Below are 72089 nucleotides of genomic sequence, written 5' to 3'. Positions count from 1 at the left end.
GGACGGAGTCAACTTTCCGGACTGGGAATTGTCACTGAGAGCAACTGTCGCCAGGGTTTTTGAGTCGCCAGAATATTTTAAGTCTACTGCGGCGGATAATGACGGCGCTCACTGGAGTGCTCGTGGAGCACAGTGTACATCCCTCACTCGTTTCGTTGGTTCGTGGTAAAACGGGGCGACTAGCTTTTGCCGTACTTCAGAGTAGATTTGCCAACGTCTCATGGACTTACATCATGTCCCGATGGGCCAAAGCCAGTGACTCGGCCGATATATCAGCCGACCTCAACTCGTCTTACTCGGAAATGCAGACGTGTCTAGACAAAATTGAAAAGCGGGTCGGGACTTTTAGCAAGGACCTAGTTCTGGCGTTGTTGGTTCACCAAAGGTGTCACCCTCATTTCCAGGGAATTGCGAATGCGTTGGACGCCAGGATTGCAGTCAACCCCAATTGTACCATATCTTCGAAGACGATTCTGGAGATTGCGGGTCGCATGAACAGCAGCTTGTCTAACACAGACTCGAGTGTATTTGCTTTCCGCACGGCGCGCGGTGGAAAAAGGACGGGAGCGAGTGGCCGAAGCGGGGGTCGGGAATCTCAAACTATGGAGGGCAAGAGTGCGACGTGGGCAAGGCGGGTACTCAACGAAAAAAACCCTTGCTGTTATTGTTTCGAATGGGGCCACTGGATGAACAATTGCCCGTTGAAGAAGGAGAGGAAACCTCCTGTTGGCGACCCACGTTTACTCAATCCTAATGTGCGGCTGAAACGCTTGGCGGTCTGTCATCCGGCATTATTGCAGGGCGCATCAAGCGCAACGGTGGCCTCGGTCGAGAAGCAGCCCGGTGGTGAGGGAGCGCTGTTGGATTCTGGGGCGACGGACAGTGTCAGCAACGATGTTCGTTATTTCACGTCTATGCGGCCTATTTCTATGTCCCTCATCGTTGCCTCCACAGATCGGTTTCCCGTGAAGCAAATCGGTGATGTGGAACTCCCGACGCCGTATGGAAAACTCAAGTTGTCGAATGTTTTATACTGCCCAAAGATTCAAGGTACCATCATCTCTATTGGAAAGTTCAGACGATGGGACGGGGAGGTTAAGTGGGACGGAGGGAAATATACTCTTGTACAGGACAATGTTCATTTTCCTTCTCTTGAAATCAATGATCGATGTTTCCTACCGTTCTCGTTACCTAAGGCGTCTGTTGCTGCTGTTAGCGTTGGGAGTGATGTGGTGCATGAGAGGATTGGGCATCTGTCGTTGCGAATTTTGCGGGGGACTGTCAGCAAGGGGGCAGTACTGGATGGGCCAGAAGTGCTTGAAGTAACTCCAAATGGTTCATGTGATACATGTGCAACAATGAAGGCCACTCACTCACCTGTTGAATTTCCTTCTCGCGAGATCTGTCTGGAGCCTGGTGATGTGGTGGCGGCCGACGTTATAGGACCATACAATGCTTCAATCGATAAGTTTCGGTACATTCTGACGGTGCAGGACCTACACTCTGGCATGGTGTCAGCAATTCCGATCAAGGCTAAAGGTGATGCGACCCGAGAAGTAATTACATGGGTTAAAAAATTCAACAATCTATCACAGTGGAGAATCAAGAGGCTCCGGACTGACAATGCACTTGAATTTGTTAGAAGCATTGAGATGAAGGAGTTTCTGGACAATGAAGGCATAGTACACGAGAAGATAGTGCCACATGAACATCATCAAAATGGGGCCATTGAGCGGGTGAATCGGACGCTTTCGGAGATGGCTCGGTCACTGTTGTACTCAAGACGGTTGCCGAAGTACCTATGGTCGTATGCTTTTCGACAGGCGGCATATATTTTCAATAGGCTGGTCCACCGTGGTCACAACGTAACTCCAGTCGAGCGGGTGCTTGGTATAAAACCTTCTCTGGCAATGCTCCGTGTTTTTGGTTGTGTGGCGTACATGTATGATCATGGTCACAAGAAGCAAATGGTGCCGTATGCCGCAAAGCTGCGACATATAGGAGTCTCCGCGGATTCAAAAGGCTGGCTTTTGTGGGACCAAACCTCTAGGAAAGTTTTCACAGCAATATCGGTTCAGTTTGACGAAACTAAACCGTTTGGCTCTTCTGATTCTCATGATGCGGGTCAACTGGATGCGGTTGTGTGGGCGATTGATTGTTTGAGACTTGGAGACGAGCTGGACATGCAGGATGCAGTTGTGGCGGCACTGGAGGCAAGGGATCCTTATGGAGGCGACTCGCCCACGTACGAGGAGGCAGTAGCGTCATCAATGTCGGACGAATGGTACGGAGCAATGGACGAGGAAAGGCAATCGCTGGAGGAGTTGGGCGTCAAGGTGGAAGATGATCCTCTGGAGGATAAGAAGAAGTTGCTAAGGTCGCGATGGCTATTGGGCACAAAAAGGACGATGCAAGGGGCGGTTCAGCGGAGGAAAGCAAGGATCATCGTGGGTGGTCATAGGCAAATCAAGAAGGTCAACTACGATGAAACGTTTGCGCCAACACCAACTTTTGCTTCAATGAGGACGGTGTTAACGGTGGCTGCAAAACAGGGCTGGCCAGCAGCATCTTTCGACGTGAAGACAGCGTTTTTGCATAGCGAAATAGACGAGGACGTCTGGGTTGTGCCGCCGCCGGGATATCCAGTTACACCTGGGAAAGTGTGGAAGCTCAAGAAAGCACTCTATGGAACAAAGCAGGCGGGGAGATGCTGGTGGCTCCATCTCAAGTCGGCGTTGAGCGGAATTGGATTTGAGGCCAACCCGCAAGACCTGAGCACATACACGTTCAAGCACGACGAGGGTACTGCCTTTCTGTGGATACACGTTGACGATGGGCTTCTGGTCGCAAGCTTGGACGACTTAATGGCAAATCTCAATTCTAGGCTGTCGGAAATACTCACGCTCAAGTGGGACGAACAGTTGTCGTCTTTGGTTGGAATTCAGATTCGGAAGACGAGTGAGGGCTATTGTTTGCAACAACCTTCTTTAGTCCGGAAGTTGCTTGAGCTGGACAACTCAGCGCTAACATCGTCGGTGCCGCTACTGAACAACAATCTTGAATTGAATCCGGCAGGAGAACCTGATACGTTGTATCTGTGCTATATAGGCATATTGCTATATATTGCACAAGGGACGAGGCCAGATATCTCTTTTGTCACGCACTATCTGGCCCAATTCTCTCTGAACACCGACGAGACACACTGGACAGCTCTTAGGCGGCTTGTTGCATATGTACGGACGACTGCACATTTTGAATTGCGCATAGAGCCCAAGGAGACGAATGAACCGCTGAAAACATACGTGGATGCGAGTTGGATGGGCAAGGGTGCAAGGTCGCATCATGGGTACATCACGACTTTGTGGTCCGTACCACTGGCGTGGAATGCCAAGAGACAAACTGTTGTTGCCAAATCAACCTGTCAGGCGGAATACGTGGCGCTGTCGATGGCATCTGATGAAGCACTGTGGACGGCCGGAATTGTTGAACCATTGGTAGGAAGGTTGAAACCGGTGTGGTGATCCAGATCTGTTGCGTGCAACAAAACTGCCAAAACCTCAACTCACAGCCTACAATACTAGCATATGATAGAATATTATTAGAGAAATAGATTATACATACAAACTTAACCCTAGTCACTCACTTCAACTACCCAGCTAGCTCTTTTAGTTTAGAAGTTAGTTACAATTATAGGTTTAGTACAGGCCATACCCAGGTGGAAAGTCATATAATAAATCATAAAAGGCATGCATATATAGAAGAGTATAGTTAGATTTACTAGTTAGGCAGGCCTCCACTATTAGCTACAGATCACCTCACACAACAGGCCCATTGGAAACTGCATTGACTAGGCCTCCACTCAACAACTCAACAGATTTGCGCAAACCTTACATCAATGCATGCGGTCAGAAAGCCTCCACTTTGGCAGTGCAACCAACCTAGGCGGCCTTTGCCTTAAAAAGTACAAATCACACATTGTCATGCGGAACATCAGTTTAAGTCATGCACCCCTTGCAGAAGGCAGTGCAATCCACAGGGTCACCACCAGCAGAAATGCCTCAAGTGCAGCCCTCACCAGCAAAAATAACTCAGAAAAGAATATATAAGGAGGCCCTCCTCCCACCATTTTTCCATCATCACCCAGGCACCCCAGCTCAGTGGTCAACAGTCATCCTTTTGCCATCAGCACGGAAACACAGTCATCAGGCATCAACATAGAAAACTCATATCACACTCCATCATCACTTCACTCTGCTAAAACCATAAAAACCAACAAAACAGATTCTCACTTGATTATATTCTTCACCCATCTCACCATATTAAGGTTGTATACGCACCTTGTACTTGTTAAAACTGATCTAGGTCTGATAGAGACTACTACATACAAGTTTTCTCCATCATAAAGTCACGCCACAACAATAAATAAATTTGTTGTCAGAATTCTGTGTAGTATAATAGAGGGGCAGGTCTTTCAAACCACCCGTAACAGTAGTATTACTTAGCCGGAATATCATATTGTTATTTCCCCCTCAAAGGACTGCCAACCCATCCCAAAGGAGTTCTCACACCGGTCCTTTTGTGCAACAACAAAGTGGCGGTCAAGATTGCAACCAACACGGCAAGCATGAAGAGGACGAAGAACATTGACCGCGAATTCCATGTCACCAATGAGCATCTGCGAAAAGGAGAGATTGGTCTGGAGTGGGTGCCGGGCGCGGATCAGCTGGCGGACTGCTTCACCAAGGCGTTGGGGGCTAATCTGGTGGGGAAGTTCAATGGTGCAATATTTCGAGGAAGTCAAGGGTGAAGTGAGTGACTTTCTTTTGACTGTGCACCTGTGGGGAACCACTGGAGTTGCGGTTCATCCTGCCACTCCAGTGAGCATTGCGGACGGTTTGCTTTCTACGTTGGAACAGGACACTTGGGAACCTTTTGCGGCGCGACAATACGACGGGCTCGGAATTTTTTTTTCAAATCATGTCTGGGGTCTCATTATTCTAATTTTGTTCTCACTGTCTATTTTTTTTTCATGATACTGATGTATGAGGGTTTTGTGTGTCTGGTGGCATGTGATATCTCTTGTTTGTGCATCTCTGGGTTCTTTACATTCTTCTCTGGTTAGGTTGGTAGGGTTGTTTGTTGTGGGGGGGAATGTAGGGGTTTTATTACACAACAAAGTCATGTACATACATATAGCAGGCGTTGTAGGGGAATTAAACCCCCGGGGGAATTAGAAATTCTGACTTTCTACCATTATCTTGCTCTATAATGAGTCCTCCCAATGCCTGGCGCTGGTCATTGGGAGGACTCATCCCTCTCAATGACTGGTACTGGTCATTGGGAGGATCTCAATGACCAGCACCGGCCATTGTGAGGGTTGTTTCCTTCCAATGACTGGTCTACCCTTGATGGCCGGTCTGCCGCGGCCGTCAAGGGAAGTGCAACAGGGTGCACTCCAAGGTTTTTTGGAGTGAGCTTCTGCACACCCTGCATTTCCTGGAGTGAAAATAGTTCACTCCTAAAACCACATCTTTTTGGAGTGAACTATTTTCACTCCAAGAAATGCTGGAGTGCACACCTGTGCACTCCAAAAAACCTTGGAGTGCACACCTTTTTTGGTGTGCGCAGGGTATTTTTTGGGGCAGGCTTTAGGCACGCCAAAAAATTCCCAGATGCACGCCAAAAAAGGCGTGGACTCCTGACCACTCCAAGATTTTTGGAGTGCAGGATGGTTTACTCCAAAACCAGCCCCCATTTGGAGTGCACAACCCTGCACTCCAGGTGGTATGGAGTGAACACCCCGCCACGCCAAAACCAGCCCTCAGCTCCCCTCGACTGCCGGTCTGCGGCGGCTACACATGTCCCTCTCGATGACCGGGACCGACCGGTCATTGAGAGGACAAACACACCCTTCTCAATGACCGGGACGGACCGGTCATGAAAAGGACACACCCCTCTCAATGACCGGCACAGACTGGTCATCGAGAGGACAAAACCCCTCTCAATGACCGGGACCAACCGGTCATCAAGAGGACAAACACACCCCTCTCAATGACCGGGACGGACCGGTCAGCGAGAGGACACACCCCTCTTGATGACCGGCACAGACCGGTCATTGAGAGGACAAAGCCCCTCTCGATGACCGGCACAGACCGGTCATCAAGAGCTGTATCACTTGATAACCGGTCCGGTCTGTCCCGGTCATTTGGGGGCTGGTTTTGGATTAAACCATCCTGCACTCCAAAAATCTTGGAGTGGTCAGGAGTGCACGCCTTTTTTGGCGTGCATCTGGGAATTTTTGGCGTGCCTAAAGCCTGCCCCAGAAAATCAGTTGCTCATCACAAGAAAAAACAAGCACAAAGCACAAAGAGCCAAGCAATGCTATTTTCTCTCAAGCTGCTGTACAATGATGACTGAACTGCAACATTTGCTGCCGTCCATCCCAACAATGTCCTTCTGCAAACAGAACTTGAACCAGCTGTCAAAGAATAAGTCACATTCAGAGTAGCCCGTGTGTGAGCCTGAGTCTCTATAGTGACAGCAAGACACAAGAAATGGGGGGGCAATAGTTGGATTTCTTGGGATAAAGAAAATACAACTATAAGAGAAAAAGAGAAAGAGAGAGAGAAACTGAGCAGGATCAGGATAAAGAGAAGTACTAGGTTATTCTAGTGGGAATGCACATCCACTGGCAATGCTACTCTTCAGAAGAGTGCTGCTAATCTGTGCTAAGAAGTGCTACAGCTTCCTCTCAGGAGGGTATCTGGATTAGATAAGTTTAATCCAGCCACAATTTTTTAGCTTCCTTCTGGATAGTCAAGGTTCTTAAAGAGAAACCTGAGGGACAGCCCTGTAACCTAGATTTGAGGCAAAGGCCAAATGATAATAAGGGACAGCCCTGTGATCAAGAGTGAGGCAAAGGCCAGTAGATTTGGAGGGACAGCCCTATGATCAAGAAGAAGACAAAACCAGCAGAAAGAGCAGATCAAGCAAGACACAGAGTTGTACCTCTGAGATAAACAAGGTTCAGTGAAAGAGGTTACTTACTGTCAATATCCTAGGCGCCTGTGACTGTAGGTATACTGGGAGTGTTGTAAGCTCTTTGGTGGTGATCCTGGGGTTATCTGGGTGGTGGTTCTGGTGTGCTGAAGTCTGTAGATCCGCCTCAGGCAAGGGGGATCCTGACTGCGGAAATTTTCACAGTTTGCTTATGTAATTTACATATGTACATGTGGTTTGGTGCGCCTGGTAGCGCTGACACGTCACAACTGCGCATGCGCGTCACAACTCAATAACTCAGGGAAGGAGTATAGTTACAAGGAATTGATGAGTTGTAACTAGGGTTAAAATTGCATGAGAAAACAGAATATGAAGTCAAAACAAGGTTATCTCTTAAGATAAAAAAGATATAACACCAGGGGGGAATGTGTTGCACTCTCTAGAGAGTGCCAGACCGTAATTTTATGAGTCGTCCTGTCTGAAGCAAGATGAATGTCTGCCTCATCTGAACAACAAGTAATATCTCCCAGCATGGCCAAGTATTGCCAATTTCAGGGGCAGCTTGAGTATGTGTTGATGTTGTGGCAATCTGAAGTCCTGAAGCAGTTATGTTGAAGTGGGGTTTAATTGCAGCCCAACACCATAGTAAGTGGATTTCACCTTTTCCTCATTCAACAAATCAAGGCCAAACAACCCTGCTGCGCCTTGGACTTGGGTGGTGTGGGTGTGGGTGGGCTTGTTCCATACAATGCGGTTTGGGATATTGACATCTGGAGACGATGATTGACCACTTCCCCTTGGGGTTTTTGAGGACATGACTATGTATATTTAGAATAGGCCACCTGGGTGAAGGGGCCTTGGCAGGTGTTGTCTGGCTGCCATGCCAAACTACACCTTCATTAGCCTACGTGCCTTTGATTGACCTGTATGTAGATCACGTATAAACAGTTGCACCATTAATATGCCATGATTGTTGATTGATGGCCAGTGTGAAGGTAGTCCCTGTCATGTTTCAGGGAGCAGCTCCCCATCCAGCCTGAGTGTAATTTACTCAACCAGGGACAATTGGATTTGCCAACCCCAAGACACTGTGTTGCAGCTCATCCATATTGTGGATTTGGGGAATGAATGTTTGCCTCTGGGATCTCTGGTGCATTGATGGTTTCAGGTCAAATGGGCCCTGGAAGGAGGAGGTGAAGATCATATTGGAAGGATCTCCTGTTAAGCAGTTGCGTCCCCCCACTTGCAGTTGGGGTTAGTGCCGCCAAACCAGTAACCATCTATAATACCTGTAATGCTGAACCATTCAGCACCCTACCCAAGCAGGGGAGACCCTGGGCACACTACAAATTCTGTAGCTACTACAAGATGAGAAAACCACCAATGTGACCACAAAATACAAAAGCATGCCGCTTGTATGCTTACATTGCTGCTTTGATGTATTAGGATGTAGGTGCCTTTGGCCAAAGGTGACTCATCATAATACATAAGATTTGTTTGCTTGATGGGCCTGCAGTCTGGGCAAGTTGGAGGTTGTGTGGTCACAAACCCACACAGTTCATGCGATTTTCCACCCCATTCCCCACACCCGGCCAAGGTAGCAAAATCACATCTGCCAACAACAACCAATCCGACCGCCGGCGAACTTCCAGACACGGCCATTCAAACCACTGTCTCCACCCTCAACTCCGATGCAATGAGAACCACGTATTGTCTTGGACAATTCATCATCTCAGTTTCACCCTCTCTGCCCTGTGCCGCCCTCGATGGGCCGCAAGTGGGCTTCCTACAACGAGGTCGCCGAGAAGTGCATGTGTATTGTGTGCCCCGGCGCAAGATTGGATCCCTCAGCCCTGCCGCAAGTGAGCACCTCGGTCCGCTGCTCGGACCAATTTCATCATGTTCGACCCCGGTTACCAGTCGCAAAGTTTCACCTAGTGATCATGCTCTCATGAAGGTGCGCGCCTTTGTAGTGACCAGGCGCGGCGTTTCACCTGAGTTGCGAGGTTGTGTCTTCAGCCAATCCGAACATATAGAATCTGTACAGATGGGTTTTGCCGCTGCCGACGTAGAGCTCACCCCAATATGGAACTACAATCCCGCTGTGTTCTTTGAAATCCCGCAGATTGCCTTTGCACGACCACAAGCGCACGACAAAACAGCCCATGATGCTTGGGTCACCAGTACTCTCCAACAATGCCGCACCACGTTGCAACCCCATCAGCTGACTGCCCTATCGTTTCTCCGGCAGAATGAAGTAGCCAACCAAAATCCCATGCTCCTGTGGAATCATCCTACGAACTCCTGGATTTGCACGTCCTTGGATCAGACAGATTTCAAGCCGCCTGCTGAATCAACATCAACAATCACACAAGGATCAATCCTAGCAGATGATATGGGGTTAGGGAAGACTTTGACAGCACTAGCCTTGATTCTGGCCACCAGTGATTCCGCCGTGGAGTTTTGTTGGGAGAGTTGGTCAGACCGCTCATCTGCAACCTTGGTCATCTGCCCACTCGCGACACTCACCAACTGGCAGAATGAGATCAGAGTTCACTTTGAGGATGGGGCAATCACCTACCACGTGTTTCATGGACCGCAGCGGAATCAACTCACTCGGCAGGACCTCCAATCAGCGCTTATAGTTCTTACAACTTATGAAATGATTGCTTCTAGTGGCAAGACACTGCCAACTCAGTCCACCATCGAATCCCTGAATCTCCGCTGGTACAGGATAGTCCTGGATGAAGCACAGTGAGTCATGTTTATTTTTCTGACCTCACACACCCAAAACACGTTCTGATTATTGATGATTTTGATAGCCTGATGAGGAATCCAACAGCCCACCGGACCCTCAACATTCAGCAACTCGAGAGCCAGTTTCTATTATGTCTAACTGGGACGCCGGTCCAAAATCGCTTGACGGACCTCCAAAGCTTGATCACCACATTGAGAATTCCGCCGTGGGATAACGATCTCATCTGGAAAAGGTGCCTTATTCCAAGAATGAACGTTGGGGCACCGGAAGCTATCAAAAGTCTAGCCCACCTGATGCAATCAGTCTGCCTGAGAAGGACAAAAGATGTGTTGTTGAACCTACCAGAGAAGGTCGAACACGCAGTGGTGGTGCAACACAACTCGCACTGGGAACAGTACTCAAGGGAGTTGCACGCAAGTTTCATCCGAGATTTTGGCAGACTTCGCACATCGGAGAAGCAATGGGATGGCGCCGAATTCTTCCGCCAGTTGACAATGCTGCGCCAATTTTGCAATCATCCCATGTTTGCCCGTGAGGAACTGCCCATACAAGTTTCCTGGCGATGGCAGGATTCTGCAAAGATTGTCCACCTGATAGACAGTCTACTGGCCTTCGTCGGCGGAGGCAGAGAGATTCAACATCCAAAGGCAGTGGTGTTCTCAAGTTTTGTTGGGTTTTTGGAGATGTAAGCTGATCCCATGATCTCAATTCTCCGCAAGCCCTTCAGCTGACTTGTCCATGTACAGCATTGGCCACGCCCTCGAAGAAAGCCACATGGAATTCACTTGGCTAACCGGGAACTTAAGTGTTGGACAGCGTGACGAGAATCTCAATAAGTTTCGAGGTGTCAGTCATTGTCATGTCCTGTTGGCGTCCTTACAGGCAGCCGGGGTAGGGATTGATTTGCGATGTGCCCAAAATGTGTACTTGATGGCATGTTCATTTCCTCTCTTCCAGACTGGAAAGACCAGGCGCTCATCAACCTCTTGATCACAAAACTCAGGAACCGAGTTGGAACCCAGCAATAGAGTACCAGGCGATTGATCGACTCTACCGGCTGGGACAGACCCACCCAATTTCGGTGTATCGCTACTACGTACAAGGCAGCTTAGAGATGAATATATTCCAATTGCAGAGACGCAAATGCGAATTGGAATTGTAAGTTGCTTCTTTTTCTATGTTACAACTTTTCGGACGCTAATTGTATTGTATTGGGAGTGGAGGCTGAGTGTACCTACCGGAGGAAACGAGCAATATGAGTGTGCCAAACTGTTGATGACAAATCTCTTGGTATAATTCCAGAACCCGCACCTTGATCTACATAGCTTCAAGACAATGTAATAAGATTAGGCCAGACAACCGCTTGTGATGGGTGTAGCAGTTCCCGCTGTGAATTCGAAAGGGTTGACAGATAATTCTCAGCGTAGCAGTTAACCGGTAAGTTACGCGGCACGTTTTTGAAGTTGTTCGATGTTGGTACCTGTGAAGAAACTCTGCGCGCCTCAAGAATGGACTCTTGAACAAAGAGCCGTCCGTTGGTGTTGATCTTCTTCTGCGTGTAGATGGTATCCAACTGTTGAGCAAACCGGGTGAACTCGGAGGATCTCCAAGAGAACGGCAACTTAGAGAGAGAGCGGGGAGGCGTGGCTTCAGTCTCAGATGTAGCTTTGATGTTGTCAAAAAGTGTGCGGCACGCAGGTGAGACCTGAAGTGTGGAAAGGGTTTCTTGACGGTGTTGCTGAACCTGGTGTTGAGCAGGAACAGACTGAGTGTGCAATTGCACTTACATGCATGTGGAGAAAGAAAACATACCTGCATGTGGATCTTGGTTTTGCTTTCACCTTTTTTCTTCTTACATTGCCACTCGCGCGAAAACCGGCCCAATCGAAGACCTTCCCGCTTTCTGGTGAACCAGCGGTGGAGCAAACCAAGTTGGATTGAAGAGTCACTAGCCTCCACGGGATTGATAAAGAACAATTTGAAAGCTCCGGCCCTATACGCATTCCACCAGTGCTTGATAATAAACTTTGCAAACAGTTGGTTCCAGTGGGCGTCCCACGGATGATCCCATGCAAACGTCTGACCTGGGAAACTAGAGCGCAGAAGGTCTTGAAGAAACAGCTCTCTGAATTTCGGGTGAATGATTTGAGTTTTCCCAAGCAGCGCTTCTGGAGGAACAGCATCTATGGAGTGGTTCAGGATGGATTCAGGCAAGTTCAAACCGACATGGAGGTTGTGGGCAGCCGGTTGGATCTTCCATGTATCCGAAGTGGCTTTCTTGGGCGAAGTCACCATATGAAGAAGAGTTCGGACAAAGGCTGCCATGCTCCGTGCGCAAGGTGAGTTGGAGTTTGGGAGAAATGCGGAGTAGATAGCATTGATCTTTGCTGAACTGGATGGCGGTTGGCCATCCCGAAATGTCGCAATGGATGAGGACATAATTGGCCAAGGACGATGGGAGGAGGTCCTGATTGGGGGATGAAGAGCAGGGGCACACCTTAAGTATTGGAGACGAATCTGTGAAGTTGTGGGGGACAAAGGAGATGTGTGGGCACTCATCTGAAAGGGACGTAACGTGAGCACAGGACAAGGGGATTCCAAGCAAGTCTATTTGGCCTGCTAGAACTTCCTCGTAGCCGGGCAGAAGACACCACGGAAATAATGTCCACCGTGACGTTCGGCCGAACATCAGGGTGGACAAAAATCATGTGTTGTTGAGGTGTCACAAAAGGACTGACCTTGGGCCGCTCAATGGTGTCATTGCTGGGGGAGCGGGCACGGGCCTGTATGCCAAGTAGGGCTTGTCCACCGTGATGTTCGGCCAAACGTCAGGGTGGACAGTGACCACTCTGACCGCGGATGAAGACATTCTATCTCACCAAGGCTTTGCTCCCGCTTGAGCTGCTCCTGCATGGCATAAGCGGGATTGGGGCCTTCATGTAGATTGGTGGTCAGTTGAGCTCATCCAGGAGGCAGGCTGTTTTCACCGATGCCACCGTCTAACAGCGGTGAAGGCAAAAGCCTGGGGGCCGCCTACTGCTATCAATTGCCCCGCTGCCGCTCAGGTGGCGATCAGCCTGATGAGGGCAGAGGCAGTAGGATCCCTTCAAAGCCTAATGCCCAAGCTCTAAATCAACTGGCCCAGCGGGATTCCCAACCCAGTAAGGGTACTCGCACACATGTCACTGGACATGCAGGAGATTGGGCCATAAGGCACCCTCCCGAGGCAAATGTGTGGGTAGAAATCAGATATGCGTGTTGGAAGTCACCAGATCTGTAACTGATCAGGTACACACGGCCTCCCATTTCCATTTGTGATTGGGTGTGATGCAACAAGTGCGGGGAAGCTCACGGGCTACAACTGAAAGATGGCTGTGTGAGAGCTCATACTAGGAGAGATATATCCATACTGGGGGGGAGGAGGGAAGTCGAAGTTTGTGCTTGATGGGACTGTTGGAGCAGGGTGAGAACCAGTTGTCAATGGGCCAGTGACTTGCAAGAGACAGGAGCATCCCTCACATTAAATTCAGCCGTCAACCACAGATGAAGGCTGAGAAAGCCCCCCATGTGCGCTGTTGCTACTCTCAGCTGCCCTGATCTGACTGTTCACCGGACCTGTGGGTTGCAAGCGATGGTGGCAACTGAGCCATGATGACGTCCTTCACGAGTATGAGTAAGACATACCTTTGCCCTCACGATTCCTGATAGCGTTCCAGGTGGCAAGAACATCTGGTACGGCCCATTGTGGGATTTTCATGTCATGGGCATCGGCAAACAACTTCCCTTGAAACCGGAAGGCCATGTTGAGATAGGTGCCCTCGTTGACCAGAGGATCTGGGTGGTCAACAATACGTTGCATTTCGGCATCCACCAGGGTTTGTTTCTCTTGGAGCCATTGCAGTTGTAACAGAGTAAAATTGCGGTGGCCCTGCATGATGTGGAAGCTGGAAGGTGAGGTGGTGTCGTGATGACAGGATGATGGGAAATGCTCAGATCAAGGGTATTCTTAAAGGGGGCATCGGAACTCACAATTATCCTGACGTGATGTGGGTCAGAAATCTGGCTTACGATTGCTCAATCCTTCCAATTGGATTGTGTGCATAATTAATTGAAAGCTGGGTGGCCACTGGGGTTAAAGCGGGGGATGGTCATCAGACATTTCCATGCAATGCAGCCAGGAGCTGCCTGCATCAACATCTTGTAGAGATGCTGTGAAATTCTGCCATAGAAGGAGCAGAGTAGTGTTACAAGTGTAGATGTAATGACAACGGCTGAGCAGGAGGCACGGGTGTTGCACGTGTGGCCAGCCTGACCGTCCACGCTGTAGGGACTCTTGTGGGACACTTAAATGTTTATTTGGTGAAAATATCCTCTGAGGGGGAAATAAATTGCTAATAGGTTGAAAGGCTATTACAACTTACGGGTGGTTTGAAAGACCTGCCCCTCTAATGGTACTATGCAAATAACTAAGAGTCTTGTAATCAATATTTATAAAGATGTGGCTGATTCCAAGATAGATCTTACTTTGGTATAGTAATCTCTATCAGACCTAGATTCCTCAAATCACTATTCTTGCAGATCTGTTACAACTTCTGATGCTGGAGGGATAATGTAATCCAGTGGGATCAATTATGTAAAATACAATTGTTGTTGATGTTGGGTTGTTGATGAGAAGGTTGGTAATGATCTCTTCCTTAAGCAATCTCTTGATAAGGCACTTTAATCAGCACTAGAGCTCCTGGTTGCTACTACACTACTACTACTTGTTATAATTGTTGTTGATGAAGTTGGTACTAATCTCTTCCTTAACAATCTCTTGATAAGGCACTTTAATTACTACTAGAGCTCCTGACTACTACTACTACTACTGACTCAAACTTAACACTACCACTACCACTACCACTACCACTAAAATACCACTAAACTACCACTGTAACTAAACTAACCACTGTGACCAAACCTCTGTAGGCTGATGGGGAAAAGATCTGATGAGGGGGGGAAAGAGGCCTCCTTATATATTGAAGGGTGAGGGAATTTAGCTCCAGGGGAACTCCTTGTGAGGGCTATTTTCTGCAGGGGATATCAGTTGCACAGCAAGATATGCATGTGTTGCACTGCCTGCCAAAAAATTAGGTAATGGATTTTGCAGGAGGGGATATCAGTTGCACAGCAATATATGCATGTGTTGCACTGCCTGCCAAAGAATGATGTAATTGATTCTGCAGGCAGGCTCCTTGAACACCTTATCTGCCTGCATATGCTGCACTGCATGATATCATGTGTTGCTAGGTGACCCAAACAACCTTCCGTAACCTACCATTTGCCTGCATGTCCAGCTGTTGCCTTCTTCCATCCAGAATATTGGGGGTCAAAGCCTCTCCTCCCACCTTGCTCCATCCTTCCTTCTTCCTCCTCCCTAATTAATACTTACATCCATATCCCATCATACTGAATCCTAGACCCTTATAAAGTAATATACCACCCTTATAAAGATAATATACCCTTACACAAGTAATATACCCTTATAACACTGCCTTACTTGATACACCACACCATCCTCCCTTCCATTCCTGGTTGAGAAATGTGCTCCCAATACCTTCCACCTCTTCTATTGATAACATCCTTCCACCTCCCTGCCATCCTACCTAGTCATGGTCCTCCATTCCATCCCTGATCACGCCGTCCATCCTACATGATCCTAGTCTGCCGTTCTGTCCGTGCTAACACTATCCCTCATCCATCTGTCTGTATCTGTAATGAATCCATTCCTCCCATCAACACATACACTGCTTGTATTATATATAACTTCCTCCTCTTATAATGAATGATAGCTGTATCTATGCTGTCTCAATACCTCTGCAATGTGCTTTTGGCATTGTCACGCCAATGGAGCACCACATCCCCCCCAACTTAATGCTGTCCACAGCATTCGTGACAAATGCCAAAAGAACCATATTCAATTATTCACCAAAAGAATTGTCCAACAGTCGTGATTTCCGTTCTTCCCAATCTAATATTTCAAGTCCCATTTTTGCCGTGTCCAATAGTTATTTTCCTCCTATACCAAAGCGCCAGTTGAAATAAGGTATTCTAAAATTAGTGATTCATCTCCCCTTCCTACAACTAGTCCAATTCCAAGTTCCAAATGTCTAAATTCACCACTACATCTTAACTGTAATCCCTGTTGTTGTTCTGTGACATCCATCCATGATCCAGTATAAGACAAAAAAAATCCCAATCCTATCTTTCTTCCTCTCCACACCAATGACATTGTTCCAAGGAAAAAGCCAGTTTATTCCGCAAAAGGTTGTTGAAAAGCAGTATTTAATAAGATCCGGCCTATTTCATCCTTCCCTCCTGATACCTGCTCAATATGATTCTACAAATTTTTCCAGTCCTGATGCCCGCAATCGATGAACCCCGCTAATCCAAAATACTCTTATTTTGCCCTGTTGTTTTGCTATAAAATTCCAAGTCCTATTCCACCCCATCCATTTCGCCCGCTAGTATCTTCCGGTTCCAAACGTCCGTCCGTCCATTTTCCTATCCTTTGAATATCCCAATGATTGTAACCTCTAATGACTGACTACTCTTCATACTAAAAAAAATGTAACTTGTTTTCAAATTGGCCCACCCTATTCCCTCAGCTAAACAAGGGAAACTGTTTGCCTACCAAATGCTTTCCAATATATTCTATATACTAAGTCTTGAAGTATAAAAATGCTTGAATTCCTATGCCTAAAACTGTCCATAATATTCTGTGGTCCTCCAATTTTGATCTGTAATTCCATATTGCGCTTGTTGTTGAATTTCCTGTTCATAGCCGTTTGAATTTCATGCTGAGGAGCCAAGTATACGTTTACACATAGCAATTTTATCTCTTGCTGAGGAGACATGAGCAGTTTTGTCTCTTGCTGAGGAGAGAGTAGGCAGATTTACCTCTTACCAAGGAGGCCTAGGCAGTTTTACCTCTTGCCAAGGAGGCCTAGGCAGTTTTACCTCTTGCCAAGGAGGCCTAGATAAATGTTGAAATCCATGCTCCACTATTGCCTGTTGAGATTGGTGATGTCCTGATACATATTTCTTGCGTGCCTTCGCGCGTCGCTTCCATTATGTCTTGATTACATAATTGAAACTTGCCCCGCTGCGCCTGGTGCGCTTCCCGAAGCTAAGTCCGATTGTTACCGGACCTTGCCGGACTTGAAAACAAAGGCTCAGCCCGACTGCTTCAAGCTTGCCTGTCGATCGCCTCCCTTTCCTTGTTGGGTTCATTCAGGTTCATTCGCTGCTGGTAAGGTGTTTGTTCTCTGTTTCTCAATTTCTATCTGATTTTGCATATATAATATATTAGCTGCTGATCATCGTTCTCCTTTCATTATAGACCACACTCGCACTCATTTTTCTACTCCAATCAGCAGGATCGGTTGCTACTGCTCGCTCATGATATGCTCGTCTTCTCTTGCATGATGTGCCATTGCTGAAATGCATCTTTTCATACTTTTCCTGTCAAGACCTCAGTCCCGCTATTGATCTCGCGAATGAATCACCTCCGCGGCTATCCGCTTGCCGATCTCCTTGTTTAATAACCCACCAACTTCAATCGGCCCGACTGTTTATTATGCTTGCTAGCTTCGCTGATGGTGCAAAGCATCGCCATCCTAATATCGCCGTTATTCTGACAAACTCGATATGCAGCTATCCAACCCGATCATTGTACGTATATCTCCATCTTCCTTGCAGCTTGCTCCCAGCCGTTCTACTCGCCAATCCTCATACCGTTTCTTTTCTTATCCAGCTGCTTCCTTAGCCCGCGGTGCTCTCGTCGTCCCTCCGCCTACTAGCCAACACCATCACGCCTACAATCCATTCAACCTCGCGCTCTGATCTATCTACTCGCTTCCTTAAGCTATTGCCGACCTGCCTATTTTACATGAAAAAATTGGAGCCCAACAAAAGAAAGGATTGGACCGACATAAAAGCTAAAACTATATTCTGCTTGTACCGTTATCCTACTTATGTACCCTCATGTCAAGCAAATAGAAACAAACATAACAATCTATGAATTGTGTATTCAACCTATCACCTTTAACATCCTCTTTCTTGCTTCTAGTTTGAAATACATGGACTGTACCAAAAAAAACCCATGAACAAAGTGCCCACGCGAAAAACTACTCTGAAAGAAGCCAAAAATAACTGACAAAACACATAAGATAAACACCACCAAAAAATGAAACTAAAAGCACAACCAACCTAAGGTTTCCTACTTATACATTTCTTCTAGTCAAAAGCGGACCCATCAAAAATACATTGTCTTCCACCATCTCTTTGTACATTATTGCTATTCATGGAAAAGATCTCAACAGCTAAAAACTAAATCCTCCCATTCCTCCCAAAAGGTGGCATAAGCTTCTCCTAGCAGTTTTTGCTCCTCTTGTATGGCCCAACTAAATCCTTCCAAGCTAAATTTTCCGCAGGCACCAACCATCCTTGCTATTGCTCTGGCCAAGAATTCTTCCTCCTCTTTTTCTCTGTCTCTACATGAATCCCATAATCTTTGATTACTCAGATACTTGTAACCAATGTCACCCCCTGAATACAAATTTTTCCTGTCCTCTTCATGGATCCACCAATGGCCTGGCCAAATCAACTCGTTCTTCAGATACCCTTCCACCCCATCACCATTCAACAACATCATGAAACCAATTCGCCCGGCCGTATACCCTGGAAGCTCCGCCCAATACCCGTTTGCCATTGACGGAAGTGTTTCTGGGTATATTCGTAAAAAGTCTTGGGTGGGAAACCCTTGATCTATATAATCCAATCCTAATGCACTGTTCACCTTGTAGTTGCGTATTCGTCCTGATGAAGTATATGTGGGACAGTCTGTCCAACTAGTATCCCAATTCAGTACTTGGTCCAAGTTTTCTGTTATCCATCCATCCTCAGGTTCCCCCTTAAGCTCGCCTGCTGGAGGTGCCGTAGTACTGCTAGGTTCAAGGTCCCAGGTATTTTTCAGCTCTACCATTTCCACCGGCGTACCAAAATAATATGAAATATCATCTGAAGGGGTGTTTGGAGGGCACATTGTTTGTTGTAAATCCTCTTTTGGCTCTTTTCTAATAGACCAGGTGCTACACAATTGATTATTCTCTCCACCATTTATCCCCTTATCCGCTCCATTATAGGTTACGCTATCCGCTCCGTTGTTGGTTATGCCCTCTTCTCCGTTGCCTGTCCCGCTCGCCAGTCCACCATTGATTAAACTATCCGTTCCTCTGTCTGTTACGCTACCCGCTTGTCCGTCCGTTCCGCTATCCGCTTGTCCGTCCGTTCCGCTATCCGCTCGTCTGTCCGTTCCTGAAGTCTGATACCGGCCCACTTGAATACTATGAGAACATTTATCAGCAATCCTTCTAGGCGGTCCCATCTCCCATCCTGGAACTTCTGGAGCACAGATGGGTATACACAACCTCTCTCCATCCCACAACTCATAACTCAGGATTTCTCCTCGTGACTTGGACAACTCCAGACGTACTTTGTGATCCGCCAAAAATGGTCTTCCCAACACTGTATACACTTTGCCTCAAACAATGAAGAAATTAGCCGCCTTGTTGTCCTCCAGGTCTATATGAAATGGAATAGATTCTGCTAAGCCAACAATGGGTGAAGAATGACCGCCAATACCCGTAATATTCATACTGATTTCCCTGGTGGGCAGTTGTAACTGCAGCGCAACCGTTTCCGGCATAATATTCAGTTCAGCTCCACTATCCACTAATGCCTTAATTTTTTGTCCTTGAATAGTTATGTTCACAAATCCCAACGGGCATGCGTAAGTCAAAGGTGCTGTTGGGTGAATTGGACGTCCTCTACAGTCAAATTCTTCCTCAAAGTCATTCCGGTTGCATCTTCCTGAATTCTGTTGTCGATTTGCCATCTTGACCTCTCCTGCCGGCAGATTATTCAAGTCTTGGAGAAACTATGGTGCAATTAGCAAGAGTTCCTCCAAGGTGAGTGTGAAACTTTGCTTCAGTATTTTCTTCCTTAATCCCCCCCCAACTTTGACTCTATCCACATTCTTCTCCGTTGATTCTTTTGCTGATTCCTCCTCTTTGCTTTCCGCTTCTTTCTCCGGTAGCCGCTCCTGTTCCTGGTTCTCCTCGCCTTCGCTGCTTCCGTCCTCCAATGTTCCTTCCACCCATGCTCCTGGATAACTTGACCTCCTCTTACGTCCTGCTACTGGCTTTTTGTTGGCTTCTTGATTTGGCGCTGGGGGCTTAGGTATAGCTTCTTTGGGTTTTTCCACTTTCTCCGGTTTGGATTGAGTTGGCTGACTTTCTGTTTCTTTCTCCTTTTCTGCATTTCTAGGTGATCTTCTCAAGCCAAACCCAATCTGAATTTCCTCATCCTCCTCGCCGTAATGCATCTCTGGTGGACTCCACATCTCCCATCGGTTAGTCGAAATCATGGTTGCTGTTGGCTCATGCGATTTCTCCAATCCCGTGTTTCCTGCCGCCATATTAGCTCGTATTTCCGCTCCTTCCCTGCTTAACTCAACCCGCTCCGCGTATCGCCGTACCAGTTCCCGAATAGAATCCCCTGTGTCCGATGGAATTGGTTCCTTGTTGGGATAGTAATAGTTTGGACCTGACTTGAATACTGCCCGCTTGGTTATGTCTTCACTCAGATGTGAGCAAAACATGACTGTATGGTCCATCTCCTTACAATAAAAACACTGAATTGGTGGCTGTGAGAACAGTGGTCCTCCTGGTCCTGCCGGTCTAAATCCTGGTGCTGACTGTCTTGGTGCTGCTAAATGAGGTGGGAAAGGTCTAGAATTTGGGTTAGTATTCAAGTTAGTATTCAAATCCGTACGTAATTTCTTAATTTCCTCCTCCAATGCCTTTACCTTATCATTCCCTGCCTCTGGCTGGGGTTTTGCTTGACCTTCCTTGTTGTTTTCTGGATCCTTGCTGACATTCTTACCTTTTGTAGTACCCACATCCATATCCAATACCGCCAATGATGCCTCCACGTACTCCTTCAACTGTTCCAGCTTAGGTACCAGTGCCTTTCCGTCCTTGGTCTTGCGTAATTTCTTATTATGCGCCATATCACGTGCCACGTCTCGCCGTATCTCCGTTGAAATTGCCTTCCAAAGTGGTTCCCCACTCTCCGTGTTAACGTCCTCGTATCCCATCTTCTTCAAGTATGCCAGTATTTCCTCAAGATCACCTATAAACAACCGGTACTCCTCCTTTGTTTGGATGCCACCCTTGTCTGCATACTTTTCAACCAAGGTGCCTATTGAGCCCTCATTGAATCGCCTTTTTGGTGTTGCCCTTCCCCATTTTCGAATGAGTTCCCTCTTCAGCAACTCCCAATCCCGGTTCTCATGGCCCTCCATGTTCTCAATACATTCACTAATCTTCCGGTCCTTCACCAAGAATGGCAATTGTAAAGCCACATCTTGTCCACCAGCTTTTTGCATTGAAGCTATCTTTTCCACACGCTGAATGAACAACTCCACTTCAGTCCCATCAAAATGTAAGTTCATCTTCTTAGTATCTAGTAAAACACCCTTTTCCTCGTCCACTAACTTGATCTCAGCTCGTGATTTGAACTGACTAGAGTTTGGTGTTGATCCAGGTGTTTCCCCCACGCTATCTGTAATTCCTTGAATGGTGGTGTCCAAACCCACTGCCCCTGGTGTAAATGGAGTTGACGTTGTAAATCGAAGTGATGGTCCTTGTTGAACTGGAGTTTCAGGTATTGGTACATTTTGTGTTGAAGTTGTAAATCGAAGTGATGCTCCTTGTTGAACTGGAGTTTCAGGTATTGGTACATTTTGTGGTGCCTTCTTCTCTGCTAGCCATGCTGCCATCATTTCCTTTAGCCCCTTCACTTCTTCAGTCAACCCAGTAATCCTTACTTGCTGTTCCTGAATGATTTCTGACTGATCTTGCCCTGGTGGATCCATGATGGGTAATCGCTGATATCCAATCAGTTGCTCTTCCAAATCTTCTGACTTCTTCCTGGTGACTTGATCACAATATTCACTAAGAAATTCTCTCTCTTGCTCCGTCAAATCCCCGTATTCCCACTCCCTGGTGTTGTAATCCAGACTTAAATCCAAACCCCACCACGTACGCCAAATCCTATCCCGTCTTTCACTTGCTGATGATATCCTATCCTCGTCCTGATCCTCGCCGTCCACTCCTGAGATCCTGTTCTTGCCGTTATCCGTTCCTGAAATCCTGTCCTCGCCGCCGTCCACTTGACTATCTTGATCCTCCGTTAGTTGAAGTTACTGATGATCTTCTTAAATTGTTTGATGACTTGATGATCTTTCCAAAGGTAATCGGCCACTGTTGGGACACCAGATGTAGGGACTCTTGTGGGACACTTAAATGTTTATTTGGTGAAAATATCCTCTGAGGGGGAAATAAATTGCTAATAGGTTGAAAGGCTATTACAACTTACGGGTGGTTTGAAAGACCTGCCCCTCTAATGGTACTATGCAAATAACTAAGAGTCTTGTAATCAATATTTATAAAGATGTGGCTGATTCCAAGATAGATCTTACTTTTGTATAGTAATCTCTATCAGACCTAGATTCCTCAAATCACTATTCTTGCAGATCTGTCACAACTTCTGATGCTGGAGGGATAATGTAATCCAGTGGGATCAATTATGTAAAATACAACTGTTGTTGATGTTGGGTTGTTGATGAGAAGGTTGGTAATGATCTCTTCCTTAAGCAATCTCTTGATAAGGCACTTTAATCAATACTAGAGCTCCTGGTTGCTACTACACTACTACTACTTGTTATAATTGTTGTTGATGAATTTGGCACTAATCTCTTCCTTAACAATCTCTTGATAAGGCACTTTAATTACTACTAGAGCTCCTGACTACTACTACTACTACTGACTCAAACTTAACACTACCACTACCACTACCACTACCACTAAAATACCACTAAACTACCACTGTAACTAAACTAACCACTGTGACCAAACCTCTGTAGGCTGATGGGGAAAAGATCTGATGAGGGGGGGAAAGAGGCCTCCTTATATATTGAAGGGTGAGGGAATTTAGCTCCAGGGGAACTCCTTGTGAGGGCTATTTTCTGCAGGGGATATCAGTTGCACAGCAAGATATGCATGTGTTGCACTGCCTGCCAAAAAATTAGGTAATGGATTTTGCAGGAGGGGATATCAGTTGCACAGCAATATATGCATGTGTTGCACTGCCTGCCAAAGAATGATGTAATTGATTCTGCAGGCAGGCTCCTTGAACACCTTATCTGCCTGCATAGGCTGCACTGCATGATATCATGTGTTGCTAGGTGACCCAAACAACCTTCCGTAACCTACCATATGCCTGCATGTCCAGCTGTTGCCTTCTTCCATCCAGAATATTGGGGGTCAAAGCCTCTCCTCCCACCTTGCTCCATCCTTCCTTCTTCCTCCTCCCTAATTAATACTTACATCCATATCCCATCATACTGAATCCTAGACCCTTATAAAGTAATATACCACCCTTATAAAGATAATATACCCTTACACAAGTAATATACCCTTATAACACTGCCTTACTTGATACACCACACCATCCTCCCTTCCATTCCTGGTTGAGACATGTGCTCCCAATACCTTCCACCTCTTCTATTGATAACATCCTTCCACCTCCCTGCCATCCTACCTAGTCATGGTCCTCCATTCCATCCCTGATCACGCCGTCCATCCTACATGATCCTAGTCTGCCGTTCTGTCCGTGCTAACACTATCCCTCATCCATCTGTCTGTATCTGTAATGAATCCATTCCTCCCATCAACACATACACTGCTTGTATTATATATAACTTCCTCCTCTTATAATGAATGATAGCTGTATCTATGCTGTCTCAATACCTCTGCAATGTGCTTTTGGCATTGTCACGCCAATGGAGCACCACAACGCATCGACAGAATTAAGAAATGCAGGACACATGTTCCAAGAACCATGAATTGTTATTGCTGCACAAGCAGATTCCTCGCCGCTTCCAGACCTGCTATCATTTTGCAATCAGAGCCTTTGTTAGTTACACGTCCATCAGCCCGCCCAGAGACGCCCCCTAGAAGCAAGCAAAGCCTGATCAAAGATACCAAAGGATCCAATGAGACAAAAACCTATGTACGTCTGTCTCTGCACCCATTACGGCTGCAATAACACTCAGCATGAAGAAGACGGACGAGGCATCGTGCCTGGCCGGGTTTTGTCATATCGGGTATTTCAAACACATCAGAAAAAACTCTCTGCGGAGCAAGCCCAGCCCACTGGTTTGCCCCCAAGGCAAGGTGGACCCTTGAATGAAAGCACTGTGAGTGTGAAGATTCCAGCGCTCCTGGTCACAGTGACATGCTGACCCACCCTCTGAGCAGCGACTTCCTGTTGCACGCAGGCCTGGTTCCTTGGAACTGGCTGGCGTGGAAACCACAACAATTTTTCTGCATGAAGCTTTTTGCCGGCAGGTGATGATACAATTGGCGTCCACGGTTTTCGCAAACAAGCTCAGTAAGGATGGAGCAGTGCATTTCTTAAAGGCTGCCCGGGAAAATGTGATACTTTTAGCCAAAATCTGGAGTGGAGAAACTGCGACCGAGATCAATCCACACACAATCGTTGAGCAGATCCCTAAGACTCAAGAAGCCGTGTTCCATTGACTGGGCTTGGATCCGATCCTGACAACACGGCTTTGCTGCAAGAAATGCTTCACACTGTACTCGACAACTCCAACGCCTGGGCCTGGGGTCACTCCGCCCCGCTGCACTCAGCCCTTCCTTTCCCCTAAGCAAGGATTTTGCAAGTGGACGAAGTCAGAAAAAATTGCCCCGAAATGTGATGAAGCGCTCTACAAGCTCAACAACAGCCAAGTTGTTGTCCCTGTGCGGACATTCACCTATGTTTCACTGCAATCGTGGCTGAAGAGCCGCCTTCTACAGCCTCCATTCGAATCCTTGTTGGATGCATGTTTGAGCGCGAATGACTGGCCCAACAAGAACCCAATGAGCGATGTGTGGCATGGGAGGGTTTGGCAAGAATTCCCAGAGTCAGATGACGGGACCAGAGTATATACCAAACGCTCAGGGAACCTTGTTTTCAGTCTGTATCTCAACTGGTTCATACCAGAAGGAAGCTCAAACCTTGGAAAGCACACGACAGTTGGTGCCATAACTCTAGTTTGCCTGAACCTACCTCCGACGCACCGATACAGGTTGGAAAATGTCTTTCTGTTTGGCATCATCCCAGGCCCGTTGGAACCAAAGCTAGAACAGATCAACCACATTCTGCGCCCCCTCGTAGAAGAGCTGCAGCAATTTTGGGCCGGGGTCTGGTTTGAATCAACTTGCCTGCATGCAACCGGTAGGACTGTCCGTGCCGCAATTTTTCCGCTTATTGCAGACCTCCCTGCTCTGTGCAAAACCGCCGGGTTTGGAAGTCATGCCGCCAATCTATTCTGTTTGTTTTGTCTGCTCAAGAGAGAAAACCTAGACGAGTTCAATCCGGGAACATTCCCTCCACGCACAGACAAATCCCACCTCAAAATCGCCGCCGCTTGGTTGAAAATCCAGAACTTCACCGAGAGGAAGGAATTTGCCAAGGAGAACGGGGCCTGATGGAGTGTCCTCAACGACCTCCCGTATTGGCGACCGGTTCAGTTCTGTTCAATCGAGTTGATGCACACGTTGGTGCTGGGTGACCTGAAAGATCACAGCATGCGGTTCCTGAACCTGCCTGCAGCTGGGGCGCAACTGAACAAAACTCAAGAGCTATACAAAGCATGGCAGAATGACAAAAGTTACTCGGAGCCGCCTTTTGCTGAGAAGCTGCGATCCGCAAAGCGTTCAAAGGGGAAAAGGAAGGTTAACGACGAATCCATTGACACAACTGTCCCTGAAAGACCTACCAAGAGGACCCGTACCAGGCACGATGAGGCGCTTCTGGGCAAAGTGAACATCTCATCAACCGCAGTTTGGGCATCGCCAGATTGCACTGAAGCGAGGTCAGACACATCCTCAACCCATTCCTACTCGCTGCGTCTGAGGAAGAAGACTCTGTACAACGAGTGCCCGGAGGATGAAGATAGTGAATCAGATGATGAGGCTGGAGGAAGCGATGACACGGTACGAGGAAACTCTCGACAGAGGCCTCGTGACGATGACAATCTCCTCCCCCAATTGTTACCAGAAGAATTGGACGTTGTCCGACGGACTATCCTTCACACTGTCTTGCCAACTTGGATTGACAGGGTGCCCCAAAACTTGGGGTCTGCTAATCACGGGTCTTTGAAGGCAGCGGAGTGGCTGATCCTTTACAAGGTCTACTACACGCTTGCACTAATACCGCTGTGGGTCCAAGCACTACAAAGCTCTGCGACCACTGAAAGCAAACATAGAGTCTCTCTGATGTTAGAATCAACCACCACCCTCTCTCAGGTGGCTCATTTCATCACTCTGCCGAGCATTAGAGCGAAGGACTTGGAAGAGCTTGACAGTTTGATATGCAAATACCGGAAATTTTTGCGCAGTGGTTGGCCCTCCAAATCAAGCAAACCTAACTTACATGTGACCCAGCATTTCTCGGAGGTTATCAGGAGGTTTGGTCCGCCTCGGTCAACGGCAGCATGGGCTCAGGAACGTGTGAATGGCATGTTACAACGGTTACCAACCAATCACCACCTTGGTAAGTTTTCCTATTAGTCCCTGACTTGACTATCCACCGGTGATCCTGACCACATGATCTTATCTTCTCGCAGAAGACATTCCTAAGACCCTTATCACAAAGTGGCACCTCCATTCCAACCTCTGTTCCCTCCAGCAAGACCCCACGTATGTAAGCTCTTTGGCGACATCAGAGGTAGAATTAGGACTCCCCATTACCTTTGACCTGGAGAAGTCCTTGTTTGTCAAATGGCAACGGACAGTGGCTAGACATAGGACGGCCAGCACTAGCCCAGGAATAGAACCGGCCAAGCTAGATTTGGTCCCCACAGTGGAGGCTGTCAAAAGCATTCGAGTCAACAGGAAGATGGTCACTACAAAGGAGGGTCACGAAGGGAACTCTTTGGTGGAGTTCTATCTGGGCAAACATCAACGGTTTGGTGAGGTTGAGACTATCTTCCGCTCCGACCAAACACCACGCAAAACATGGTTGGTGGTAAAGCCATTTGAAGAACTACATAGGACTCAGGACCCATACTGCGATTATCCGGATCTCAACTGTCGACTAGTCAAGGCTGTCCACGAGGTGAGCGCGGTGATAGATAGTGACCTTGTCATTGGCCACATCGCCATTCTGCGGCACGGCGCGGGGACATTCGGACTGGCCACTGAAACCGTCAGCGCGGTGGGTTTGGGCACTTCAGTAAGTCCTCCCCCTCAATTAATCTGCCAAACATCATTGTGTTAACTCCGATGCTCCTTACTTGGTGACACTTTGGGTGGGCTAGGGTTGGGAGGGTCTTGGCAATTAGTAATCTCAATGAAGCCTTTGTTGGCCGATGTGGCCTTTGAGTAGGCCGAGCAGGCACGCGTATTGCACTGGCCTTTGTGACCTCCTTCACAAGATCCCCTTTTCCCCACCCTTACTATCTCTATGGACGGCCAAAGTACTTACCATTTGGGTCACATGCCTGCTTGATGTGTGTATGAATCCGCCATATGTTGAAAGATTCAGACCCATTTTGAACCTACATCACCCATCTGGCTACCCTGCACTGGCCTCCCCAAACAAATTGTACTCTTAGAATTATCTACTGGTTGCCTATTTTGCTACACCAATCTGATTATTCCCTTGACTTTGCGCTGAACAAAGCTTTATCCTTGCCCCTTTTGAGCACTCCGCTATGAGTTCCAACACGCCGACTTCCGCTGAGCAACATGGCGGCACTGCCAAAGAGCAACAAGGCGACAATGCAAATGGTGACTCCCTTCCAGCGCATGACGAGGCTTGGATTTCGGCCCTGGTTGACCGGCTGGTCCCTCAATTTCAAGCTCAGAGAACGGCTACCGCTGATGAATCAGCTATGCAGACCGATCGGCAAGGCAGGTGCAGTTATTCAGTGAAAAAAGCAGAGAATAAGCCACTGACTATTCCTGGTGATGTTGCAGACCCTGCCTCAACCGCTCCTGTACCTCAGGTTCCCTCCGACATCGAAGACACATTGCGGTTGGCCCCCGAGTTTGTTGTTGCCAACGCCAGGAAAGTTCGAGAGCAAGCTGACAAGAGCGAGAACGAGCGAAGATCCTCCCAGAAGGCAAGAGGGATTGCGCAGAAAGGACCCCTGGCAGAGCATTACGACAAGTTCTCCAGAGGGATCCAAAATTTTGTGAAGTTCTTTCTCGGTCAACCAGACAAACCCCAAGACTATCCTCAAGCTCCCACCCCAAAGGAACTCGAGGATCAATATTGGGTGGAGAAGAGGAGTGAAATCATCTTGAAACAGCTTGATTGGGTGCGCAAAGCTCTGGCAGACCGACCGGCGGCCGAGGTTGACTTCCATGTTGGGGTTGCCGAAAAGGAAATTCGCCGCAACACTAAATCACCGCCCTTCACCCCTGCCTCCTCCAAAGGTGCTGGGAAAGGCTGTCGTCCGATCAGTCCTCAAATGAGATCTGATGTGGAGAGGGCATTGGCGCTGGCGGGTATCTCCAGACTCACCTTTCAGTGGGAAATGGGCCACGCGGACGGTACTTCTCCGTGGAACTCGGCCGTCATTGAAGTCATGGCGTCCAAGGCTGTTGAATGGATGCGGCGCACGGAACCAATCACCGACACCCAAGCCGGTCAAGCACCTGCTATTATCAGACGATGGCTGGTGACTAAGTCACGTGAGATGGCAGAATTTCAGAACATGGACGTTGCGGCATACGAGTCATTGAAGAGCGCCAAGTCAACCCGGGAGCAATACCGGCGATGGCGCAAGAAAGTAAGTCCTCACTTACTGAGACTGTCCTGTGTCTTACAATCTGTTGAATGTTCTCAATGGGCCTCATCTTTCCAGATCAAGGAGAATCGATGCGCCATTGTGGAGAAGGTCTTCCCCAAGAACACCCTCCTCGGACACATTGTTGAGCAGATGGAGTGCGTCTCAGACATTGAGGACGCCCCGGGGACTGCCGCGCCGGTAGGACACATACCAGACTGGCGCAGTGACGACCTTACTACAATCCTTCACCTCCTTGATAAGATGGTCATTGCTCGCGCGGCACATCACAAAACCATTTCCGCAAACGAAAAACTATACCGCCGCTCCGCACGTAACTTCAAAACAACTACGGGGCTCCTTGGTGTCCCCCGCGGTCTGCCTCTCAATTGCTACAACAAAATGTACTGGAATCGCCTGGGGTCATTCGAGCAAGACACGATTTCCAAGGTACCAGACATCGGTCTCAACGCTATTGCCAAAAGTATGCAAGAAAAATGTCACCGTCGAGCTGGCCCGAGTAATCCTGGACCGGCTCCTCACACTACAGATCGATTGAATGCAGGCCCCAGCGGTTCTGGCGCGGAAGCTTCAAGCGCAGCACCGTGCGGATCGATGCAAGTGGACGCTTGATTAAGACACCTTCATTTTGAACGCTGCCTGCCATATACATGTGCTTGTTATGATAGGAGAGATCTTGTATCCCGCCGACTTTCCCTGATCTTTTGTAGGCTTGTGACAATGGAAGCCCTGAGCCCATGCCCGACCAATCAGCTCATAGATTAAGAGCCAATGATGATCATGATGTTGCTGCACTGCGCGACGCTCAGATCTTGGTCTGTGTGGGGTCTCGTATCTCTGGCTCCACACTTGTGGGAGACTTCATGAGGAATATGTGCGGACTTGCACACGGGCAGATGTCCACCGCAACGTTTGGCCGAACGTGACGGTGGACATGTGACGACCAGGCCAAGTGTTGGCTACATACCAGGTATTGTATTCTGCAAATATGACATCTTTAATCTCAGAGCCCGATGTGCTGTGAGCTGTGTGATCCTTCAGCGCCTCATTGCTGCCATCCGTTGTACTGAGTCCACACGGGCTGAGTGACTGTGCAGATGGGCACACCAGCTACTGGGGACCCAATAGGACTGGCATTCACTGTGTCTGCTTGGGGAGGACATGTCCACCACAACGTTCGGCCAAACGATGCGGTGGACAGGTGCAGAGCTGACAGACAGTGCGCGCCTGGCATCCGCCGCAGGCACTGTGGCCGAGCACCGGCCATGCATCCACCTGCCTCGCAGGGGCGCCAGAGGTGGGGTTAGAACTGGTGTCTCCTGTGATGTGGGAGTCATCACAGGTGTGTGGAAGACGTGAGCTAAAGCGGCCATGAATCACCAGCCGATCAATGTCACAATAGCCAGACAAGACGGGACGCTGGCCCTAACTGGGGCCCCGATGGGGGCCAAGCCCACATGGTGTCCACTCTGAGGTACGGCCGTACATTGCGGTGGACAAGCAAGCCAGACGCAAATTCCCCCTTTTGCTTCCCATCGAGTCGCCCCAATGACAACCGTGTGCGCGGTGGCAGGCAGGAGCTGGCCATCGCCGCTAGTCCACAATGCCCATGCCACGCTGGCAAACAAGCGGGACCTCTGCTGACGCCCAAGTATGCCCATCCATGACGGCAGCAATTGGGGATGCTCATCCATGCCGTCAGCACATGGCCTAAGCCCTATGTCAGCAACTCACGACAGGAAACTCCCTCTCATATCTACCAAACAAACTGATGTGCCATTGCTTCAACCGCGCTTAGAGTGGTCCTGACCGCAGCGCTCAGCAAAGGTAGAATTTCCGTTACACACAAAGGCCTCTTCTGGCTGCACATCACAAAGGCATGGTGCTGTATATAAACCCTCACCCCACACCCAATCTGCCTCCTTCCTCAAACAATCCACCCTCCCTTCGCTCGCTCCTATTCTCCTCTCACACCCATCCTGAAAGTAACAGATCTCCCAACTTGCCGATCACACCTAACAATGGATGATCGCACTCCGGACGTTCCAGAAACCTCAGGATCTCCTGGAGAAGAACCTCCTCAAGCACCGTCTTCGGCGTCATCATCAACACCATCTCCCAGTGAGTAGTTTATGTTCTCGCGTCCGCCAGTCACTGACTCCTTAGTATATGTAATGTTGCTATATTTGCCACAGCCAAACATGAGGTTGAGCAGAACCTGCCCCTGCCACCCAAGCCACTTGCTGCCCCATCGTTCCACGAATTTGCGCTCCACGCGGCCCTTCGTGCAGGTACCAATCCCCTCATGCCCGACCAATCCATATTACGCACCGAGATCCAAGAAATTTCTCCTGAAGAGTTCACTCGTAGTATTGAAGCTGCTACCCGCTCTGCTCAAGAAATCCTCGCCCTCAAGCTTCCACGGAGTTGTAAACGTAAGGCCAAGGAACTTGTATCATCGCTGTTCAGCAGAAAAGACCGTATGTGCTATTGCACATTCTCCCTTGGAGTTGAGTCATGGGTCTTGACTGATGCACCTCTACCCTAGGATTTGATGCGACAGGTGTTATTTCAGATGAAGAGGATATCAAAATTACAGATCTCTCCAAAGCTCCCCCCCCCCCTCTACCACCAGCACGGCTACGAAATCTCGCAAACGCGCTCCTCGTGAACGACGCAAGCCAGGGTCCGGCAAAGCGGTCGACCTCCTTGCCAAAACACCCAACAACCTATCAGACCATCCAGACCCCGGGAATTCCAAAGATCTTGCTCCGAAACTTCTGACCCCCACCACCTCAACAGGCGACTCATCTGCATCTGGCGTGGCAGAGCAGCTAGCCATGAAAGCGTGCACCCAGACGAGCGCGCCACTGCCGGTTCCCAACATCAGTGCAACACCACGCACTCAGTCAACTGCCGGCGCCATTGCCATCAGGGCCTGGTCTCCTCTGCCGTCACCTAGGCCAAACCTCTCTAGCTGGGATACCTCTTCGGGCATTGGACGCCTGACAGCGCCTGATCAAACAGCTGAACCTGCACCTTGGCCAGCTCATGACAATCAACCCGAGCAACCTAAATCTCCGCCTCTGTTCAACCGCGAGAGTTGTGAAGGTAGTCCTCTCCCCCCAGAGCAACCAGCGCAATCGAGAACCTCAACCACAGAGGCTAACAATGGTCAGCCACACAATGCAACTGCGGGCTCTGGTTCTGGAAAGATTACAATCAACAAGTCGGACACAATTCGTGCGCAGGTGATTGACATCCACCAAACTCTTGAAGGCTCTAAACCTTCCTGGGAAAAATACCGCACCACTTGAGAATCAATCGCTCCCTTGCTTCAGCATTGTGCACGTGCAATGCAGGTTTGTCGTCCTCCCGCTCCAAAATTCCACTTACAACGCACCAGTGGCTCGTACGCATCATGGCTTGAGACTATTACATTGCTGGGTGAGTTCATTTGACATTCGAGTGGGATGCTGGGATCTCACAGATGGTTAATTTGCGCTCGGAATCTGGTCAGCCAACCAGTTTTTAGCGCCGTCTCCGCATGAGCGTATTGCCCAGACCTGATCGACTTCCCCAAGCTCACCAGCTTTGGTGACAAGGACAACAACCTCCCGCAAGGTTCATTCATCCCAACGGTCATCAAAAGCCAACATCCTGAATCAACCCTTGTCCGATGCCTTACCCGTCTTCTCCACCCGCCGCAACACCTGCACATTGAATGGGCTAGGATTATTGCGTCTTCTGTCGAGTTGATCGCGGAAAACCTTTTCAAACCACCTTAATTCAGCTCCCATCCCTCTGCCGATCATGTCACCGAGGCTGTAGAAGCCCTCCAGTATCTCGACAGGGTTAAGAACTCATCATCCAGCTTTGATCCGTCAGGCGACAGCAGTGAACCTTTTTCTCAGAGCATGCCGCGCTTGCACTCTGTCAATGTTTTGCACCACTTCCGCAATGTCATCATCGACGTTATCATGGCTTACATCATATTCCAAACTCACTTCCTCCGTGATGCTCCCTTGACCTCAGCTCAAAAGAAGGCAAACACTCGCGCTCATCGACCCGCAATGAACACAACACCAACCTGTGCTAGCCTTCAGAAAAACTATACAGACGTCTCTCGGCTCCCGGATGACCCCGGTAATCATCTCCAGAAATTTCAAAGGAAGCAGAATTTTCAGCCACTCGTCTACTTTGTCCTCGCTGGAGTTCGCGGGCTGTTCATCACATCCAGGGACCACCGGATTGCGGGAACGTCTGCATGTATGTCATTCATCCAAGCAATGTCTATCATCAAACAGAAAACAACAACCATCCATCTCCCCGAAGAACCTATATGGAAGAATACCTTGGCATATCTAGTCAAGATCTTCTCTCCAATATTTCAGTCACAAGACCAAATATGCCCCCTCGCTCTTGTAAAACTGCCGACACGGTTTGAGCTTGCGGAGGTCATTGCCAACAATTTCCTCAGCCAGTGGCAGGCTTGGAAACCCACCTCCCCTTTCCTTCTCCCTCAAGCATCCGAGCCCATCATTGATAAATGAATGGCCAAGGGTTGTGTACTTTCCGTCTGTTCATCTTCCCCTGCTCTTAAGCCTTGTCATATACTTGTCATACCTACTTTGCATTGTTATATCTACCTCCGCTCCTCTCAGTGCCATGTTGGTGTTGGTGAATGTGTGAAATGCCTCACTGTGAGGCAAGTCACACTTTGCTAGCCTTGTCCTTGTGACTAGGCCAAATGTCCCATTCCAGGGATTTTGGCTACTATCTGCCAAATTGTCCCGCCACTATAAATTTGTGTCACCATCTACACATTGCATTGTTATTTCGGTCGTGGGATGCGGGAATGGGACAAAGGCAAGTCAAACTGTAGTATGTGGATAGCCCACAAGTCCTTAAGCCATAAGAGATGGTGACACAACAACATGATTGAAACAACACAATCGGTACAGACGCAGGCAGTGGCAGATTGTGCACGTGTAAAACCTACAAAAACAGCTTACCAAGCATGTTTTGCCCCCCGCCGTTTGATCCTGGATGGTTTCTGCCAATCCTTTACCGTGAGTTTAAAACGTGTCCTGGGTTCGCGCCTGAGATTGTAAGGGGTCTTCTGGTACCGTTGCAACTTTGAAGCGTGCTCCACCTGCCCAAAAAGACCATATCAGTGGTTAGAACATTGGCAAGAGCCGACTGAACTACATACGCCCAACGCAAGCAACCTGCTTCCAGAGTGTGATTCTCGGGGTGCCCAACCGCCAAACCTGAGGTAATCACCGCGTTGAGTAGTCTGAAAGATATCGTGGGCTTGGATGTTCGTTGCCGCAAGGATGATCCGACCAAGCTTAGACCGTTCCAATCAGTGTCAGCGCACGTACAAATCATGGGCTCACAAGTCGCCCTGAGCATTTGGCTTGCTCAAGTAAAACTGACCTGACTCATATCTCCATCCACAACTTCAACCGACCCTACACAGCCTACCACGGGATTCTTGTGGACCTTAACGACGTAGACTGTGCCGAATGCGTGTGTTTGTTTGAATTCCTGAGCCAGAGGGAAGTGTCCCCGGTGAACTTGCCAGTTGAACCGCTCTACGCGAATGACCGGGTGGCTGGATCCGGAATGAACGAAAAGTTGGCCGCTAAAAAAGAGTTGGGTACAGAAGTCGTACAATATTGCTGGAACCACTCCCCCTGACGACTTCAGCACAACGTCATACTCGGCATAGTCGGATAATGCAGACTGAGGAGCAACCTGATGAGACAAGATGCAAGTGCGTATGTGAAGTTTGTCCCCGACACATCTTATCTGGGTGGGATTGGTGTTGGAGAGGTGAATATTCCCGGAGATTTCGATCATCTTGACTAGGATCAGGGATGTGTGGAGGAGCTTCACACCATGAAGTTCCGGGAGAGGTCACCCATCCCTCTTTTATAATGCTTGCCACAGAAAATGGCGCAGACATGCCCCAACCTTGCCAAATTCATGCCTTTGACCTGGCAAGAAAGGCAAAGTATGTACCGCTTGGTTCTCATCTCTGTACAACATTGAACAGCAATTATAAAACTTCTGCATGGGGGTATCCTGGCCCTCCCGTATTTCCCTTTCAATTAACAGGGTGCATCACCGGTCCAACTCCCATCGCCTCTTGAATAATAATGCGGATCTATCAGACCTGCATATGGGGTGCGGGGCTTCTCTCATGTGCCCCGCACCCGTTCAGCTACATGAGCTTACACACATTTCTCCCTTTGCCAACATGTCGGAGTGTCCACCGGATGGTACGGCCGTTCATTCGGGTGGACAATATATGTCTTGCCTTGTCCCCCACGTGCTGTTGAAAATCAGTCCATGCTGATAGATGTGAGGGGCAGGGCAAGCTGGCAGTATTTCCCCATGGTGTCGTGAACTGCTTGCTGAAACCTGATTTGTGAACTTGGGCACTGGTTTAGCTAGCCCCCCACCCACCAAAGTCACAAACTTTGCCAAGAGGGCTGATGCATCTGCACAATAGCTCAGACTGCAACACAACACATCTGCTTTCCCACAGCGCTACAAATCTACAAATGGTGCCCCAAGAGGGCTGGGCTACGATTGATTTGGACTCATTGTACCCCAACATACACAAAGCTCGAAGGGCTTCAGGCCAGTATGGTCTCCAAACTTCGGCGCCAATAAAACTGCTTCTCTTCTCTCAATGACTGGATATAATCTGGGCACATGATGATGCAGTTTGAGGTTTGGGGTTCTTGGGTGACGAAGAGGGACAGTCAAAGTGTCTTTGCCAATGCCCCTGGCTTGTCTTGTTCCAACTGATAACCCTCCAATATGTGTGGGTTGGGACTGTCAGTGTACCTGCTGACACTGAAAACGCCCGTAACCTACTGCTGCGGGCGCCTCAGGTCATTCTGTAATTAAAATTAAACAGCCATCCCTCCCTCTGGGATCCCGCGACTGCAAATGCAGTGACCACTCCAAGCCCCCTCCCCCCCCTCCCCCATGTGACATTTGGAATGCTTGCAAGTATGGCCCTTCGTTTTCCAACTGGCACATGTTCCAGGGCCAAACTGGTAATACTTGGGGAAAACCCTTGTGCCGCTCTCCTGGCCACACTTAGGCCCATGGTGGTGTGTCACCTGGCTGCTTGCACACAAGCTGAACAAAGCAAAAATAAATCCTCACCACTCTGCATCCTGGCCGCAGAGGCTGCAAAACTGTCAGCTCCCTCATGGTGGTGCCGAAGGGGAATAGATAGCCTGAAGTATATAGACCAAAGAGCCTTTGGTGCGTAAGGATTCCACTTGGTCAGCACACACCCATCAGTAAACAGTAGCCACTGACATTTCATGCCACAGCTCGAAAGGGTGCAGGGGCCAACAGGGACCATCTCAATAACTTCATCCCACAGCCAGCAAAAATCCTTCAAAATATCCACACAGCACCAGTGTAATTTGGAATGAGCTAGAGGATCTTCACTCTAATCTGCCTGACTCGAGAAGAGTAATATATACACAGAGGTTTACAATGGTCAGGGTACTCCCTTAGGCCAGTGCCTCATTCAAAAGTGGCACCACCAGGTCTGAGCAATGCAGGGTAAGCAAATAAAACACCCCGGCCACTTCTAGTTCAACATTGTGGCAGTGATTGAAAAATCCAGGGGGTCTTCCTTGATTTGCAGGGTTCCTGTGTCGTGCTGCTGCATGGGATGTGCCAGTGGCATCCACTAAATCTCAACATGTATGGGGTGTGAGACCTAGGTGAAGTTGAATTCCCGCCCACACCAGCGCAGATTTCATTTCGTCATCTGCAATCATGTGGGGCATGGACTTTCTCTGGGATGGCTGGGTTGATATGATAACACCCTGTTGGTAGCATCCTCTACACTATTGTATCCCTCTACCGGTGCAATGCGCAATGCAGGTATCTTAGGTGTGATAACATTCTTTGTCACACACCATGCTACCTGGATCATCTGAAGGTGTCTACAGTGAGAGGTCGGTGGCGGCACCCCATTTCATGTATGAGCTGAAGATCTGCATGTCATGATATAAAAGTGAGTGAATCACAACGTTCGGTGAGGTGCACCTCACATAGGTTGATGCTCAAATAAACAGCCGATGCACAGACAAATCCCAGTCCCAAAACCTGGCTGGCTGATGTAGATCGGGGTAAGGGGAGGTAGTCTTTCTGTGGTTGCTGGTCCATGGGGCAAAAGATATACATTGTCTCAGCATCATCCAGGTTGTGAATGAAGTGCCTCTTGACAAGCAACATCACACTGTTTCAACAGAACCATGCAGATTTTGTCTCCCCAGCTTGGATCATCAAGATTTCTGGCCCAAGCCAATTGTAAGACCAAGCACCACTCCATCCAATCCTTGCCAATGGGCGGGTTCACGTATCACACCCCAGAAGATAGCTTGAATTCCATTTCTCAAATGGAGGATGGTGAATGCATATACATGCAAGAAAAACTGTGATTTGAATTTCCTGAGCAATTCAGCAGGCAAGGTGAGATAGTGTCCCAGAGGTGACACTTCTGCCAAGAAGAATTTTTCCCCACCTGCCTGGCCACAACTGTTGAACCTAAAATGGATTGATGTCATAGGTGGGCATGGGAACCCTCTTAAAAATGACAAGCAGTGCATCGAACCTATGCTCATCCTCTTCACCCAGAGTGTGTGGTACAATCTGGGGTGGTTCACTCTCACCTTACTTTCTACACCAGCAGCTGGAGCACTACCCAAAATAACCTCATGGGTCATAATGTGGGGCTGGGACTCCTTGGATCAGCAGTCACACCCTGAAAGGGTCACATACTTGTCATCTAAATGCTTCTGACAGGTGCCTGGTGAATCAAAAGTTGCCACCAGACTAAAATTGAAAGTTTGTCAACTTGAGTTGTATTGGACTTCCCCATGGGGTGAATTGAACTTACAGTGATCCACAGTATTGGGATATGCATGAGATTGGCTTAGCTTGTTCAGAACTTCAACATGTCTCCAAGGTCACATACACATGGCTGCCAGTTGACATCACCCATGGTTCCTGAAAGAAATTACCATCTGGCACTCTCTAGAGAGTGCCACAGATTCCCCCCTGGTGTAAATTAATTCATATGTAAAAAGTAGAAAAAGGCAGACTTTAGGTCAGCTGAGTTGACTCTAAGGCTGACACCGTGTTCTTCAGCTGGGCAAGAAAGACTAGCTTCATCTTGGACAATGGTGCCTGGAAGACGCCCAGTAGGGCCAGGGTTGGCACATGGTATATGTACATCATTTCATATGTGTCTTAATGCTACCCTTTCCCATTTCTCAGAAAGAAATTAACAAATTGCTCTTTGTTTGTGTTGTTATCTTGGGTTTATTTTCTACTAACAGACATATACTTTGCGGACCCTGAGATGGAATTAAATGGGCTCGCCGCTGGATCCTTGGATCAGGAACAGTTTATTGGGATTGTTTGTTGGCCAAAAAAAGTCGAGTGTGTAAATATTGGCATTCAACATCCCAGGCAACTGCAAATTTCACCACTGTTGTCTGACTGGAGTGTATCCATCGCGAGTTCCAGAAGGCCATGTGTCTCATCTTTGATAAACATATTACTCTGGAGGCCCGGGAGCACAAGGTCAATGGCAAGCGCGTCAGCCAGGAATTGGTCAACCGCATGGCTAAGGAACACATCAATGCAATGAGACTCGGGCACGGCAAACATCTCCACATTCTCACTCTGCCTGCCGCAGTCAAAGTCAAAAATTTGGCCTACTTTATGAGCCATTTATTCCAAGCTCACCACGAATCACATCTGAGTGATTTCTAGAAACTTGCACGCTAAAATTTTTATTAAACCTGCCCAGAACAAGCTCATCATAACACAAGAAATAAGCCACTTTGGAGGCCAAGTATTCTCAGATGGGTTATTGCGTGGGATGGTGATTGGGTTACCGCCGGTGTTGAACTTTGGCTTGGCGGAGCTGAAGACAAAATTGATTCCAGCGGTAATATTAGGCCAGAAGTACATACCGTCGGCAATCAGAAAAGCCTTTTTGGGTTCAGATTTAGCCGGCTTACAATGCACGGCAACCAGAAAGGCGGATGGTCAGCATTACATCGTCAACGGGATCAAGAAATGAATCCCAAATGGCACCTTCACGGATTACTTCTCCACCAGCTTCCACACCAATAAAGGGCTCAGAGTCCTGTTGATCAAACAAGGCGAGGGCGTCGAGACCAAGCCAATCAAAAATAGCTATTTACCCGCCGCAGGGACTGCCTGCATAACCTTTGATAGCGTTCAGGTGCCTGTGGCTAATCTGCTGGGGAAAGATAACACACTTGCAATAGGCCCTCAAAGGACACTTGATGAGCTCATCTCTTTCATTACTGGAGGTATGGACAATGAAGAGTTTTAAACTTACCCTCTCCCAGAATCACTTGGTGGCCCACACAGTCCCAGTCTTCCACAAGCTTTGACAGCTCTGTTTATGAAACTTAGGGCAGAAAACTCGTCAAAATAAGGGTTTTGGGCCCTAGTACTATAACTGTACTGATTTAAACACTGGTAATTTAAATTACCAAACTTGTTACGTGGCAAATATGGCCACTACAAGGGTTTCACACTCTGTAACAGAGGAGGGATTAATTATGTAATTAATAATACGGTGTGGAACTACTCAAATGGGAGAATAGAGCTGGGAAGGGAAATTTATAACTACACTAGTACTAATGTAACCTATGCCAAGGATGCTGATATAAGAGCTGCCTTCCTGACTAACACTTCTGGGGATGAGTGTAACACTAAGAAAAAAGAAGAAAGGTGTGGCTTTTCTACTATAATCTTAGACTGACTAATACTATGAGCTGACTACTTGTACCTGTATGGTATGAGGAGGAGAGGAGGAGTAGTGGGGGCAAAGATGAAAGGTGATGTGCAAATGTGAATGATATATGCAGGGGGATATATTTCTGGTATGTATGAAAGTGTATAAGATGTGTGAATGGCAATGTTATCTAATGGTGTGGTGAAATGGTCATACAGGGTGTATGGGGTAGAAAGTGCATGTGCATGTCTCTCCTTGGGGATACAACATCTAGAGGGGATTATATATGTGAGGAAATACAACAAAGGTGGAAATCATGATGAGCACAATGTAACAAGGTCTGAAGATGAGCAATGATGAAATGTAATGATGAAGAGAAGTAATGATGAGCACTATGTAATGTAATGATGAAGTGAAGTAATGATGAGCACTATGTAATGTATTGATGAAGTGAAGTAATAATGAGCACTATGTAATGTCTATGTATAGTGAGTGAGATATGTAATGTGTAATATATGTAGCTATGGTGATGATGACTGGAATATGTAATGTAGAGGAAATGTAAGAAGCAGGAAAATACCAATGAAACTGTATATGCTAATAACTTCTGATCCAAAGGGAATTTCAGGGTGGTATGAGTGAGTGACTGTGAAACCCCCGCACACCTTGGGCTTTCACAAGAGAGGATTACATAAGCATCAGCCTACATAGTCTCAATTTCTCCTCATCCTTCCTAGCCCTGTAGAATTCCCAGACCACCTTTCATCTCATTCTACCGTGCTAGGTAAGTCCCCTCTCTACCATTGCTCTTGTTCTCTTCAGATCTGATTACTGCTTGTATATACTAATAAGGGAGAATGCCCGGACCACCTTTCATCTCATTCTACCGTGCTAGCAATACACCCTCAGGTTCTAGAATTCTCCCTCAAGGCTGACTCCTCAGCCTTGTTGTACGGACTCCTCAGGACAGATCAGTGAAGAGCCTCTTGGCTCTTACAGTGACTAGGGGTAAAATGAGGTGTAAAATCTGAATCTGGATTAATAATGATGGATATGTGAGGGATATGTATGATATGAGAATGGTGATATGAGTGGGAACAGGGTTACCACAACGGATCTACTTCGCGCACTGCAAAAAACTCTTCACGCACTGTGAGGGTCGTTTTCTTGACGTCCCGCCCCCAGTGTGCGCTTCTGCCACGGCTCTTTGCGCACTGTGCATTCCCCCAAAAAAACGGCTTACTTTTCTGGAGATATTTTTCAATGAGTCAATAGAACGACCTTTTATGACCTCCCCAAAAAATAATCAAGTCATTTGATGGTCTCCTTGAGCCTAGAGAAAATTGAGATAAAATAATCATATTTTAATGCGGCAGGGACCTGTAATATCGCTTCCTGTGCCCCAGTAGCCCCAAAAATTTCACAGTATCATGGTAAATGTACAAATTTATGATCTGATAATTTTCAGAATTTTTCCCAAAGATATAAGGGGTGCGCGGCAGGCTTAGTAGGAAAATTACTGCTAACTGTATAGCTTTTTTGTTACACACCCAAACAGTCCCAAAATTTCAGAAATGTTTTCATTGTGGATAATCTCCGCGCCATAAATTCCTTGGTAATAGTGTGTCATGATAACATGAGATATAAGGGGTGCGGGGCGGGCTTAGTAGGAAAATGACTGCTAACTTATCTCATGTTTTAATGACACACTATTGCTAAGAGCTTTATGGCGCGGAGAATATGCAAAATTGAAACATTCCTGAAAATTTCAGACTGTTTCAGCGTGTAACAAAAAATCTATACCTGTAGCAGCCTGTAAGATACCAGGGTCTTTTAGAAATTGTGAAAGACTTCCAACAGTGAAGGTTATATCCGGACGTGTTGTGACGCTTAGATAGTTCAGGGCTCCAACTAGTCCTCAATAGTGAAGTTTCAGCCTGTTCAATTCGTCAATTTCAGCCTTAGGAGCTTTAACAAGATGAACACCAGATTTCATTGGAGTGGCTAAAGGAATTAAATCTTGACAGCCGTATTTAGATAATGTTTCTTTGATATAATGTGTCTGAGTAAGATGGACTGAATCCGTAGCTTGAACAACTTTCATCCCTAGAAGATGCTTTGCACTGCCAAGGTCTTTGATCTTGAACCGTTTTTGAATTAAAATTTTAAAGATGTCAGGTTCTTGACTAAAGATAGCAATATCATTTACATGCACATAAAGCCACGTATTGGACGACCAAAACAGGCAAGGCTCTGCATAGCTGCAATTAAAACCGACAGAGAGAAGCCACAACAATAAGGTAAGATGCCATTCCTTAGGCGCTTGTTTAAGACCATACAAAGCCTTTTTTAGAAGAAGGACTTTATTTGATGGTACGCCGATGCCAGGAGGTGGATTTAAGGTTATTCTTTCTCTGATCGGTGCGTTAAGAAAGGCACACTTTACGTCTATTTGGTGAAACTCCAGGTTGTGTTGTAAAGCAAAAGTTATAAGAATTCATAGAGAAACAAGTTTTCCTGTCGGGGCAAAGGTGAATTGGTAATCTTTTCCAAAAACTTCCCTGAAGCCTTGAACGCAGAGTCAAGCTTTATATTCTTCAGCTTGGTTTGACAATTCCGGTTTTATTTTGAAAACCCATGTACAGTTGAGTGGTTTTTTGAGAGAAGATTTATCTATGACATCCCAGACCTCATAGTTGTCCATATTAGTTTCCTCTTTATGAAGCGCAACCGTCCACTTTTCCTTACCCCAACGATTCATCACTTGATTGTAGGTCAGTGTATCATCGTCGGAAGCTTCCGTATTCAGGATTTCAGGTTACCCCCTACGACGATGAGACAGGATGTTCTCAGAAGAAACATCACCAATAATTTCATTAGGCACACAAACAATTGGGTCTTCTATGATGGTTTCTTGGTTAGGAAAAGGGTGAAACAAATTGTTATCCTCCTCATCATCTACTGGTAGAATTTTGAACGGATTGAAGAAGAAACTTGATTCATCAATAGATTCATTGACTAAGGAGGGAAAGCTCGATTTGTCAAAGGTAACGTTTCTACTTGTACAAAAGCTCTTTGATTGAATTTTGATGAACCAATAAGTAGAGAAATCATTCACGTAACCAAGGAATATAGCTTTCTCAGCGCGCGGCAATAATTTGTTAGTTCTCAAGGCTTCCGGGATAAGTAAGTACACCAAGCAACTGAAGGGACGCATTTTTGAAAGATCAACGTCTCGCTTAAAGAATGTATTATAAGGTATTGAGAAGTTGCGAGTGCTTGACAGCAGCAAGTTACAAAGATCAGTTGCCGTCATGACAGCTTCAGCCCGGAAGCAAGGAGAAAGTTTAGCTTGTGCAAATATACACCAAGCTCTATCCAGGATGGCGCAATTAGAGCGTTCAGACATTCCATTATTTTCAGGAGTGTAGGCTGGGGCTAGCTGTTGAGAGATGCCCCTTTCTTGACAGAAGTTTTCAAAGAAAATATTTCTGAACTCTCCGCCGTTGTCTGAAATAACTCGTTTAACTGTATGACCCGTCTGAGTTTCAGCCCAGCGCACAAATTCCTTGAATTTGTCCAAGGTCTCTGATTTGTGCTTCAGAAGTTTGACACATTTTAGACCAGAATGTTGATCAACAATAGTCAGAAAATATTGAGCACCCCCAGCCGACCAAGTCTGAAAGGGTCCAACCAGGTCAAGGTGGATGGCTTCAAGCACTTCAGAAGTTGGCTCAAATTTGCCTGAGAAGGGTTTCTTCACTGCCTTGCACATTTTGCATGTTTTGCAGTCGATGTTCTCACAATTGGGCACAACTCGCTTCAGATAAGCAAAATTAGGATGACCTAATCTTGCATGCCAGTCAACGACTTTAGGCGCAGCATGATACGAGGAAACTGGAGCTTTTATTACAAAAGAGTTAGTGAGCTCTAGAATATTGTTGCTAATTCTTCCAGATAAGCTGAACTTAGTATCGAAATCAATACTGAAAGAATTGGCATCTTTCTTAAGCAAAGTAATCTTGTTGAACAAGCGGTTCATCGAGATTAAAGGTCGATGAAGTTGAGGAGCGTATAGAACGTTTTTGAGTTTTACCTGAGCGCCATTGTTGTCGATGATGTAGGCTTCACCAATAGCGGTTGCATTAACTTGTTGGCTTTGACCACCAGTGAAGATTTTAATGTCGACTTCCTTGGTTTTAGTGAAAGTCGCCAAGTTGTTCACCATATGGTGTGAGGCTCCGGAGTCAAGAACAGGTGAAGATCAAGTACCTGTAGCATTGATGATGAAGGCTGATGCCTTGACGACGTTGGATTCTTCAGGAATTTTGACTGAGATAGAATGAGCTTCTGGATCCGAAGGACCTGGAGGTCAAAGAGCGTCGCGTTCTTCTACAGAAAGTTTATAACAACGCCACGCAGTATGATAGGCGAGAGGATTGTGTTTACCAGGCGAACAAGGATGAGCTGGAGGTGGTTTAGATTTCTTGGATTTATCCGCTTCGGTTTTATAAGCAGACACCGTCTCCTTTTCTTTTTTGGCTTTAAGGTGTGATTCAGTTTTAGACGTTGAGGCGACGGATCTAGTTTCCTTCATATAAACCAATTCTTGCAGCTTTTGAAGGGTTTGGCTGGGAAAGAAGATTACTGATTCATTTAGGATAATATTATCCACGACATTCCAGTAATCTTTGGTTAATTTTGCAAGGACTGAAATTGAGATGATGTCGTCAGGGATTCCAAGCTGAACAATAGCAAACTGTCTGATCATTTTTTGACAGTTGATAAGATAGTTTTTAAGGTAACCACCGTATTCGTACTGCATAAATTTCAACCAAATACGAGCTTTATTATTGATCAAAGATGACGCATATTGATCAACTATGGCTTCCCAAATTGCATTAGGTTTATCTTCATTTTCAATTGTGACAACGGCTTCCAAAGCGATCTTGCTAAGATGACTGATCAAGATATTAGTCCAGTTCACATTGGATTTTTAAGGCCATTTTTATCCATTTTATCATTAAAATTCATCATTTTTTTCAAGTTGGTCAGATTCTTCTGAAACCACTTTTTCTGATGATTGGAAAATTTGTCAAAATTTTATGATAAAATCAGATAAAAATAGGTTCAAAGTCACCAATGTGAACCGGGCTATTAGGGGGGTTCACAATTGAAATTTGTAAAACTTTAGGACCCATTTTAACCTGTTTATGAACATATTTTTAAAACATTGATAAATTGCACTGATTGATCAGTCACACCTTTTTCTGGATATCTTGCCAAAATTGGAAAATAATGTTCACTAGAGTCCAAAGCGGCTACGCCGCAGCACTTCCAGGGCATAGAATCCTGCAATATGAATGAATAAAGTGCAGTCATTTCCAGTCAAAGTGTTCCAAAAAAGCACTATGTACAGCTGCCAAATAGTTTTATTCATGAATCTCTGATAACAATCAAATTCCTAAAAGTTACCATTGGCACCCCATTGGAAAAATAACTGGGTCAACTTGAGATTCAGGAACTTGAAAGAGGAGTGTGGTGTTACTCCAAAATTCCTCAAAGGGTTTACTACAGCAAGCTTCAATGCCCAGACTGTGCAAATTGCACCTTGAATGTGACTAAAAGTTAATTATTTAATTACAAGTGGGGTTACAATGGCAGCTTGGTTGGAGCACCCTGCATACCAACTGAAAACAGTGGACCCAGTCTTTCTTGCAGTGCCCGTCACCCTCAAGCAGGTATCAACCCTTGCAGGTGCATGCTGACAGGTGGGGTGTTCAAAAAAATTGAAGCAGGTAGCTTTGTACCTGCCATGGCAAGGGCAGACAGTTACCTGCTGAAAGTTGACAAGTCCAAACCAATGGGTGCCAATGGCCATCCATAACTCAGAGTCTCAAACTTAACAGAAAAAACATGTGAAGGCATTGGAGAGGACAAAATGCACAAAAAAATGACTTTGGTTTCACCAAAGTGTTTATTAATAAGTATAGAGATAGGATCAAGCCAAAACTGATAATGAGATTCTAACAATCAAGCTGAAAGATTTCTTTCAATTTTTCCATATTGCCAACCTGGGTAAGCATGTATTGTTGGCCATCAAGAGAAACCCATAGCATACCTCATACTTTCCAACCTGGTTCAGTACATCCTCACATGCTGACTTTGAAGGTCTACAATCACATGTTACCATAAATTCTTGAGTAAACAGGCATTTTTGGTTTCCTCCCTTGATTAAGAAGCTGAATAATGATTGTTTTGTGAGTCAAGTGTCCCTAACAATTCATCTGTAAAAATCACACACAGATATTGTTTACAGTGCTAGCTCATTTGGTGAAACTCACAGATCTTTTTTCCCCACTTGGGTCACAAGATCAGGCTGGGGCTCAGTTGTTCTATGGACACACCCCAAAGCTGATTCAAAAGCAAGCAGACTGGAGGATTTCCCGTTGATCTGGAAAGTCAGATCTGAGCCACCAGATATCAAATTTTGCAGGGAAATCTGGGTCCCCAAAGATCCCCAAAGTGATCCAGAGTTCCAGATTCCAGATTTCCCTGCGAAATTTGAAATTCCAGATCTGTTCAAAAGTGACGGGAAGTCCTCCACTATCTTGCACAAATTCTTGCTAGATGAGCTTTTGTTCCTGGTGGGCATGATTTTTGATTTCAAGATGGAGGTTTTTGACAATTGAATAGTGGTGGATGGAGACTTTGGATGGGGGGGATAGATGAGATGTATTGGTTGGAGTGCAAGTTTTTTTTTATGGCTGGACACATATGAAGAAGCTCAACTTAGCACACGGGGCACGGTTTGGTCTGATTCAGGAGGAGCAAGCAAGAGGTCTCCTGAAGGCAATCCAGCAGCTGTGTTTGCTTAAAAGACTTGGTCGGCGGCGCCACAGTCTCGGATAGGTTGTTAAAGGTTGCAAGGATTGTCTCGGCCGTGGCTGAGGAAAGCTGTCCGGAGAAAACCTTGACAACGAGGAGTGCTGGGGTGGGCAAGAGTTTGTATTGGGTGGACACAAGCGGGGAATGGGTGGATCTGATTTAGGTGGAGCAGGGAAGATGACTGCTGAGACGAATCCGGCAGACGTGCTTGCATAGAGAGAAGACTTGAACATCGGCACCGCGGTCTTGGCCAAGTTGTTTAAGCTCACAATGATTTTCTTGGCCGGCTTACCAGCAAAAAAAATAGAGGAACTTAAGGCGGGCTTGCCCAATAATTCCAGAGGATAATAGCCAGCCTGAAACAAATCAAACAATTTGTGAAATGCACTTCAGACTGTCAGGCTGGGCGACGATGGCTGGGGTTTATTATGTACCTGGACAGGGATTAATCAGACTTACAAGCTGGGCGACGTAAGTTAGGGCTGATTACCTGGAAAAGGTGTCTTCCTGTATCCTGCGCGCAGACGCGCGGTTTGAAAGATGTCTCGAGTCACAAGCCAGGCGGCTTCCTTGGATGGAGTTAGCCAGTTTCAATATCGGGACAGAGAAATGGATCGTCTGGGGCGGCGAGATCCCAGCGCGGAGGGATCTCTTCGTGTCCCCCTGGGAGGAATCTCCAAGTATCCCATGAGTTCCAGTCTATTCGCCAATGACCATCAATTTGTCGCGGTCGCAGACTCCATCGGAGAGGTGGTGAAAGGCCTCCTTGGATGAGAATGTCAGCAAGACTGCCAAAGCGCTCAACCATTTGGTCAGCTGTACCTTCCCAACTGGCCGAGCTGGCCTTCGTTGGCTCCTTGTACATTTCCATGGCAGTGCTTGTGTTGGTAGGCTTCAGAGGTAGTGGCTGTACATGCAAGCAAGCCAACAATATACTTGCTGTATGTACCGTTCCTGGCAACGGTCACAGTGGTGTGACAAAAATCTTTGTGGCTTTCAGCCTCCATCCTGGGCGAAGGTGATGATGAAGTGCTGTGAAATCATGAACTCTTGAATATATAAGGGGGCATCTCCTGCACCATTGTTTTTGCCCCAGGTGATCCACCCTGCTCTTGCATTTGCAGAGCACTGGAGGTGATCCTCCCCCTCCCTGGTTGCACTTGCAATTGGCTGAGGGGTTTCCAGCCCCGACTTTTGCCTCACGCACTTGCGCTAGGCTGAGCGGGTTAACACCGGTCTCTTTTCACCTGTGGCATGTCACAGGCTGGGAGTTCGTTAAATCCTTTGCTTTTTTTGTACATATATTAATAAATAATGATTTGTATTGCTTGTTTGTTTAGTGTTTCAGTTTGTATTTTTTTTTTGTGATTACTTGTATATATAGGGGAAACCCTTGAATTTTTGTTTGGCAAAACTGTGGTTTTAATAAACTTAGATAAAGGCCTTAAATTGGCCTCCAAAGTTTTATAAAATTCAATTGTGAACCCCCCTATTAGCAGCTTGCTTTATCTTCTTGGTGCTTGGGGTTTTAACACCTTTGTTCATGACAACTTCCCACAAATCCTTGCTCTTAAGGTATGCTCTCATCCGTATTGACCATGATGGAAAATTTAGATCGTCAAGTTTACCAATCAATGATTGGCTTGCTTTGTCTTCAACATCGACGTCCGACATAATCGTGATCCGTTCCTGTTTTATAGAGCTGCTGTACTGATAATGTGAAGATTTTGGGCTAAATAAAATGTATTTCAGTTTTAGAGAAAGAACAATGAAAAATAGAAATAGTTTTCCTGAATAAAACAGGAGCTAGGTTTTAGATGAGCACAAAGAAATAATAATAACTCCTCACACTAGGACTTAAAAAGGCTAACAAGGTCAAAGATGATCAGGACAAAAGATACATGGTCAACAGGAATGAAATAAAAGAAGGATTAAGAACCTATGATGTAGCCGTCCTAGACTGGTGACCTTGATGATTAGACTGCAGAAATGACGACTTGTCTTGATGCGCTGCGTATCGGAAGATGTGGTCGAGATGAGGAAAGGAGAAGATTGAGTGGTAAACTGAGCGGTGAAGGGAGGACGGTCAACTGCTCTCAAAATGAAGCATTGACACCGTTTACTCTTGACGTCATCGACCAAGTCTTTGCGCACCATGACAAAAACCGTAGAGTAAACAGAGCAAGGATTCCAACAGTTATTACCCTTGATGACCGGTCATCACCAGTCATCGAGAGGAGGTGTTATTACCCTTGACAACCGTTGATGACAGGTCATTGAGAGGAGGTGTTATTACCCTTGATGACCTGTCAGCGGTCGCCTCTAAAGTGACGTACCAATGAATAAGAAACTAAAGCTGGCTGTAGAAGATAACCAACTTAGGAAGCTAATAAAGTTTGAAAAACGGACAGAAAGCAATGCGCAAGTGTTTGGAAAGGGAAAAGGGTTTGAAGAATAAGAGGGGAAGGTTGAATGGGGAGACTAGGAGAGAGAGAGAGAGAGAGGAAATATAAAAGCCCCAATCACGACCTGTAGTTGTAATCACTTGGGCTTGTTAGGTGAGTGGATCAATTGATTCTTAATAATCTAAGTCTATCAATAATCTGGGGATCTCTTTGTAGCAAGATCCCTTGGTTTTTAACTTCTTGGATTCGCGTATGTCGCGCTTGGATAGTGGGGACTAGTTATTATATTTTTTGAGGGTACTGATCCCTTATTAGGGAATAGTTTTTCTGCTTTGAGTTGAGGGTCCGCGAATCATTGCGGAATTTCTTATCTTTTTAGCCTGTTAATAGCTAGTCTTAATATCTTAAGCGCGTCTTTGTTCACGCTCTTGTTTGCGCTCCTGTTTGCGTTCTGGTTTGCGCTCTTGGTTGCGCTCCTTATGGCGCAGTAAGGTGGTTACCTTCTGCGCAGGGTTTAATGAAGTATCCTTTTGGCGGAGTGAAGTATCTCCTTCATGCGCTCAAGGCTGACATGACCAGTCTGACCAATCATCAAGAGGAGGTGTTATTACCCTTGATGACCGGTGATGACCAGTCATCAAGAGGAGGTGTTATTACCCTCAACAACCGGTGATGACCGGCAATTGAGAGGAGGTGTTATTACCCTTGATGACCGGTCTGACCAATCATTGAGAGGTTTGAGTCCCCTCAATGACCGGTCTGTGCCGGTCATTGGGAGGTGTGACTGATGACCGGTCTGTGCTGGTCATTGGGAGGTGTGACTGATGACCGTTCTGTGCCGGTCATTGGGAGGTGTGACTGATTACCTGTCCGCGCCGGTCATCAAGAGGTGTGAGTCCCCAGAATGAACGGTCCAACCAATCATCAAGAGGTGTGAGTCCCCTTGATGACCGGCACAGACCGGTCATCAAGAGGTGTGACTGATGACTGGTCCGCACCGTTCATTGAGAGGTGTGACTCCCCTCAATGGTCCGGACCGTTCATTGAGAGGTGTGATTGCTGTGGGCACTCCAAAAAACGGAGACTTGGATTGCACCCCAATCACCCCATTTGGTATTTGCCAGCTGGAGTGCAAAGCCAAAATCCTTCACTGAAAATGTCAGCGGCGGCGATACCAAGACTACCGTCTTCTAGCTACGCAGGCTGCAACTTTAGGAGCTATAGTTATAGCGGAAGGATAATGAGCACGGATTCAGAGGGTAGAATACCGGCAATTTTAAAGAAAGAATTATATTTAAGCACGGAGGGGCTTAACTCAAAGAGTTAAGGGTATTTAAGTGCCCTCCGTAACTTTTCAGGGCCTGTAAGACAGGGGTGGTGGAATGCCTGAAGCAGCGGGGGCCTGGAATTCAGGTTTGGTTCGCTGGGATACCCCGGTAGAAGCCTTCAGAGGAAGGATTTCTATGAGAAAGGAACTAAGGAGACTCACTGATTGGAAAGTAATACTTTCACCCACAGGGAGTCCGGACTGAGTTTCCTAGGAGAGAACCGCAAGCGCTTTGTAGAGTAGCGCTAGGGAAGTTTTCTTTTCAAACTTCAAAGGAATCGGACAACGGAGCAGAGAATCTTTTTGGTTGAAGGTGTGTTTGAGGGAAAGCGCTCTGGTCAATGTCAGGGTGGATGAAGATACTGCCCCTCCTTTAGCGGAGGAGATTCGTTCTTTATATAGCTTTCTCTCTGGATCTTACTTCACCGTAGAGATCCAAGTATCTAGAGCTAATCCGCTATTTTTGCGGGGGCTCATCTTTCTGTCATAACTTCTTGTCACAAAGATGAGCCCCTCTCTGACGGAGGCTAAGATGAGCGCTTTATGTTACCGCGACTCTATTCGCAATGTTTTGCTCATGTCTGCGCGGTCATAGTCGCATGTCTTCAGTCGCAAGTATGGCAGCTTTCTGTGCGATAATAGTCGCAGACGTTTCTTTTGGTCTTTTTATGGATTCTTTGTGTTCAGCGCCTCCTTGTTACTCTCTTGGTCTAAGGAGGCGCCTTTTTTTGTTTTATATTTATTTATTTTTCTATTTTATACTTAGATTTTTTGTATACTTCAAGTGAAGCTTTTTTCGTGTTTTTATTGTTCAGGTAGCTCTGATACAGTAGCTGGCTGACAGAAAAGGTGGAGTGCTTGGGCTTGCACTCCATTTTTTTTTGAGTGAATATAGCTGCACTCCCCTATTTTGGTCAATTTTGGAGTACCCAGTTGTGTACTCCAATAAACATGGAGTGCCCATCTGGGGACTCCATGTTTTGAGAGTACAAAATCAAGGCACTCCAACTTTTTTGGAGTGCTGGCCCCCCAAAGCCAAAAATGTGGAGTGCACAAAGTAAAATTTTGGAGTGCATTTAGGCTGACCCTATGAAAATCTTCCCAATCCTGAGAAGTTAACTGATACAACATGAAGAAGTGATTTCCCACCGATTTTTCAGCATGCCTGTCACCAGGGGAGAAAGTGTGGCACTCTCTAGAGAGTGCCAGACCGTAACTTTATCTTTGACTTGGTCAGAATTCAGTTCAATGTGAGTGGGTAACTTGTGTTCAACTTTGTTGGCAAGCTTATTAGAAACTATTGTATAAGAGTATGATGAGTTCAGTGCAACTAATCTGTAACTCCTGATATTATCAGTTTGGATTTTATTCTATCCTCCAGGCATCTGGATTTGAAGATAAGTCATGATGACTGCCAGATACTTACCTAAACTTTTCTGATTCTGTCCTCATTACAGGCCATTTGTGTGATTTGTGAAGATTTTTTTTTGGCTTCCTCATGGACCATATTCAGCCACCTTATTCACATGAGCTATTTGGATGCAGAGGTGAATTATCTGGTTTCTCCCTATGACCCATATTGTTTGTCTCCTAGTGGTTTCCTGCAGCTGTTGCTTGATTGTGATGACCTGGAGAGTGGGTGATGGTGCCCATTCAGGGGATTGGGGAATCCTCTTGATGGCATGGTTTTACTGGCCATTGAGGAGACACACCCCCTTGGATGGCCAGTACAGCCCAGCCATCAAAGGCAGTCACCCCCTAGTTGCATACTACATGTCCACCTGGGACATAGGCCAGAAATGTCACATGAAGATCCTGTGCAACATTGTCACCCTGATGTTCGCCCAAACATCAGGGTGACATTCATGGCCATGTTGTACCCGCCATCAAGAGGAGTTGATGATGGGTACAACTTGGCCATCGGAGGCAGACTCCCTTTGATGGCCAGGTTTTACTGGCCATCAAAAGGAGTACACACTCTTTTCAATGTCTGTTACAACTCAGCCATCTTAGGGCTTTGATTGCCGAGTTGTAAAAGCCATCAAACAAATTTTGAACTCCCTTCAATGTCCGGTGAAAAACAGCTATTGAAGGGAGTCTGTATCCAATTTCTGAGCTATACCAGCCATTGGGGGGATCTCACACTCCCTTTGATCAATAGGCTGTATCTGCCATCAAAAGGAGTACACTCTCCCTTTGATGGCTGGTGGAACTCTTCCATCAAAGGGAGTGGGGGAGTGGGAAATCCTCTTGATGGCTGGTTTGTACCAGCCATTGAGGAGACACAATCACTTTGATGGCCAGTTTTTAATGGATATCAAAGGGAGTTTCCTACTAGCTGCATCCTACAGGTCAAACTGTGAATTAGACCAGAAATTTCACAAGATCCTGTTCAACCATTTCCACCCTGAATTTTGCCCAAATTTGAGGGTGAAATTCATGTCCAAGTTGTAATTGCCATCAAGAGGAGTTGACAATCCCATCAATGACTGGTATAAATCAGCCAACATAAGCAGGTTGCCTCCAATTAACCAGCGCTCTGTACCATCCATGAGGAGAAATTCACACTTCCTTCATTGGCTGGGTTCTAGCAGCTATTGAAGGGAGTACACACTCCCTTCAAAGGCTGGTAAAACTCTGCCATTAAACAGAGTGCACACTCCTCTTGATGGCAGGTTTGTGTTGGCCATTGAGGAGACACTCCCTCAAATGGCCAGTACAACCCTGGCATCAAAACTCTGTCAAATGAGGTTGGTAAAAATAGCGATTCCAAGACCACACTTGTCCGCGCACTTTATAACTTAAGGTACAATCCTGGATAAGGTAGCCACTACTCAGGTCTGGTGATGATTAACTGTTAAACTGTGGATCCCAGGGAATCATGTGTTTCCAGTGGTCAGGCAATTTGAAAAATTGATGCTAATTACATCACATTTGAACAATGTTTGGCCTGAACACAATTTTTGCAACACGCCAGGCAGGTAAGAGATGATTATGGTGTCTTCCACCTCCTCCCACTTCAGGTCTATCTGACAGAGAAGTTGGATTGTACCACCCTGAAATGATAACCAGGAGATGCATACATCTTGAGGTACCCTTGTGGCTTGACCAGTTGAGCCGGCCTGGTCACAGTGAAGATTGGCCTCTTCTGATGGACACATGAATTTCAGGATCCTCAGCTGGAAAAACCATGGAATGTGTTCCAGGTTGAGTCAAGATGGAGTTGAGCATTAGATGAGGTGAAGTTATGGAATTTGCCATGAGGTTAGGATGGAGATTATATCAGCCTGAGTTGAACATAAAATCACTATTGACACAAGCTTAAGTTTTGTATGTGGCACACATGTTGCATGCTTGATACCCGCCAGGGTTGCTGAAGGAAGTTACGGTCTGGCACTCTCTAGAGAGTGCCACACTTTCTCCCCTGGTGTGTTGTCCTTGTTATCCATAAGTTGTCTGATATCTTTTCTTCCATCATAGGCACGTTTTTGGCTATTGTAAGCAATATTCAACCTAATTCCATAACCCCCAATGCGGCCTTCTCCTCAATACTCCAAATTTGAAGCCCAAAGTTTCCATTCAGCTTGCTTCTGCGGTGATGAAGCAATACAACGGCAGATGTAATCAATCTGAAAAAAGAAATTTGTGATTGTTAGCTCTTTTATCAGAATGGGACCATAGAATCTGAAACATAACCTGCCTTTTTCAAAGTGAACCCAATATGTTTGTTGCTGCACTCAACTTCAGCCTCACCAGTGCTCCACTCCCAACCCGGCTGGGGGGATTCAGGTTTAGCATTGTCTGGATCAACCTCCTTGACATCAGATGACTCATCAACAACTTCAACAATTTCTTCTTCTTCCTCTTTGGCTGAATCTTTGTCTTCCTCCTCAAGAATTGTCTCTAGAGTTGGAAAAGCCTCTTTGCTCTTGTTTGATTGGATTATGTTGGTTGAGAGCTGTAAGGCTTTCAATCCGGCTCCCAAAATTAGGGCAATAACGTGACAGGCACAACACAACGGTGGTGGTTGTTCTGCAAATCCCAGTCTGTCAAATCAACCTTGCGGAAAATGGCTGCAACACTGGTTGCCGTTGTAAATTTATTACTGCATGGGTTGGTTGTCTGGGCTAGAAAGTAGATAAGGATTGCAAACTTGTGAGAAAAATATACCTTTCAAAGAATATAAAACAGAAAGGAATCAATAAAGTAGAGAAAACCTATCTTTTTGTGAATCCCATGATTAACAAGCACATTTGCCAAAGGAGTGGTGAGGTGATACTTTCCATTGTGATTCCATGAAACATATTTTATTGCCAGGTTCTTGCATATATAATTCCAATCCTTTGTAATGTGGAAAGCACTGATACCAATGAATGCCTTATGGCTCCCCTTTGTGGTCCATACATTGGAGGCCAGAGAAATTTTGGAATCAGAAATTTGAATCCTAGTAAAAGTGAGGCCAAGAGAACAATTAAAAGAGAGTTTAATTGTTTGATTGGGGAAATTCTGAGGAATACACACCTTAATTGCTTCAAGGACTTGTCTGCGCTGCTCAAGATACAGTCGATGAGCAAGGGATTCAGCCCCAGATAAAGAAAATAGTTGAGAGTTGTGGACTGCATAGTCAAAAGAGACTTGGAGAATGAAGTCCTTGATTCATAGCCAAGGTAGCAACTGCCTGAGAATCCAGATGACAATAAGTTTGTTCAAGGTCTTGTTGTTGAAGCATCATTTTGATGTGAATGGGATGAGAGTTCCTGCACCAGGTTGTGCTTTTGCATTCTTGGAAACTTGTTCTGCAGCCGATGGGAGAAGGTGGCATCCAGATTTGATAGCGTCCGCACGACCTTGGCACACAACACAGATAGTTCCTTTGATGCTGGCCCCATCACGATGAGACTTGAGATTGTAATTTGAACCAGCAGAAGCAAGATACTCATTGGGACACCATCAGCAGGCCCAAGAAGTTGCCTCAGAATTCTAGAGGTAGAGATCATGCAATTAATTTATATTCAAAGTTGAAGAAACAATAATTCTAATTCCTTGTACGCAACATGTGATACGTACCTGCTTGGGGCCAGTGCCTAGAGAATTAAAGTAAAGTTTGACACGGTCAAAACCATCCTTATCTTTTGTCAAGTATTTCTTCCTGGAGGCAACAACCCAACACAAACCTCATTTCCAGTACAACCAGTTACTTGCTTTAATCCCAAAAAAAGATGAGGACCTGCATCATCTTGATTTTCTGATTCTGGGTAATTGTCTCCATGATTGGCTGAGGGAATTGTAGCCGCCTTTCTGTTTGCTTTAGGTTTGGGAACAGGAGCGTTGGACTTGGATACAAGGGCACGTCAAGAATTGCTTTGAGTTTGTACAAAGCCGGGTTGGCTGCTTGGGGTACGGAGACGACTAGATTCACGGCGGGTGGACGGCGGCGGGTTATTCAAACTGTTGGTTGTATTCGGAGGAGTAGAGGGTGTTTCTATATCAGAGCCAGAGACAATTCCTACTGATCCAGCCATGATGTTTGTTTGTAATAGGATGTTGTTGCCCACTTTACAGCAATAGAGGGTGTAACTAATCTCTAAAGTATATGTCTGGTAATGAGCGGAAACAAACAGCAAATGTGCTTTGGTGGAATTTATGGGTGCTGCGGCTGCAGCATACCTGCAATGTGGCAGGAGATTACCAAGTGCTGCAATGATTAAGTGCTAGCTAACGCTAAATATAGTGGTTAGCACACATGTAGCGGATTTCTGCTGTGCTGCACTATTTATTAGCTTTTAACACCTGTATTGGCGCTGCGCTACCGCTAACACCCATGGGCATTAGCACTCACACGCTAATTATAGCGTTAGCGTCAGCGGTTAGGGGTGAAGCTACCGCTACTTGGCCTGGGGATGTAGCAATAGACCTCTGCTCTGCGCTAAAAGGCCGCTTTTTTTAGCGCAGCGCAGCGGTTGCACCCTTGCCACAAACAGCACTAGCACTAAATTACCAAGCTACCTGTAGTGTAATATGCAGTGGGCCTTTCAAAGAAAAATTAGGAGGATGCTGATAAAGAAGGATGGTGTACAGTGGGTCATCTAATGTTTTTGGCACTGCATTTTTTATTGCAGAAGCTCAGGCAACAGACCTGAAGTCATGGAATTGGCTACAGGGGTGGAAAATAAGTTCCCAAGAATGATTATGACAGAAAAAAAATGAAAATGAAAAATATGAAAAGTGTGAAAATTTTTCAATTTTGTGCAAATTTCTCAGAATCTTTATTATTGCTCAAACCAAGGAGAGAAAATTACAGAGCACAGTATGGCATGTGACAGGAATGATAAAAAATGAAAAAAACTGAGACCATTTTCAATTATTTTTTTTGGATCAAATAAATCTGGTCAAGTTGGTGTTGATTTGGCCTGCAGGTGCCAACTTCTATTTCAAATGGGTGGATACCTCATTCACCCAAAAAATCATTGAAAATGGTCTCAGTTTTTTTCAATTTTCATCATTCCTTTCACATGCCATACTGTGCTCTGTAATTTTCTCTCCTTGGTTTGAGAAATAATAAAGATTCTGAGAAATTTGCACAAAATTGAAAAATTTTCACACTTTTCATATTTTTCATTTTCATTTTTTTTTCTGTCATAATCATTCTTGGGAACTTATTTTACACCCCTGCAGCCAATCCCATGACTTTGGGTCTGTTGCCTGAGCTTCTGCAATGAAAAATGCAGTGCCAAAAACATTAGATGACCCACTGTACCTTCAACAGTGCAACAAGTGAGATAGATGTATTTTGTATTTTACTGAAACATCTATCACAAAATGAATGGATTTGAATTTTTGGAAAACATCACCTTCCTCCACCTGACTACTACCTATTCCATGGAAATTTACAATGGTGGGAAAACATGTGATAGTGTATGGACAAAATTGACAACGCTCTTCAAAGGGAACTGATTGGACAAATTTGTATATCTCTCTAAGCTGAAAAGATTGAAAACTCTTACCCTGGGCATATGCCACATACTCACATTAATTGTAACAAAAATGTGGAGGAAGATGGTTGCACTGACCACACAACATAATATTGATTTTGACTGGAGCACAAAAGAACCAGAGGTACCTCTATGCAGGTTTCTGGCCTAAGCTATGTCCAGATCTGTTTTTATATCTCATACTGATTTCCAGTGGTGGGTTATGTTGAGACCAGTACGTGATCAGGTTTTGATCAGCCAGCTTTGGTATCCCAGATACTTCTCTATAACATTTTGAATGATCTCAGAAGAATGAATGGGCTTTCCACAATCACAGCCCTTTGGGAATCTGATAATTGTGTTCTACTTTCCTCATTTCAAGTTGTCTCTTGGTAGGGGATGTTACAGAAATGATGGGCGCTGCATGCAAGCTTCATATATTTGGGACAGAAATATCTGTTCTTCTTGCTACTTCATCTTTGTGCTGGTCATGAGTTTGGCACTGTGAGAGCAGGTTTAGTTGTTATGAATGTATCCAATGATGGTTTCTCCTCTCTTATTCTACTATGTAAATAAGTAACAGATCTTGGTGTAGAAACTCAGGCAAGGAGGAGTGTACATCTTGATTTCAGTGATCAGAGCAGACAAAGAAAAGAAAGTGGGGAGATACTACACACAAAGATAAAAAGGAGAAGAGGGGGCCGGTGGCTGAGAAGGGTTGAGTCAAATAGGATTAGATTATTGGTGGCAAGGTTGTACGAGCCGGCGATGGTTCGGATGGTGTCCAGAGTAGGAGAAAAAAAGGGAGGGTGAAGGGCGGACGATGTTCGTCTTTCTCTGTCACATTATCAATCAACCAATATGTAGAAGAAGATTATAAACTATTTATAGGAAAACATAGCTCCAAGCAAGCAAAGAGAAAAACAAAACATTGTGGATGTAGAGGAAGAGAGAGAGGTCAAGTAGATCAGGTGAGAGGATCAGCTTGGCGCGCCTGATTTCTTGACGTTTTGACTCAACCATGAAAGGCCTGTGTTGTATCGGGCGTGGAGATTAGTATTCATCACCGAGGGATGTAAAGAGACGAGAGGAAAACGTACCTTCGAACAATCCGTCTCCTGCGAGGGCATTACTCGGGTGACAGTACCATGAGCGATCCTTCATCTTGTGTAATCCCAGCCGCTCGGTGACTTCCGTAGGTGACATGGCTGCACATGTTTGGATCGAGTGATAGGTTCAGCAACTCGTGCGAATAAGAAGAGGACAAAGAGATGGCGCTTGATGAATGGTTTGGTGGGTTCAGATCGAAGGGACTGACCACCTGGTAGATCCTGCTTGTTGGCAAAGACTAGTAGCAAGCAGTCCTTCATCTCTCGATCACTGAGAATCCGATGCAACTCTTGACGCGCTTCTTCGATCCGTTCACGGTCCTGATCGTCGCAAATGTCACGCGATGACATGGGGCAAAGCGGAATAACAAGTTTTCAGCTGAATTATTAGCAGTTTATGCAAAAGAATAAGGGTAATGTTCATTCTCTTCTAATCTGTTCCAATCCTGTAGGACTTCCGCTGGATGGAGAGTGTTCGATTGCGCCAAGAGAGCCTGGGATAGAAAGGAAGGAGCCATACCTGAGAGTCGACGACGAAAACCAAGCCTTGAGTACCGGTGTAGTAATGTCTCCAGAGGGGTCTAATTTTGTCTTGGCCGCCGACGTCCCAGACATTGAACTTGACGTTCTTGTAGGTCACCGTCTCGACGTTGAAGCCGACGGTGGGGATGGTGGTGACTGACTGGTTGAGCTTGAGCTTGTAGAGGATCGTCGTCTTGCCTGCGGCATCGAGTCCGAGCATCAGGATACGCTGTCAGAGACGTTCCCGGTGAGGACGAGGTTGTCAGCTGCACAAAGAAGTCGTATGTATCCTCGGGGGAGCGGGGGAAGCTTGCAGATCTGGGGGGACGGAGGGACTTACCATCTCTTTGTTCCCGAGCAGTTTTCCTGTTGGAGGGGCGGGAGAAACAAGCGTCGCACGATCAGCTGCACATAGACCATGGCTGATGGGGGATCCGAAGGAAGCCTGTTTTCGATTAGCAATCATGAGGGTCGACTGGACAGACACGCACCGAGAGCTTTCGACAGACCGGCGCCCATGGTGGAGAGGCTTGGAGAGGGGTGGATGGTTCTGAGGGAGGGGGTGGTGGGGTGGGGTGGGGTGTGGTGGTGGGGATCAGATGGGAAGGATGTTGGGGTGTGCTGGGTGGTGGGCAGTCAAAGGAGTGTGAGGTGGGTCTCAGATGAGGCTGGCCCGGTCCGAGACTCGAGACTCGAGACTGGCTGACCAACCCCCGCTTATCTTCCCTCCAAGCGGAGCACGCTGTGACGGCGCACCATACCAGGCTTGCAGCTGGAGCGCATTGACCCAACCACTCCATCCTCCATGCAGAACAACCTACACGAGTACAATGCCAGCAAGTCAGCGCAGCGCTTCTTGTTTGATACCGCTTCCTGGGCATTATTATCCGATCAGCGCGAAAAACTTCTTGAACCAGTATATGAACTTGGAGGTTGCGTATGCTACGAAGACCACCATCATACCAGCTGGAATACGGTGTTTACAGCACCATAGTATTCCAGCTGGTATGATGGTGGGAGCTGCAAGCTACTAGGACGGGATTGCCTTGAAAACACATCAGCTGTCAAGGGTTGACATTTTTTTACCACATTGCAAAACCAAGTTTGCCATCACCTAGAAATTGCCCAGTTTGAAAAAAAATCTTGCTGCAGCTTATATTTTAGGCATGTACCAGTGGATGACTTCTGGCCGTCGTTGTTTATAAGAGGGCTCTAGATGCCCCTCTAAATCCTAAATTAAAACACCTATCAAAAACTCAACCACCAGGGATGGATTTGTTGCACTCTCTAGAGAGTGCCAGACCATAATTTCTCTCTGGAAGTCTTGCATATGTGGACCATTTCCTTGTGTGTAGCTCAATTGTGGTTCAGCTGTATGTTTATACTGAGCTCATACTGATTTTTTCCATATCCAATCTTGTTTGTTACAGTGAGTTAAAATCAACTATTGGGGTTCTCCAATCAATTGCTGGTACACATAGGGATCCTCTGCTTGCCGGTGTGTACTGGAAATCAAGTGGAGAAACCCTCCACTTGATTACCAGTATGGTCATGCATTGAGAGGATACAACCTCCACTCAATGGTGATTTGGAATGCCATCAAGTCAAGACATAATCCATTTGATGAGCCTGTGTACTGTTCATGGAGTGGAGAGCTACACTTGATGACCATGTATACTGGCCATTGATTGGAGAAATCCTCTGCTCAATGACCAGTTTGTAAGGCCATCAAATCTCCTCTCAATTACCAGTGTGTACTGGCCATCAAGTGGAGACACCATCCACTTGATTACGGCCCATACGGGGCACTGGCATGTGAAACTTTCAGCTCAATGACAAGCAAATAATGGTGGTGGAGCCAAGCTTTTCTCAGCCTGGTGAGCCTGCATGAACCGCACATTGCGCTAGGAAAGTCCCAGCTCAACAGCCAGCATGTACAGCTGGCCATTCAGCTGGGCTTTTATAAGCTCAGTGTACAGTATTTACTGCCTACTGAGCTTGTTAAATCCCAGATAGATGACCAGCATGTGCTAGTCATTGCGCAAGGGATTCCCTGGCTTGATGAATAATTTTGATTTGAGTTTGAGCTCAAAGAGCCAGGGTGCTGATGACCAGTGCATTTTGGTCACCAAGCACGGCCTCTGCCAACTTGATGACAAGTTTGTGCTTGTCATTGAGCTGGAGAAGCCCTAGCCCAACAACCAGCACCTGCTGGTCATTGATCTGGGCCCATCTGATCTTGGTGGGCAGTTTATACTGCCTACAAGGCTTGGATAGGCCCAGCTCAATGGCCAGCATGTACTGGGAGTCAGCAGGGTCTTCCCAAGTGTGATGAACAGTACACACTATTCATCAAGTCCCAGTTCATGTACCAGCAACTTGCAAATGTCCACCCTCAGGTTTGCCCAAATCTGAGGGTGGACATTACATAAGAAAATGACACTCCCCGGGGGACATAGGGGGATACAAAACCAATCCAAGTTTCCCTGTGCGCCCATATTTCACTTGTGCCCACCTTCAAACCCCTGGGCACAATTTTTTTTAACACTTTTCCTCACATATGTGTGCCACTCCTGCTGTTCCGCAGCAAATAATTGAATCTTCTGGATACAGCAGGTCTGCAGTACCAAAGTCTTATATAACAGCCTGTGCTGCTTAAGTGAAATGTGATAAGAGAAATCAACACCACATTGTTGCACCATGCACATGGAAAAAAGGTACCTGTGATTAAGGAATCCTCTGTGCAGGAGGAAATACACAGGAAATAGATATGGTAAATATGTGAAGACAATAAATCTCAAAGACAAGAGGCGTACATAACCCAAGCTGAGATATGTGTGAGCATTTATGAATTGAATTTTCACCTTGGAGTTCTCAGACAAGCTGTAATATTGTTTCTCCATCTGGTTTTGGAAGCAAGGGGATATTGAAGTGCCTGTTGATATCCACCAATCTAACCTCCTTTGCCTTGATTTTTTTTGTGCCTCTGAAACCTGCATTTTTCAGTAATTTGTGGGTAAAGTTATGAAAATTGTACAATCTGAAGTCCTGTACTACACCATGCAATGTGCATATTCCCAAATGATAAGCTATTCAGGCCCCGTTTGGAGCTGATATAATCCAGGCAATATATAAGTTTTTTTTGAATGACATCCTATGTGACATCTGATCAGGTCCGCCAAAACTTGATCAGATTTCACAAGTTTCCAGATTATATTGCGCAATTATATCTGCTCCAAACGGGGCCTCACACTTCAGAATTTAAAATTCTTAAATTTTCCATCACTTTGTCAAAATGTTAGGGAAAGATAAATCCAGGATTTTCACATTTCATATTTCTGGGAGTCAAATTGAATGTTACACGGGTTTTCCTAGCTTTTTCCCTGTTTTTGAAGAATAGAAATTTGATTTCAAAACACTCCCCTTGCCCATTAATATTAAAAATCCTTAATTACATCAACAAGTCCTTTTTTTGCGCAGCATTTCCCCACTGTAGGGTCTGTGCATGCTGGGCAAAAAAAGGAGTTGTTGTTGTAATTAAGGATTTTTAATGTAGGGCACTGCCTGGGAGGACAACAATCACGGCAGAGCCAGTCAATACCTGCCAGCGGCCTTGCTGGTACACCCCTCCGACCTTGGCTCCCTTTTATATTTGTTGTGCCCCAACGTTTGCCCCTGGAGACAGAAAAAAGCTATTGCCGCTGTTCCAAGCTTGTATCAATAAATGTCCAAATGCAGCTCACAACAAATACTCAAATGTCACACTAAAATTCATTTGCATCACTTTGCCCATGTCAGCTCGGCAAGGTTCCGAATGCACCGTACATGATTGCTGTGCCCATTGCTCCGTTTTCTTAATTCTGTGTTTCTTTGTAATTGAGCTTGTCTACCAGACTATTCTCACTGCCTGATTGCAAAATACGTGGCCATTTGGAATCAAAAAGCCTGTGGCATTCCCCATTTGCGCAAGGCGGATAGTCAATTCTTGTTAATGATCCATTTCCATCCTCAGCGCACATGTCAGAGGATTTCCCAAATTTGGCTCACAACAAACCGGCCAATAGGGAAAATTGCTAGGTTAACTAAACCTCTCAAACGGAGGACCCAGGGGACCCTGTCCGGAGGGCTCTCCGTAGGAGAGGCTTATGCATAATGTCTGAAAGCTGGCAGACAAGGGAAGTATTTTCAACCCTAAAAACACAAAAACAGAATTTAAAAATCAACAACACATGATGTACAGAGAAATCTGAGTAGGCAGTTCTCTCAGCGGTACTGATGTGCACCCTCACCCAAGGTTTTGAGGCATAAACTCCAAAACTGATTGAGGAAACCTGTTTTGAAGGTCAAAGGAATCCTGAAGGATATTCCATTGCTCTGAAGATCCAATTTTGGATTTTCTGATAATATGCACAATTGAATATCCTATCTGCAACAATTGAGTGGCTACAGGTGTAGGATCTGCACATATCTGCAGGCTTGTGAATCCAATATCCACAAGGCATGATGGTTGTAGTTCCTTGGTTTACATTTCTTTGTGCTTTTGTATTTTTAAAAGATTAGTCAAAGGAAAACAGTTGGGATTGAGGAGATGAGACCAGCACCATTTGAAAGCTGAGGTTCTGAAGTATATTTTGGCTCTGGTACAGGTCTGCAGGAGCTGAGGGGGAGGCTGGGTGATGCTAAGTATTTTTCCTCCAGCCATTCATGATTTCTTTCTCAGCCAAATTTTTGACTTTGTGCACAAGTCCCTCCCTGCGGGAGGGGAAGTATAAGAACCCTGTGAAGGGGTGAATCTGACGATAAGAATCACATCGCCTTGATCAGCTCAGGCACGCTCGGTATTGGTCCAACTCTTGGTGAAGAAAGATTAGAACCGGTACCGGGCGAACTGACTATACTACAGCTGGTTCGGGCGCAGCCGCAGTACAAGTGGGAACTTGCGGATGAAACTACATAAATATATACAGATGAAATATGTAGTTATGTAACTTTGATGTTTGTCTAAGTTTGTAACCTTGGCAATCTCAACTCCTAACATCCCCTGTGTCAGCTGGCTACTATGGCAGAGCCACTGTGACAAGATACAAATGAAAATATAAAAAGTAGTTTTACATATGAAAGAGACATTATTACTCTTACATATGTAAAACTACGCAAAAACATTAAATACATATCTAAATAATTGATTACTTAGCTTTGTGTAATCAATAAGTAAAATATTAAGGAAGACACTGATTCTACGGGTAAAACAACCTAGGGTACCTCACTTACACGTACCCTTAATTATTATCCGTTCCTTGTGTAAACTAACTTCAAAGTTTAAGCAAGTGCATCACGCCCCGCGTGAATGCACTTGTATGCATGTATATATAGAAGTACATATGTTTTCAACCAGTTTTAGTGACGTAACTGAGGTGATGTTTATAGTTTAAAAGATGGCTTTATTTGTTGTGTGGCGCACCCAAGCCCGCGTGCTCTGTTGCCTAGAGCTCAAGCCTGCGCGCAAGGTGTGCATACATGCATATTGCATAAGATGGCCCGTAACCAATGCGCCTAGGCTACTAGTAAGTGAGAATGGGCCAGAATACACCCCAATAGCAATATTACATGTGTTATATGTCTTGTACACATGTAATTAAACACCAAACAAGATGTAATTACCACGTCATTCAATATAAAAACATCCTAGACTGAAAAGAACTCTTGTAGCGTGCTCAGGTGACACTAGAAAGCGCCCCAGCTTCTCCCAAGCCTCACTACATGTAAATTACAACTGTAGTAAATATGTAGAAGGGTTCAAATGAACTGTAGCATTAAATAAGCGCCTCCAGAACATGTATAAAGCACTGCTTGCACGTGTACAAGTGCACAGAGGCTAGTTCTAGTACCTCCTGTGGCACATTTCCACGGAAATGAGCGTCACAGAACCCCCAAACCAGCCCCTATGACGTGTAAAGCATGTGTAAAAACATGCAGAACCTCTGTAAATGGTCCTTGGAAACCCTTGTATCCAAGCCCCAAGGTTCCACGACCAACAGCGCCTCCTAGCGCAACCAAATTGCCTCAGAAAGCGCCCACAAGTGTCCCCTTGTCCCCTGGGCGCCCCTGGAGGCCTGCCTAGGCTATAAAAAGGGCCCTTTCTCCGCCCAAAAGGAGATTCCTCAGCTTTAGATTACCTACCAGAATTTTACCCACCTTCAACAGCCTCATTAGCCTGTGATTTGCCAGGTAAAATACCTACTTTCGTGATTTTTAGCCCCAATGTCCGCCCTGAAGGTGTCCAGTAACCACCCTGCCCTCAAGATTACCTCCTCTGAGCGCCTCCAACTGCCCAACTTCACGCCTGAAGAACCTCAAATGCCCCCAGGGTCTTATACTAGTAAGTTTAAGCCCCTTCTCTTGAGATTCTCCGCCATTTCTTTCTGGGATTTGAAACACCCCTGTTTACAGGCCCCAGTTATTCATTCTAGAGGGATTAAACACCCCTGATTTATCAGGCCCCTCTTAAAATTAATTACATCAATTTTATTACTTCTAAATTGGCCCAAATTGCCCTATTTTACGCCATAATTCCCAACAATTACGTTGGAATTAACCCTTGTAACCTTGTTTTAGAGTTTTATAACTCTAATCTTTTGCTTTGCACCACGTGTAGCCAGAAGGATAATATCCTTGGCATCACGTAGGCTGACAATTACCAACACATATTTACATCAACACACATGCATATACATGTATCACATATTTATATTTATATACAGTGGGCCTTCTCCAGCTATACACAACACCACAAGCGCTGCGCTATACACAGCGGGTTTAGGCCTTCTTTGCTAGCACTTTTATCAGCAGGTGGCCCGCTACGCTTTTTACTGATTGTTCTGAGAGAAAGAAGGTATGCTTTTTTAGCAAGCTTTTTCAATGGCCCATAGCAGAATTTTGCTACGCTGGACGCTGAAATAGCGTCAGACAGCTCCACTGAGCGCTAAAAAGCAGTAAAACCCGCTGAGATAGTGATTTTTGGTCGCTAAACGCGCTGAGCGCTGAATTAGCGGAAAAACACTGTGATGAGTGCCAAAAAGCGGCAATTTTTGACCATCCCCAATCTTAAGTTCAGCGCACTAAAGCGCAGAGTTGTTCTGCGCTCTGCATGTCATTCTCAGCAAAGATAGACCAGGTGTTCCATAGGGCTGCGGCACAGTTCAATATTGGTGCGTGCTATGAGATGAGTTCAATTTCAGCGGCACAGCCGCAAGTTCCCTAGTAATGGCAGAAATATGTCAATCACTAGGATTCATCCACTGGTTGGCTGATCCTCTGAAGTTGCTATACTTTACAAGTCTTTTTCATAATGTGGTGCTGTTTGTTTTTTGAATAAAAACCATTCCACAATGCAAAACATTCCCTGTCACTTGGCTAAAGAAATATTTGAGCATAAGGATAGGTACATTCTTGGCAAAATAATTTTGCATTGAAGCTTGCATAAAAAATTGTGATCATGATGAACCAAACAAAAAAATTCAACAGAGAGATAATGATTTGTTGACATTGAGTGACATATCATTTCACAACAACTTCACCTACAGTTACCCTTGTATTGGGAAGAAAGTTGAACAAAGTTACAGTTGACAGTGAACTCACATCATACCAAGCAACTGACAAAATTACAGTCTGGCACTCTCTAGTCTGGCACTCTCTAGAGAGTGCAACAGATCCCTCCCTGGTGAACCAGTGCACATGAAATTAATGAATTGTAGGGTTAGGAAAACATTTTCCTTTTTGTCAAAAATTAAGAATTTGGGTTTGTAAATTGAGATCTGGGAGGCTCCCAGACTCAACGGGAAGTCCTCCAGTACATGTGTGATCCAGGGTTGTGAGGGCGGTGGAGCATGTTGATAAAATCATCTACAGTTTTTATTTTCATAGCCAGCACAGCCTTAACATTATATTCAACTACAAATCCTAGTGAAGTGCTTCATGTCTGGGTTTCATCTTGTAAATTATGTGTACACAAGGTGTCTCACTGCTACTGGCATCAGATTATAAAACCACTGATTCACTGTTTTAGACAAAAGTTTGAGTTTCATATTTATGAGCTTTGTCCTTTGCTACAAGTTTCATAGCAAAAATCAATTTTGCACAGGGTCTCTTCAATAGAAAAGAAAGACCCACAAGGCATATTTACCCTCAAGTCACCATTTTCTTTTACATACTTTATACATATCAATTTCCATATACAATGATTTTCCAAACAATGTACCCCAAACTGATCCTCTTGCTTGCATTTTTCCACTTGCAAGAAACTGAGTCAACACCAGTGAATGGTTTGATTGCAGAGACAGAAAGTTTAAAACGCTACAACCACTATTATGGGAGTATGTTATCTTCATGTTGTCACTCATGGGTGACAAACCAATAGAACTAAGACTGATTTCCCATTTTTCTTGTAGAAGCAACTATCAGTCATTCACAAAATGATATGGTGCATATCCACAAAACCCCAGGGACTCTGGCCATGTCTGAAGCTAAAGAACCCCTTGAAGAATACATTGACATTGTTCTGAACCCAGAAAAGAGCACTAGATTTAAAAAAAATGTGAGTTCTAACCACACATATATTTGTTATCCCAGGAAATCACCAAACATCTGGATGTGAAATCTTCTCTGAATTATAGCAGCAGAGCTTCCAGAATCTCAAAAAGAAAGACAAAGTAAGCCCAACTGTTTTCATACAACAGCTTCCCTCAAAAAATAAGTAATCAAACTGCTCTCATATGTCAGTTCTTATACATCAGATAAACAAGGAGTTCAGTTCTCTCAGAGAGAATGTTGAATCCATTGAAATTAAATGCAAAAATGGTCATTTAAACAGGAATTTGTTGAAAATGTATCAGGAATTCTTCATTCCATTTGCTCCCAAGTTGAATCAAATCCATGTCAAAATTGCCATCCTCAAAGACAATCAAGTGGCAACTTTGGAAGGCAGATCACCAAATTTTCCTCTGCATCAAAGCAATCATCCAACCATTGAAAAAATATTCAATCCCAGAATTTCTGAATATGATGATGCAAAATATATCCTGGGACAAGTAGAAAGGTTTGCAGAATCACCCATCTTTTAAAACACATTGTGTGCAGAAGAATTTTGATTGGTGCTTGTTTGGGAACTAATTTGTTTTCTAAATGTGATTTTATTTTCCCAATATGGATTTTTCTTCAGGCAAAATTCTAATCTGGGCATTACTTCAACAGGAAGTCTTGAAGTGCAAACCTTGAAATGGAATGGAGATTCCAAGCTGAACATAATGCAAGAGAAAGGCAAGAAATTAGCTGAAGAGATGATGGATCTAATAAGGAAGAGTAGCCCCAAAGTTACCAAATTAAACCAGCAGTACCCATTAACAGATTTTCCAACATACAGGCTTGGATTTCAAACTATTCATTTCATGGACAGGAATCATATGATTAATCAACATGATTTTGTCTCTTTATTCACAGAGTTGAATTTAGATGAAGCTGTGGAGAATTTGTTCTCCAGCTACACACATGATCAAGTTTACTTGTCGTTTGGCAATGCCAATGTGAAAGATTACAAGAATATTTTGAATAGCTGGTATGGATCACCAGATAGAGAGATGCTTTCAGGTAGGTCACTTATAAATTCCAACAGATTATTGCACTTGAGACTGATGCAACTTCTTGTTATTTTTGATCCATTTCAATCTTAATTAAATGGCTCTAGTTCTTGAACCCAGACAAAAAAGGCTCTTCTCATTCTATTTGGTGAACCACATTTTCACCCAATATGAAAAACTGCCCAAGGGCAAGAAGAATCCAAATTTGGAATATGCAATATATCATTTTGATGAAAATATTTTCAAAAAATATGGCATGTTTCATCAATTGGAAACAATGTATTCCAGACCAAGAGACAACATACATGAATTTCAAAAGCTGAAAGCCGATCTGGGGAACTTGTTTGAAATTTTTGAAAGTATTGAAGAAATCAATCCAAGTGAAGCATTCAAAAGTGAAATATCAGTTCTCTTTCAAGCTATAAGATTTTTCAAGGAGAACTATCCAGAATTAATAAATACACTCTTTGAAAAAGGGGTGAACTTTGACAAGAAGTATTCTCTAATGTTTGAAAGCAGTCAATTTCATGGAAAATTAGATAACATTCAAATGTATTTAAAATTCAAATATGGTTTACATCAATCTGATCCCTTGGCCGTTGATTTCATCCCAGCCTTCAAAAATGCATCATCAGTGGAACCCATTGCTGGTGAATTGGAACAAATCTCAAAAATTCTTGACCATACTTTCTTGGAACATAACCAAGCCATTCATGATATTCTTGATGGTGATCAAAATAATATATATTGTGATCACAAAGTAATACAAGGCAGGTTTCATTCTTTGAAAGTTAAGATAAATGACTTGGAATCTTTATAGAACTACTTAAAATAGATCAATAGCATTAAAATCCCCTCAGAATCATGTGATATTTTTCAAGACATGTCTATATTATTTTGCTCAGTGTGTGACAAACAGGTCATACTTTTACTTCCCTATCCATTTCACTATCTTTCATTTTGCACCCTCTTGATAAAGATAGTGTATTTCTTTTTCAGAAATGCATAGAAGAGATACTTTATTCAAGCTTTCATTCTTGCATTTTATCAATCTGGCCCCTGGTATTCAGTTCAATTTTGCATGGTTCCCCCTTCTGAAAAATAATTTATAATTTCACTAAGCCACATTATTGAACTGAAAAGGTCAGTAATCTTGCATTCATTTATACCTTAGGCACCTTCAAGTCCACCCCACCCCAGTACCACCATGTTGCTTCAATGTGAAAATGTGGAATCATTAGCATCTTCAATGCCAAAGTGATACACAGGAAATTTGATTGCAGAATTCAAAATACCCTGGTTGTCAGCCTTAGAGTCAACACAGCTGACCTAAAGTCTGCCTTTTTCTACTTTTTACATATGAATTACTTCATATGTTTTTCATCTTAAGAGATATCCTTGTTTTGACTTCATATTCTGTTTCCTCATGCAATTTTAACCCTAGTTACAACTTACCAATTCTCTGTAACTCTACTCCTTCCCTGAGTTCTTGAGTTGTGGCGCGCATGCGCAGTTGTGACGTGTCAGCGCTACCAGGCGCGCCAAACCACATGTACATATGTAAATTACATAAGCAAACTGTGAAAATTTTTGAATTAAGGATCCCCCTTGCCTGAGGAGGATCTACAGAATTCAGCAGACCAGAACCACACCTCCAGACAACCCAGAATCACCAGAACAAGGCCACTACACTCCCAGTATTACCCACAGGAATATTGACAGTTAGTACCCTTTTCATTGACCATTGCTTATCTCAGAGGAGTTCCTCTCTGTCTCTTTGACTGCTTTCTCTCCTCTCTTGTTTGCTTCTCTCCTCTTTGATCACAGGTACATATACCTCTAGACATCTACTCTCAAGGATCAAATCACTTCATATCCTTTCTTTTTCTGTGGTTTTTGTCAGTAACAAACCACATAGGTTTCCCTTTAAAGAACCTTGACTATCCACAGAGAAGTCTAAAAAATTGTGGCTGATTATGATGAGCTAGACTGGGGCTGAGATCAGCGGACACGAGGTGGAGACGAGTGGGTGATGGTTGTGGAAGGATTATATCATTGCACAAGATCAGTCACAAGGAGAAGAAAAGAAACAGAAGAGAGAGAAAAAGAGAAGAAAGAGAAAACAAAGGACTCTACCTGAGATCAGCGGACACGAGGTGGAGACGAGTGGGTGATGGTTGTGGAAGGATGAGGAAAGGGACCTTCCACGTGCGCTGTCTCAGGTAGAGTAGTGATATGTGACAGGTGATGTGAAATGACAGACATGTGACAAGCATACAAAGAGAGACTAAGATAGGAAACACCGGTTGACTAGCTTAACACCCCCCCTTGCTGTACACATGGAAGAAAGAAAGAGAGAAAAAAAAAGGAATAAGGAATGGAAAAAAAAAGGAGTTTAGAGGGAGAAACAAGGAATGGAAAAGAGGGGTTTAGGGAAAATGGGAGAGGAGATATGTGGTGGGAGAGAAGGAGAGAGTTAAAGGAGAAATAGGATGAGAGATTCAGGGAACAATTCCAAACATGAGACGATGGCGTTCCAGAGCCACTCGCGGCAGCGGTTTGGTTAGCATATCTGCAAGCATGTCGGATGTTGAGACATGGAGCAGGGAGACCTCGCCTTCTTGCACGCACTCTCGAATAAAGTGATATCTTGCGTGGATGTACTTCGTCCGCGCATGGTGCTCAGGGTTTCTGGCGAGAGCCTCGGCTCCCTCATTGTCAACATGGAGGGGGATGGCGGTGTCTGGTCGGAGGTGAAGTTCGGTCAGGAGGTGGCGCAGCCACAGGCCCTCTTTGCATGAGTCGGAGAGGGCCTTGTATTCCGCCTCGGTACTTGATAGCAAGACGGTGGCCTGTTTCCGCGACTTCCATGAGATAGCCCCGTCGCCGACTCTGTACGTGTACGCGGAGGTTGATCTACGGTTGTCTCGATCCTCCGCCCAGTCCAAGTCGGAGTATCCAGAGAAGTCAAGTTCGCCCCCAAGTCGGAGTTTCAGGTCTTTGGTGGTGACCAGGTAGTTGAGTATCCTCAGGCCTGCAAACCAATGGTCTTCTGAGGGGTCGCGGAGGTGTTGGGAGAGTCGGTTGACGGCGAAGGAAATGTCTGGGCGGGTACATTGAGACACCCACAGGAGGGATCCAATCAGTTGAGGGTAGGGGCCCGGAGATGGGGGGTCGAGCTTGGAGCGTTGACCCAGGTTCTTGAAGTTGGCGTCGGTAGGTGTGGCCACCGGCACGTGTTTGTCGCCCAGGAATCTCGCGCATATCTCACTGATGTAGTGAGATTGATTCAGGAAAATGTGTTTGTTTGGGGCGTCCCTGGAGATCTTGAGAGATAGAAAGTGGTTTAGCTCCTCATCGGCCCCCACCTTGAAACGCTTGCCGATTGCCGAGATTATAGAGTCAACAAAGCTTGGTTCACGCACGATTGCAAGATTGTCGACGTGGGTGGTGAGAGCGCCAACGAGTTTACCGCCCGTGAGCTTGAAGTAAAGAGTGGGGTCGTACTTTGAGTTTGTAAGACCAAGATCCAGAAGCGCCTTATGGAGCTCGATGTTCCACTGGCGGGGGGACTGTTTTAGGCCGTAAAGGGATCGACTCACTTCACAGACCCAGTCGGGGTGTTGAGGATCCTCGAAGCCAGGGGGCTGTTCCATGAA

At 45.8% G+C, this 72089-nt stretch overlaps 4 protein-coding genes across 4 annotated transcripts; 3 read left to right on the top strand and 1 right to left on the bottom strand.

Annotated features, from left to right (window-relative positions):
• Positions 1-12746: 12746 nt before the first annotated feature.
• On the top strand, positions 12747-13037 carry PtA15_12A209 (uncharacterized protein; the record flags this gene model as incomplete). The annotated part of the gene is made up of 1 exon (XM_053161795.1): positions 12747-13037. One exon carries the CDS (start codon positions 12747-12749, stop codon positions 13035-13037), a length of 291 nt encoding a protein of 96 aa, XP_053025777.1.
• A 14610-nt stretch (positions 13038-27647) lies between these two features.
• On the top strand, positions 27648-34909 carry PtA15_12A208 (uncharacterized protein; the record flags this gene model as incomplete). The annotated part of the gene is made up of 4 exons (XM_053161794.1): positions 27648-27850; positions 30798-30869; positions 31384-31922; positions 34875-34909. 4 exons carry the CDS (start codon positions 27648-27650, stop codon positions 34907-34909), a joined length of 849 nt encoding a protein of 282 aa, XP_053025776.1.
• Positions 34910-38333: 3424 nt separating this feature from the next.
• Positions 38334-38576, top strand: PtA15_12A207 (uncharacterized protein; the record flags this gene model as incomplete). Its single annotated transcript, XM_053161793.1, has 1 exon — positions 38334-38576. One exon carries the CDS (start codon positions 38334-38336, stop codon positions 38574-38576), a length of 243 nt encoding a protein of 80 aa, XP_053025775.1.
• A 19571-nt stretch (positions 38577-58147) lies between these two features.
• On the bottom strand, positions 58148-59317 carry PtA15_12A206 (uncharacterized protein; the record flags this gene model as incomplete). Its single annotated transcript, XM_053161792.1, has 6 exons — positions 58148-58197; positions 58268-58375; positions 58486-58597; positions 58797-59027; positions 59139-59164; positions 59290-59317. The coding sequence occupies 6 exons, from the start codon at positions 59315-59317 to the stop codon at positions 58148-58150; spliced, it is 555 nt and encodes a 184-aa protein (XP_053025774.1).
• Positions 59318-72089: the final 12772 nt, after the last annotated feature.

Source organism: Puccinia triticina, chromosome 12A (genome assembly GCF_026914185.1).
Source record: "Puccinia triticina chromosome 12A, complete sequence".
Classification (NCBI taxonomy): Eukaryota; Fungi; Basidiomycota; class Pucciniomycetes; order Pucciniales; family Pucciniaceae; genus Puccinia; species Puccinia triticina.
This window is presented reverse-complemented; position numbering and strand designations above follow the sequence as displayed.